The sequence below is a fragment of the Syzygium oleosum genome, unplaced genomic scaffold (genome assembly GCF_021117445.2).
Source record: "Syzygium oleosum isolate NSW1041296 unplaced genomic scaffold, Sole_v2.1 Sole_v2.14, whole genome shotgun sequence".
Classification (NCBI taxonomy): Eukaryota; Viridiplantae; Streptophyta; class Magnoliopsida; order Myrtales; family Myrtaceae; genus Syzygium; species Syzygium oleosum.
Genome location: NW_026607498.1, coordinates 2702783 through 2754374, shown reverse-complemented (window position 1 = coordinate 2754374; position 51592 = coordinate 2702783). Strand labels below are relative to the sequence as shown.

The window sequence follows — 51592 nt, the reverse complement described above, 5'->3', positions numbered from 1 at the left end:
AACCGGCCCGATTGGTTTTTGTGGCACTTTGCTAACCGGTTCAAGAACTTTCAAATCGATTCTTGGCGGTCATAGAGCGATTCCCAGGGTATTTTGACGTGCCGAGTCCATTTTTGGCTTTATTTTTTCCATATCGGCTCTCGAGGTACTGGTTTCTTCTCATTTGTTGTTGAATCTACTGTGTTCAAATTTTAAAGTGCATGTTATGGATAAATAAGAAGTCTCGATGTCCAATTGCCATTGAGTACGACCTAAGCAACTTACAGTGATCATCAATCAAACCCGCAACTGCAGTCCATGTGCAAGTTCATCTTCAACTGTTGCTACCGTTAAGGCCTCTCCCGATGGATTGTCCATCACTTTCTCATTAGTGGATTTTCATTCCGTTCTTCGAGAGTTTAATACTTCTAGCTCCTTTGTTCCTTCTATTGTGTCTGTCACTTCGCGTTTTTCTTATTTGTGGCTTTTGTGACTCCGCTTGCTACAACCATATGACTTCAAAATCTGATTTGTTACGGTCAAAATCATTCATTTCACATTCCCCTACTATTCACACAGCTGATAATTCCCAAATGAGAGTCATATAGGAAATATTTCAACATCCACATTATCCTTACCTAATACATTCATGGTTCCCAAGCTGTCCCTAAATTTGATTTCAGCAGGACAATTGTGTGAACTTGGCTTTGATATCCACTTATCTTCTCGTGGTTAAGTCATGCTTCTTCCTCTAGATTAAGATCTTTGATTTCAAATGGTCATTTAGGTTCTGTTAATTATAAACATTTTGATTGTTTGCCTTGTTAATTAGGAAAACATCATGCCTTATTGGGAAAACATCATGCCTTGTTATTTGATCTTAGTAAATCTATCTCTCGTGCTCCTTTTGATCTTTTGCACCCTAATATTTGGGGACCATCTGCAACTCCCACCATGGGAGGCCCTCGCTATTTTGTAATTTTTGTGGATGATCACTTTCGTTATACATGACTTTATCTAATGAAAAATCGATATGAACTTACTCGTATTTACCGTGATTTTGTTGCCATGATAAAAACACAATTTTCTTAAGAAAGCAAGGTTTTTCATACCAATAATGCCATGGAATTTAGAGACGCAGAATTTCTTATAATTCTCTCCCAAAATGGTACTCTTGTTCATCGTTATTGTCCGGGAACTTCCCCATAATATGGCCAAGTAGAACGTAAACATAGGCATTTTTTAGATATTACACACATTCTTTTAGTCTTTGCTTCTTGTCCGGAATAATTTTGCGGAGAGTCTTGTCTTACTAGTGTATACACCATCAATCGTTCTTCGTCACCTGTTATAGGTAACATTTCTCCTTATGAGCACTTGTGTGGTAGTGTCCCCAATTATAATCTACTTCGAGTCTTTGGTATTTCTTGTTTCGTACTTCTTCCACATGAACGTACGTAGTTAGAACCTCGTGCCTGTTTATATTGTTTCCTTATGTATGGTATTGAACACAAAGGGTATAGATGTGGTATTCCTATCTCTAACCGTCTTCGTGTATCTAGTCATTTTACCTTTTGGGAGCACAAGATGTTCTCTTCTCTTTATTCCTTCAAATCATTGTCTCATGTTCCTTTCTTCATTAAAACTTTAGTGGATTTGTTCCTAGAAGATCCAACACCTCCGACCACTTGCGAATCTTCCTCTCTAGAATTGCCTTCTTCTTCTAATCTTGATGTAGGTCCTACTAGCGATACCACCTCGGCAACTTCCGATATGTCTGCTCCATCCGCGGAGGCTCCCTCGGCTGACATTCCATCATCCTCTATTCATCGTTCTACCGGAGTAAGTCAACTTTTTATTTGACTTCATAATGACTACCGTTACTCTACTATTATTTCTCATTCTTAACCCCTCACTTATAGAGAAGCTAGTGCTAATCCTCTTTCATAGCAAGCAATAACAAATGAGTTGCTTGACAAATCTCATACTCGGGATTTGGAAAATTTGCCTCCTGTAAGTCCATTGTAGGTTGTAAATAGGTATATAAGATTAAAACAAAGGTCAATGGCATTGTGGGTCACTACAAGGCTCGGCTAGTGGCAAAATGATTTACTTATGAATACGGAGTTGACTATGAATAGACTTTTGTTCCTGTTGCACGTGTTACTTCTGTACGTAGTCTTCTTGTTGTTGTTGTAGTTAACCACTGGTTTCTATTCCAGATGGATGTTAAAAATGTATTCCTAGATGGTGATCTTATTGAGGAAATTATCGTTCTTCTAATAAAGTGTGTCGATTATGCATAGCATTGTATGGCCTAAAACAAGCTCCTTGTACATGATATTTCGAATTTAGCTTTACTGTGGAATCTCTTGGCTTCAAATTTAGTCCCTATGACCATGCTCTTTTTGTTCAACGCACATATTGTGGTTATATTGTGTTGTTTTCATATGTGGACGACATGGTTATTACTAGCGATGATCATATTGGCATTTCAAAACTCAATCAATATCTCAGTCAATAGTTTGAAATGAAAGATTTTGGGCGACTCAGCTACTTTTTAGGCTTGGACATTCATTCAGATTCCTTTTATTATTATCTTTCACAAGCCAAATATGTTACTGATCTTATCTCTTGAGCCGGGCTCACTGATGACAAGGACCAATGCCAAAGATGGGACTTCTCTTTCGAATCCTACACTTTATCGACAACTAGTCGGTATTCTAATATACTTCACTGTAGCTCGACCTGACATTGCCTATGTTGTCCATTTTGTTAGTCAGTACATGAATGCGTCTCTTACGCCTCGTTTTATAAAACTATTGAAGTTTTATAATATTAGAGTTTCCCTCTCCTATCGCGTCTCACTAAGTAAGGAAGGTGACCACAATAACGACCAAGCTACAAAGAATGAGAATGTATAGGCATTTCCTCTTGTGATCATATTAAGTGTTATTTTGATTCTTTGAGTCATTCCATTTTTAAAATGAGGCGATGCTACACATCTTTAAAAACCTCTCGATAAAACTCTCTTTCTAGAAGATGTGTTTTCCTAAGCGAGCCCAAATGCCGAAAAATGAATAAAATGTATCTCCTGAAAAAATATTTCTATCGGTAACACTTTCTTAATCTGTCTGGCATTTATCTTTGCAAATTAGGTTTAAGTAAGGATGCTCGCGCACTTGACACCTTGTGGTGCGAAGTGGATCTGTTGTCGATACGTGAATCGAATCCGACGTCTAAAGAAGATACGATTATATTATTACTCACCAATTTGTGTCGGCGACACTTTCAATAGGACGTGCATCCATGGACTTCGGAGGTTTTTGTGTCGTTTGAACATACGTTTGACTCCATGTTTGGTTCCCCACGTCTATAGAGAGGAGGAGCCCCGGATTTCACAGCTAACCCTAAAAAAATAAAAATAAGTTATTGCCTCGAACATTCATCGTCATGATAGACCCGATTCTAATCGAACAGAGCCGAAAAAATAAGTTACCACCCGTCACTACATATGAATTTCTGATAGACCTATCAATCGAGTGAGTTGAGTCAGGTCGGGGCGCAAATGGTCCGATCCAAATAGACCTATTGAATTCGTTTTGACTCATTTTCATGCAATGTAAATCTAATGACCTCTACCCAACTCGATCCATACCCAGTCATACCCCACCTGACCTATATTACTAAAACACTTCTATATTTAACAAAATCCAGGAAAATCATATCCAAACTGAGGTGAGAGTGCGGAGCGAGTGAGCGCGAGATCAAATGAGGGCGAGAGAGAATGAAAAGAGAGTTATAGATATGGGTTAGATTTAAGTAAGTAATACCCATACAATGTTTAGACCCATTAAACTCATTTATGATTCATTTACTGAATATAGCTAACCCATAAAACAATTCGGCCCACCGTATATGAGTTAAACAATGGGTTTATGATCCATTTTGACAAATCTAATTTCTGATATGATACGGGAATATGATTGAAGCTCGAATGAAAATCACATTTTCATCGTACCCAATGAATTTCAAGCTATTCTACGAATCGCTACTTGTGCACTTCGGATTTGGGAAGGTACTCAAAGGAGTTGCCAATAATTTTTAAGTACGACTTTCTACGCAACAATACAAAAATATAAAGAAAATTACATCACGTCACAAAAAATTATGAAAAGTAATATATACAACCCCATGCGTCATTATTTATAGATTTTAAAAAATTTTAAGTGTTTCGTACTACAAAAAGGGAAAAAGTCACAAAAAATCTCAATCTATACCCACCGTGATATATTTATCTTGTACTTTTTTTTTACAGAAAAAACTCAAACTTGTACATATGTAACATATTTACCATAAACTAAAAAGTCCTAAACTTGTACCTATGTGATATATTTACCTTCCGACAAGGTTCCGTCAAATGTTTTTTCAGCTAAAACAACGTCGTTTTTATTTTACTTAAGCCATGTGCGTGTCATGTCAACATTGTTTGCTTTCTAACATCCATAAAGGTAGATTTTAAGGGTTATCATTGACAGAACTTTGACGTAAGGTAAATGTGTTATACAGATACAAGTTCGTGATTTTTTTGTCACAAAAAAGTGTATATAATTTAGGATTTGGGTTAACACTACGAAAAATCTCTTTTTGGTACATCCGTAACAAATTTATCCCGAACTATTTTTTGACCATAAAACACCCCAAATTGATACACATGTGATAAATTTACTCAAAACTAATTTTTTGACCACAAAACACCCCAAACTGGTGTACTTATGACAAATTTACCCCATGATAAATTAGATTAATACCATGAAAAATCATAAATTGATAAATCTATCCATTAAAACCTCAAACCGGCACATCCGTCAACTATCACGTGTCATCGAACTCAGCAATTTGACGATAAAATTTAACGAAATGTCATAGGTGTACCGGTTTGGGATTTTTTGTGGTAAAAAAATTAATTTGCGATAAATTTGTCACAGATATACTGGTTTGAGTTTTTTTTAATATTAACTCTTAATATTTTTGGTGTTTTTTTTCCTAAAAAAATATATTTTTGCTACGTAGGCTACAATTTAGTCCGTAAGCGAAGGGGTCACCGCCGCTAAAATAGGCAGGAAAGGGGACCCACCGCCTCTCGTCCCATTCACTATGACAACATGTGGGCAACAGCAACGACACCCCTCTCGTTTTTGGACCAACACATTCATCTGACTAAATTCTCCCATTATTATTTCTGGAAATTCCAGCTTATATATATATATTATATATTATATAATATATATTTTTAATTTGTGTGATAGGCGGATATTACGCCCGGGATGGACTCGCTCAAAATTTCGCATGGAGCGATCACATGGGACATCACATGGGCCTTTATTAGAACATAAGGTTGCATGAAACCAAAGCAATTCATGCACAACAGGGTTTTTGATTTAAATAAAATTGCTCTAATTTAAGGAAAAGAAATTGAAGAGAAAAAGACAATGTCGTGTTGTCCTCCTCAGGACATGCTTTGCTCCTGTTTCACTCCAAGAGGAGCATGGGTTCCAGGTAGGCAGTTGAATTTTATCTCCCCCACTAATTAATTATTTTTTTTTAAATTTTTGGGTTATTTTTTTTATTAATTGTGTGTTTAAGAAAATGTAAATATTGTACCACAAGATTCACTTATTTGAGGGGTACCACGGTTCTGAACATCTGGGACAGCTAAGATCCATTTGGGTACTCCTCCCTCGCCTGGCAGGAGCAGTGCTTTTGGTACAACTGTATTATTGAGTGTGCAAAGTTGGCATTTTTGTGTATTCAATTCATTTGGGGAATGGACAAAAAGAAGTGAATCCACAGGTTGGTGAAAATTCACTTGTTCTCCTCTTTAAGATGATATGTAAATGGAAAGTGGATGTCTTATAGGTCCAATCTCTATTACATGAAGCTCGTCTTTGGGTTATCTCATTAAAAAAAAACCATAAAGTTTTCGGATTTCTTTTCCTTACCGTCACGTTGGATTTTTAACGGTCATTGTGAACGGAACAGTAGCGGAAGGTAATTTATGTGCCCGTTCTATATATATATTACATGAAGCTCGTCTTTCGATAATCTCATGAAAAAAAAAAACCTAAAGTTTTCACCGCAGGATACGGACGCCGTCATTGCCACATCGGATTTTTAACGGTCATTATGGGTAGAACCGTGGCGGAAGGTAATTCATGGGTCACTTATATAAGTTTGGGATATCGGTGAGACGAAAAAAGTCTTAGTATTGATGTCTTTACAATTTCGGTGGAATTTCCCTTCCATTTTTTGCTCCCTCGGTAACCGAGAAAGAACCCTATCTCAATAGGAGAGATGCGGGATCGATGAAGCACCAAATAAAATAACTGAAAGTAATGAAAATCTTAGTGAATTTTCCCGAAATGATATCTTTACTATGCAGGGTCGAATCGGAAGGGCCTAGCCGTGGCATTCGACTTCCCAACTACTAGATGCCGAAAAGAGAGCCGGGGATACACTAATCGTGTTATAACGGCGTCTTAAATAATTCACGAAGTTCACGAGATATTTCGTCAATCAGATATTTACTTATTTATAATGGGTTTTGGAGAAATTTCTTGAATTGTGATCAACTTTTATAACTCAAAACCAATTTGCGCATGCCTTTAAATTGATAGCGACCCTAATGCTCTTTGACTTGACCCAAGTCGCAAGCAGCATGTGGGCGACGGGCCTTCTAAGTTCAAATTTACAGAGAGAAACGCAAGCTTTCCACATCATCATGAGACCATTTCCTTAGTGTCTTGATTACTTTAATGATGCCCCATAATTAACTCTAAAAATTCAAAATTCAAACCCGGAAAACAAAACCCATTTCCCAAATTTTTTCAATTTTTTTAATTTTTTTTTGGGCTGTTAGGCTATTTGGCCATCATGCAAATCACAGCAAAATCCAATTCAATGTCGCCCCAAATTGCTCCTCCAGATTCACGGACCACATGCACGATCGAAGCAAGAGATCGCGCCCTTCTCTTAGGGGTACGACACATGCAAAGATCTCTCGGCTCTTGTCATTTCACGACCCAAAAAAAAAACGAAAACGAAAAATTTAGGAAATGAATAAAAAATTGAAAATTGCACAAGGCATGAAAAGAAGCCTCTTGCAAAAAGTGGTCCCAACCAAGGCTACAATCGACACCCAACACATGATGGGTAATGGGGTATATGCCATTCCCATGGCCTAATCTCTCCCAATACAAGTACGTAGGAAGAAATAAATAAAAGGCTTTTCCACCCTATTTCCGACTTCCGGCACTTCTCTTTGAAATCCACCGCGTTATCTCGTCCGGGTCCCCCTCTTAATTTAAAATTATTTCTTACCCCGAATTTCGATTTCCGACACCAGTAGTAGGACATTTTTTTCGATTCGAGTCTCAACCCGTGAGAGATCACGCGATCCATTCGGGGTGGAAAAGGGGCAGCCCACAAATGAAACTCGAGTGTTATGAATGGTAAATGATGTACTTTTTTTTTTCCTTCCTCAATACAGATATTTGTGAGCACACAATGTGATTTGCTAAAAGAATAGTCCCCACACTATCTTGTCCTTTTCCCCTCACTCTCCAAGAGCCATTACACTACCCTCTTTTGCAATTTAAAAGTTTGAAAAACGCAAAAAAAAAAAGAAGAATAAAAAATAAGAGAAAACGGCGTGAAAAGCCAACCATGATTATATAATGCAATTCCAACTCAGACCCCATAAGCACTCGAGAGTTCGAGGGCACGGCAGCTCAAAACCCGCGGGACATGATCGCCATAATGTACGCTCGCCAGGGTCATTTTCGTCAAGATCGCCCAGTTAACTACCACCTTACCCCGTTCCGTAAAACCTTATATATAATAACTCAATCTCTCTCCCTCTCTTTCACGCTCCAATCAGTTCCAAAAGAAGAAGAGAAGCACGCCATGAGCTTCACGAGCGCCGGCAAGAATCATCACTAGGGACAACCATCGGCGGCGGCGCGGCGGCGGCAGCGGCACGGAACATGGAGGAGGAGGAGGGAGCCGGTTGGTCGATGGCGGATCTGGAGAGCCCGCACGCGATGCCCCGGCTCATCGCCTTCCTCTCCTCGCTGCTCCAGAAGGTGGCGGAGTCCAACGACATGGGCCGCCGCAAGATCCAGCAGCCGCAGAGGATCTCGGTCTTCCACGGCCTGACGCGGCCGGCGATCTCGGTCCGGAGCTACCTCGACCGGATCTTCAAGTACGCCAACTGCAGCCCGTCGTGCTTCGTGGTCGCCTACGTCTACCTCGAGCGGTTCGCGCAGCAGCAGCCCGCGCTGCCCATCAGCTCCCTCAACGTCCACCGCCTCCTCATCACCAGCGTCATGGTCGCTGCCAAGTTCTTGGACGACATGTGAGTTGTCCTCGACCCCTTTTTGCTGTCTTTGCTGTCAGAATTGGAGTCTTGGTGTGAATTCTTGATTTTCAACGTTTGAAAAAATCAGTCTGAATTCACTGAGCATTGCCCTTTTTCTTTGATTGAAATAGAGTTTTTGTTCAGAGGGAGTATGATGATTTGTGGATGCTTTGCTGATTCTAATTAGCTGTTCAACTTTCTAGGCACACCCTTTTATGATGTTTCTATCCATCTAAGGAATGATGGGTGTCCAAAAGAGAAAAGAGAACTAAAAATAGAAGAAACCAACTAGGAGAATCCACCAAATTTTGGAAAACTGATGAATGATTCATTAATCCCTAGTGGATGGCATTAAAAGGGCATTGCTTTTGAGTTGCATTTTCTCTCAAAGTTGTTAAGAAAACATGGAATGGAAAGGAACTATATATTTTCTCCTTTTGGTACAATATATCTCATAATTCGAATGTTTCGAATTTACTAAAGAAGACAAGTTCCCAAAAAATAATCCGTACACTTTTCAAGCATTGATCCATTTGGATTCGAATTTGGGTAACCGGTTTAATTTTTTTTTTTTTTTGTGAGACGATGATTGGTTTGAGGTAAATGTGTCATGGGTACCCAATTTGAGATTTTTTGTGAGAGAAAAATTAATTTAAAGTAACCATGTCATGAGGTATCAATTTGAAATTTTTAATGGTATAAACCCTATTTAAAGCCAAATTATACCAATTCAAGATCTAACGGCAAACACAACACCTCGATTTCGTGATACCATTGTTGAGAACTACTTATGTCTTGGTGATGTATATCGAGTAAAAAACAGAAAAAAAAAAATCTCATTCCTTTCATGCTACACATACGTAATTGTCATTGTCACTCTTGATGATAAAATTCCCCCAATTGACTCTTTTTTCTCTATTTTAATTTTTTTCAGTTACTACAATAACGCCTACTACGCAAAAGTCGGTGGGATCAGCACGATGGAGATGAACTTCCTCGAGGTGGACTTCCTCTTCGGCCTGGGCTTCAACCTAAACGTGACGCCCAGCACATTCCACACTTACTGCTCTTATCTGCAGCGAGAGATGATGCAGCAATGCCCTCCAAGCATAATGGAAGATGATGGCAGACCGCAGAAGCTCCACCTCATCTGCTTCAACGAAGACGAAGCTTCCCATCAGAAGCAAGAATTAGCTGTCTAGTTTTTCTTGATGTCTCTTCTTTTTCTCTTCTTTTTTTGGGTGTGTCAGCAATTAACATATTAATTAGACTTTGAGGTCGAGAAACGCTCTTTGTTTCTTTCCTTTTTTTTTTTTGTGGAGGTTTTCTTTGTGGGTTTTGGATATTACGAGGGCAATTGGTTTTGTACAGATTGAAGACTGCTTCTTCTTTACAGCTGGCTAATGAAGTCTCTTCTTCCATTTCTGGAGCGCAGCATTGATGTTCGGTTCTCTGGCTGGAATTTGCTGTTTATTGACTTAGTACACATGCCAATGTTTCCTAACTTGCATATGGTTGATGTGAGTACCACGTGGGAATCATCGAACTCAAAGATTATGATGCACCGAACTAAATGCAATGAAATTTAATATTTTGAATGTAGCCATTCACACCAAGTTAGTACACTAATAACTAATGTGACACACTGCAAACTGGTTTTCAAAGGAACGATCATATTTAACATTTAATACAAAACCTCGCACATTATCTAATGTATTCATTCATCATCAATCTTGATATATCTCGCATTATTCATAATTTTGCATAACTTTCGAGCTATTCCACAAAAAAGTGCATATAGATGGCCATGTTGAGGGGGTTTAGATCCGTCGTCTCCTACTAAGAACCCATCTATGGTCTCCGCTCATGAAATGACGTCGCGTGGCCCTCCATTTTAGCCTAAGCCTTGAGTTCCAAAACCTAGGGCAACGCCTCTAGATCTGGCAATCGCAGCTCGTCCATGGCCATGGGATTCGATGGCAAAGACGAGATCCTAACCGTCATGGATGAGGGGAAGAAGATGGATGGCGATGGCGGTGGTTAGTCGCGTAGCCTGTGGTGCGGGAGGAGGAGGGATTAGGTGCTAACTAGGGTTTGGTAGGACTTGAATTAGATGCGGTAAGAAACAAAGTAAAGGACAAGTGACGTGATGTCACGGCTGAGACAACAAATAGGTCCATAATAGGGGACAATTGAACCGCACCCATGTTAAGATAGAGTTCTTACCCGTCGATGTTCGTAACGATCCTTAACGAATGGATCCCTAATTTCTTTATCATTGTCGTATAAAAAAAATAGGAGTAAATCTTGTACCTCCATCATAAAGTTTTCAATTTTCGTATACTACGAAAGACAGAGAAAAAAATATAAAGGACAATTTACATATGTAGGATCCATCCCGGAGAAATCATAGAAACTGTCACAGAGCTGTCAAATGCTTGGAAAGAAATTGGTAAAAGGCAAACTTGAGTGGCGAATTGGCAAAGGCCTACTTCGTGACAGTTGACAGTGGGGTGTCTGGGTGCCCAAATTTATAAAAAATGAAAAAAACGAATTAGAAAGAAGACAAAAGAAGAATATATGTAATTATTTCTGGGGGGGTATGTTGTGTCGTGGCTATTTGTGGCACTTATTGCGGTTTTTTGTTTTTTGTTCTTACTTGACAGTTGTACCGATTCTCTTGCAGCCGACATGGAACATGGACAATCATGGGCAGCTTGGAACTGGTCCGGGAGCGAGAGAAAGAGACTGGCGTTTCATCTCTTTCTTGCATCTCTTGCTTGCACTTGGTAGTTAACAATGTTCGTTGACGTACTTAACAGCATGATTATCCCTAATCATGTTTAGCAAAACAACTTTGTGAGAAGACTTTGTAAGAGTGGCAGGGATCATGATGGAGCTTTTGAATACGGGGATGGATCCAATTAGGTAGCGAACGGGTACATGTGATCCGAGTGCAATGTTCAAATTTTCGGAGCTCTGTGAATTGGGAAAAAACTCGGTCGGGAGTTACATAGGTGGGAAAGGCGAAAATGAGTTAAGACCTTCTTGAGGCCGTCTCTTTCTGTAAGCTTGTGACATCCATTTGAGTGCTGCTCCTAGAAGTTAGCAAGAGCGACAAACCCATTTGTAAACACGCAAGAGAAGTGATTGTACTGAAAAGTAAAGGCATTTGTCTGGGCGAGAGACCAAGGGTACGTGCAATAGCCTTTTTGTGAACACCTAGCGGTGTGGTTTATCTTTTGGAGAGAGGATGTATTTTATTGTGTGTACAAAGTATCAGAATGGCTACTAGAGAGTTCAATAGTTACTTTGTATAAGGCGAGATCACTATAGAAGAGAGTCGGGTTTTGCGCGACAACAGATTCTACACTTATAATAAGGTAGTATTTGTACTCCAAAGCGTAAGTATTGGAATTTAGCCTATTTGCTACTAGAGTTAGAAGAGAGGAGTAGGCATGCCCAAGTCAAACCTTTATAAATCTTGTTTGCAATTCTTTTTTCCCTAAACTTATTAATTTCCGTTGCTTATATCGCTAGTTCAGTTTGCATATAGAAGCAATAAGTTCATTGGGTTAACGTCCATCAAAATAGTTAGATTAACAATTGATATTATAGAAAATTCTTTTTCCCATAAGATTGTTATACTTTGGAGATAAAGATCGAGGGCAACCACCGTTGGAACTAGCTTGAACGAAGACAACTCGATTACCCATCGTTTGGTGGAAAATGTGGATCACCATTCTCATTCAATCGATTCAATAGGAACTTCGGTTGATTGTGCAAAATGGACCCTTTGTGCCTATGAGGAATGTGAGTCCTCAGTCCTCTAATGCACCCAAAAAGGTGGAGTGGAGTTGTATGGTGGTGGTGGATGAAAAGAGGAAAGTTTATTTAAGTGCAAAAGCAAAGCACGTTCTCCATTGTGCACTCGCTTCACCCGAATTTCGTTATGCACAACAGCTAAAGAAATATAGAATCGATTAGAGGTCACTTATCAATTTTTAATGATTTTCTTAATTGTTGACGTGCTCAGACAAGAGTTTTTAGAGTTTCACTGGGGCCTAGCTCTTCTTGGTCCGAACGTCGGGATTACTTTCCTTGGCAGACCCGGCCTGAAATAGCCCGTGGATCGGGTCTGGTGGTTGAAGCTCTTTGGACTGCCCAAATGATTTCGGCCCAAATTAGATGAGCCCACTTGGTGAATTCAAAAATTAGAAATTAATGAGAAAAAGAAATAAAATTTGAGTCAATAATGCATTGGCTTTTAAATTCATATGGGTGCGCGAAACAACCAGCCCAAGCACGAGATGGTTCAAGTAGAATGTTTGTTGGCACACATTTCACCGGTCAAAATCGACGGATTTTCATCTAATTTATTTGAAAAGTCAACATCATTATCCACATTCCATATGAACTCATTCATACCGTTCCACTTCTTGTAATTTTTACAAGATGAACAACGAAAAAAAGAAAAGAAAAGATGAGACATTAGAGAATTTTTCACTAGCAAGCAAATAACATGTAAAATTGAAGAAATGAAGTTATTCCCTCAAGATCATCGCACTTTGTACAAGATCCTCAGAGCAAGATGAGGCTGAACATCACATTAGATGAACTAATCCAAACTAATAAATTAATTGAGACTAATGTGGCAGCTTCTAATTCATTAAGTTCACTGGGACATAGCCCACAGGTAATACTTGCCCATCTGGATGAGCAGCCTCAGCAGGAACGGCACGAAGCCGGTGAAGAGCAGCCACCGGAACTGGTCGGGGGACTTGGGAGTGACGGCAAAGACCGCTGAGCCGTATGTGACGGCCATCGATGTGGTGGCCACCACGACCTCGAGGAAGAACGGGAAGCCCCAGGTGAGGGAGATGATGAGGTTGATGGATGCCGCGAGCGCGAGCGTGTTGCACACCAGGAATATGTAGAACGGCCCCGTCTGGGAGGCGTAGATGGCCTGGCCGGGGACGCGGCCGCTGGAGCCATCCTGCCAGACGCCGCCGGGGGGGTTGACCCCGGCCTGAAAGGTCACAGCTGCGATGAGGGTGGCGACGACGAGCAGGACGTTGCGGACTTCGGGCGGGGAGTCGCGGCCCTCGTGGTTGAACAGCACCGTGATCCATTTGGTTGGGTTCTCTGGAAGGTTTGCCATTGGGGGAGAGAGAGCGAGGGAGAGGGGATACTCCTAAAATGATAAGGTGAATGGTTATGATGCTTTCTAGGAGATTTATAGTGATGCAAGGGAGGACTAGTTCAAGTGCATACTTTATTGGTCGTCGTGGTCAGTGATGGCTGTGTGACCATAGGAAGATTCTGTGAAATGTTTGGTCGTGGTCCGTACATGCATGCTTCATTGTGATTGGAGGGTTTGTCTGCTCTCAACCAATGTTGACAAATTCCAGTTCCTGTTCTGGTCTGGCCTTTTTCTTCCTTTTTTATCTTTTGTTTATTTTGATGTGGGGGACCTTTTGTAGGTGGAGAGTCCACTTATTTTGTAGCTCCCAGCAGTACATGATTGAAAGGTGACTCAGCTGCTGAAGCTAAAGCCAATCTTTGAAAATAGAGATGGGAGCTTTTGTTTGATATAGTTATTTGTGTTATAATTATGTTTAGAAGTGTCGAAACTTGTGTGTTTGATAGTACGTATTTTAAAACTGCAGAATCTGAAAGTTTGATAAGGCGGGCGCAAATCCTTTGTTGCCTACCATACGCCCACTCTCTATAGTGCAGTTGGATTTTTGACACGTGCCGCTAGCTATCAACCCTCTCCCTCTCTCTCTCTCTCAATCTCGATCTCGATCAGTTGCCGCTGCCACGATTGGCTAGCACCCACTTGAGACATCTTCCATCGAACTTGTGGCTGCGACTCTTGCCTGGTCAAGTCGACCATCACCTCATAACACTCTCTTTAGCTCCTATCTCTTTGCCATGCCACTAGATCTCAGCAAGGCCTTGGCGCTGCTGTCGAGACCTTGCTGCGATCTAGCATCACTTTCGAGATCTCGTGAGACTCGGCGGCGATGGCTAGATTTGGAGGAGAGGCTTCCACAAGTCTTATTTGATGACGATGGGTCCATCGCGGCCGTCAGGCTCGGTTGTGGCTGACGAGGTCGGCGTCGGCGCTGGACCGAGGCAAGGGAGACAGAGCAAAGGCATTGGAGTTAAAGAGAGATAAATGCGACTGTGTGGGGTTACAAAAGCAATGGAGGTTAAGACAAGGAAGGATTATCAATGGTGGTGGCGCTGAAGAAGTAGTATGGCGAGGGCCCGGTTGGGATTGGTTGTATCGACACGTGTCGGTCCTTGGAGCGTGCCACAGATGACGGATGTAAGCAACAGAGGAATCACGTCCAAGATAAGACGGCTTTCTAAAATTTGCTATAAGAACTGTAGTTGTCACAGGAAAGTTGTAACGATGATTTTGACCTTACTCCGATCCGCATATACAACTTCTAAGTTACACCGAACCTCTAATTATGCTGTGGAGTATATTGGTACCATCATAATTTGAAACACATTAGAGTCTACTATAGAAACACTCAACGATCGAGGGCTTGCTCACTCAACGGTCGCAAGCGCCACCTCTGTGATCATAGCGGTAGCGTGAAATGGCGGCCCTAGCCTCGGGCCACCCCAGATCTAGGGTCGCTTGAGGCTAGCAGCCTCGGATTTGAGGTCGAGCAATCCTAAATCTGCAGCCTCATGCACGACCCGATTTGGCCATTCTATATATGTATATATATACAGAGAGAGAAAGAGGACAACGACGGAAGGAACTAGGTCAGGCATGGTGGCTCAAGGGTCGCTGGGCTCGTGTAAAGGGATGGGGGTGATGACGGAGAAGGTGTCAACCAAATGCTCAAGGGATAAATTTAAGATGTATGTTTAATCTATAAATTTAGAGGTTCCCAATCCTTTAGAATACGTCGTATTTGGTTCGTCATCATCTCTAGACTAGACGTAGAATCATCCATATACTACGTATGTACATCATGTAAATCATATGATTGAAAATTATTTTTCTCACCGCATCTTAAGGCCACCAATGCAACAACCTCTTGACAACATCAATTGCAGAATAAATAACATACATACATCATGTAAATATGATGCTTCTACTAGAGCTTTATAAATCCTTAACTCAACAAACCAATGTTGTTTGAGTGGGCTTCTTCTAATAATCATATGTATTCAGTTGGTTTCCGTGTAATCAAAAACTAATTTTTTTTATTTTTATGAAAAGGTTTAGGAGGAGGGGAGTTTACCCCATGTCAAGACTAGAGCATACCGCAACCTAAAAGGTCTTATCGTGAAGGGTTAATATTACGAAAAATCTTAAATATGTACACTTATAACAAATTTACCTTTTTGACCATTAAAAATTCCAAACAGGTACACATGTGACAAATTTACCCTAAACTAATTTTTTGACCATAAAAAACCCCAAACTGGTATATCTGTGACAAATCTACTCTTCGTTAAATTGGATTAATACCACAAAAAATCACAAAATGGTACACATATGACAAATAGAGAGTAAAACCCCAAACTGGTACGCCCATCAACTGTCACGTGTCATCTAACTCATAAATTTGACGGTAAAAGTTAATGAAAACTAATTGAGGGTAAAATTATCACAGGTGTATCAGTTTGGGATTTTTCAAGGTTAAAAAATTAGTTTGGGATAAAATAGAGAGTAAAACCCTAAACCGGTACACTCGTCAACTGTCACGTATCATCCAACTCATAAATTTGACGGTAAAAGTTAATGAAAATTAATGGAGGGTAAAATTGTCACAAGTGTACTAGTTTGGAATTTTTTAAGGTTAAAAAATTGATTTATGATAAATTTATCACAGATGTATCAGTTGAGGGTTTTTCGTGATATTAACCCTATAGTGAATTTACAGGTGAGATTCATACCCGGGTAGGGAGTGTGAAGAGCTTGAGTCTTACCAACTGAGCCGACCCACTTTGGTCGAAAACTAAAATTAACAAGTCGTACCATGCACGTGCTCTCCGTAGTTTGTCCTACGAAGCTGACAAAAATTATATGTCAAAGAAACATCTTATTAGAGTACAAAATCTTAATGATATTCTTAATTATTTTGGTGAATTCAAGATAAAAAAAGAAGAAGAAAAAGAACAAGAAATAGAATTCGAGTCAATAATGCATAAGCTTCTAAATACATACAAGCTCAAGCGGGAGATCGTTCAAGTGGAAAGTTTGTTGGCACACATTTATCAAACTGTCTCACCATTTCATTATTTCTCAAATTAATTATGCGTTCGACCAACATCGACCAATTTCCGACACGCATTACTTGCGCCTCGGGTTGCAACACTTGCCCATCTGGATCAACAGCCTCAACAAGAATGGCACGAAGCCAGTGAAGAGCAGACACCGGAATTGGTCGGGCGACTTAGGAGTGACAGCAAAGATCGCTGAGCCGTACGTGATGGCCATCGACCCGGTGGTCAGCATGACCTCGAGAAAGAACGGCATGCCGCAAGTGAGGGATATGATGAGGTTGATGGAGAATGAAAGCACGAGTGTGTTGCACACCAGGAACACGTAGAACTGTCCTGCCTGGGAGGCATAGATGGCCTGGCCTGGGAAGTGGCCACCGGAGCTTTCCTGCCAGACGCCACCGGGGGGGCTGACTCCAGCCTGGAAGGTGACGGCTGCAATGAGGGTGGCAACGACGAGGAGGCGGTCACGAGACTCTTTCAGGGGCTCTTGCTCCCGACGGTTGTCCTGGCGATTGAACCACCACTCCTTGAGCGATTTCAGTGGGTTCTCTAGACGATTTGTCATTTGGAGAGAGAGAGAGAGAGAGAGAGAGAGAGAGGATTGTGATGATGTTCTCTAGGAGATTTATTTGGAGTGAATAATGAAGGACTTGTTAAAGTTAAAGTTTATACTTCCTTATCATGTGGTCACTATAGGAAAAGTGATGGCTGTGGCAACAGGAAGGTTCTGTAAAACGTTTGGTCGTGGTACGACAAGCATGCTTTACTGAAATCGGAGGGTTTGTGCTGGCCAAGTATATTTAAGAAGCTCAACCACACTAAACGCATTTTAGCTTCTGTTCTGGCTTTTTTTCTTTTCATTTTATTTTTTGTTAATTTGATGATGACTTTTTGGAGGTGAAGAGTAGCCGTTCATGATTGGGAGACGAGTCAGCCGCTTAACTTAAAGACATTTCGAGTCAGTTGCTGAACTTAAATTCAGTCCTAAACATATTATATGGTGGCCAATTTAGTCATATACATTTTAATTATGCCAATTTAGTTCTAAATATTTTGATAATTTAGTTTTAAACTTAGTCCTTGAGGGATTTTTAGCCAAAATTACTCGAAATAACTACATTGGCAAATTGTTAAAATGTTTATGATTATATTGACAAATTATCAAAATGTTTAGGATTAAATTGATACAATTGAAAGATTAAAGACAAAATTGGGTTGTACAATAAGTTTAGGACTAAATTGAAGTTTAAGATTGAATTGGCCGCCGTACAATAGGTTTATGATTTTTTGGACAATTAATCCTAGCTCCCTGCGGTACATGATTGAGAGATGAGTTAGCTGCTGAGCCTAAGCCCAATCCGATTTGAGGAATTTGTTTTAGCATCCTATCCTTAACTATGGAATTAGGAGCTTTTGTTTGATATTATTATGGTTGTGTTATAATTATGTTTAAAAGTGCCGAAACTTGTGTGTTTGGTAATATATGTTTTGAAATGGCAAAATCTCAAAATTTGATAGGATGAACGAGAATCTTTAGTTGCTTATTATACTCTCACTCTCTACATTGCCGTCAGATTTTTGACGCGTGGCGCTGGTAACGCCTCCTCCCCCCTTTCTTTCTCTTTTTGGTGGCATTGTGGTGGCGGCGACGGGGGAGAGAGAGAGAGAAGGTTGACATGTGTCAACCCTTGGAGTGTGCCACAGGTGATGCATGTAAGCAACAAAGGATTCATGTCTAGATAAGATCGCCTTCTAAAAACTATTATAAGTTTCTTCAACTGTGAGGAGTTCAATAACGTTCATATTAATAAATGCATTTGATGTAGGAAAGTTGTAGTAATATGTTTAATCAGTTCTAGTTATTTAGTGAAAAATGGATAATTTGAAAAATATTTTCTTAAAAATGATTATTTATATCGCTTACAAAAATGAATGAACAAAAAATATTTTCCTTATTCATTTATTTAGAAATAAATTGTTGTCGATAATCAAAATATTTTTCATTGGCTAATTATTCCAAACGATACAATCAATCAATTTTAGAAAAATATTTTTCAAATTATTCATTTTTCGTGAAATAAATGAAAGATTATTATGAGCATATAGTTAGGATACTACTTCTAATTTATATCTAGCCTTCAGTAAAGCTGGAGTATATTGATACCATCATCATTTGAAACTGATAGACCCTACCATAGATAGTCTAGACTTATACACATATTTCATACCATTTATAGGTACCACTCATCGAAAAGTTTATCCATGAACCTGGAAGGCATCAGTGGACTTCACACACATATTTCGCTGGTCTTATGGCTATTCGAAATATACAACATGATCTATATCAATATGTTATTCAAGATCAATCATAAAACTTAAAATTAATTTGTTCGCGGATGAGAACATACTTTGTCCACGAAATAGTTAGTATATTAAATGACTTTTAAGAATAGGATGGAAATCCTCTAAATTTAATGATTAACTTTACCCGATAAAGTTACCCAATCGGACCAAAACACCCTTGACTTTAAGTAAATCATGGCACAGATCCAAACAAGCATAAAATACATTCCTCGACTCTCCTCTAGTGACCATTGCACCATCCATCTCTGTCGCGACCCTCTTTTTCAGTCGGGGGGAAAAAAGGAATGGGTTTAGGTGGTATTGCCCAAAAAGGCGGACCGATGGCCCATCGATCTAGGCGTGAACTCTCCCCAAGTTCATACCCTGCGCAACGTTGGATTTCGTTTTAAAATCCTGATAACTTAAGTATTTCTAGAAGTTGCCACTAGCCTATTGGGGTCGGCTAGAAACCAATCAAAACGCGGGAGTGTTGTCTCGATTCCTACGTAACCAGAGATCAGGGTCGGGGACTTGTTTACGCTAACATTTCTATTAGCGCCCTTTCGGTACCTAACTTGAGAGTGCGTTATCTAAATGGTCACACAATCTTGATTACCAATTATGGTCTTAATGTATCAAAGCCGCTAAATGTCAATGCAAATGTTTTTTTTTGTTTTTGTTTTTAATATCTAAACTAGTCCTAAACTAATCTAGAAACGAAATTAACACTCAATTTATTGAAAAGTAGTACGATAAGTAAACAACCAAGAAATTGAAATGGCTTGAAAGTAAATGCGGGAAACGGGAAAGGAAAACTCGATACGAGTCGGCCAAAATATTACATGGCCTTGTTATTAAACCCCGCGACAGGACCCCCATGAGTGAAGTGGGAATTTATATATGCATGAAATTACTCTAAATGCATGTAAATACGATAGAGAATTCTAATCTACAAAAAAAAGATTATTTACAAAAAAGGTTATAACATACTAAAATAGCACTAAATTAGGAAAATGACTTTAGAAAATTAGGGAAATTTTTAAAAAGCCATTTTTGCCCCAAATTAGCAGTAATCTACATTTTAAATTTTTTTGGAAAATTTAATGATTTATCATTTTTAAAATTTTTTTTTTAAAAAAATTCACTAAACCGACATATGCTTGATCTACATGAATATGGACCAAACCAGAACATGAATATCAAAACAACCGAGCTCGGATCAACAATATCAAGATCGGAATATGGTTTGGACATTCCAACGAACACTTGGCGTGCATTTAAACAACTTCACACGCCATATTCATGGTCTTCAACTCCGCCCATGAGCATTTAAAAGAGGAACTAAAACATCGAGGTTATACTATTGCATGCATAGAACATAATAAGCTAGAAATTAGATCCTAAAACACACAATAACATAACTGAAATTAGCCCCAAATGTGCGGGTCTGACTTGTTTTGCAAAATCTGGGTTTGAACCCAGGCCAAGCAAACAGGTTGCATGCCCAGATTCAACCCCTGACACTTATCATCTACGAGACATAGGGGAAAATAAAATTTATCCCAATAAAAATAGGTAACATGAGCTTTCAAACCTGATGAACAAAACAAAGAATGATCAACTACACACCTCAAACTAATCTCTCAAATATGCCTTCGTGCATGATCCACGTTTAGCCATCCATGTGGTGCATATCGGCTCAACTTTTTGTTCGAGTTCTAAGCAATCTCAGGGTTCACACAACGGTTTAAGGACCAAACCAAGCTGATATATACATCATTTGGACTCACGTATAACATTCATCAAGCTCGTGAAGACAAATAATGCATACAAAGGGGGTAGCAAGTCCAACATGTGGGGGCTCTTGAAGAAATTTCAACACAAATTTCAGCATCAGAAATCAGTTTTCTAAGCTAGTTTTCCTCTCGATTTTCCGTGGTTATACCATAGTCCAAATTGAACAAAAATACATCTGGAGTCCTTACCTTGCTTCGTAGTTTCTTTTTGAGGTGGCTCTCAGACAAGGAAGCGAAGAAATCGTACTCTGAAGGCGACCGGAAGTTGGCCTCTTCAAGCTGGAAAATGGGATCTGCAACAAAATTACTTACAACGAATGTTTTTGTTGGTCTCAAAAACCAGACTCAAGAACGTCTTTTTCCGACTAATTTAACACCAACGCAAACTATATGTATTCTAGTTTAGTTCCCAAGTCATGGATTTCCTCATATGTTCCTCATGATTCTGAAAAACTCTCACTTTCCCTCACCAGTAACCATCTGACTTCAACACTGGAAATTTTCTGGGCTTCTATCCTGACCCGAGAATGGGCTGCTTTTCGAGGGGGTTTTGGGTGGCTTCCCGACATCCATTTGGGACGTGAGACATATGGTTGGAAAGCTCTTGGAATGGAGTTTGACTCTCTAGTTGAAGGTTTTGGCTAATTTTGGATTGAAGTTCGTGAAAATCTCATTTTTCTCTCAAAGGGTCAGTCTGGAATTTTTGAGCTGATCTCCTCTTTGGGTTGCTTCTGGTGGTGTTTTTTCGGGAACGACCGTGAACCCCCCGTCGTGTCTCGCCCCTTTCTTTGTTATCCCTCCAAAGAACGTGCTTCAAAGATATTATCCACCGAATCCAGCAAGATTTTAGTCCATGATTGCCCACATACCAAGCCTGCAAACTGAGCTTCTTCACCAACTCTCTGACCTGACCAAATTCATCATACTTTGCAGCTGCTGAATGGGCAGATTTGACTGAGATTATCACGTGCCTTCAGCAGCTTATCTCTGGTAAATCTTTGTCCATTTGCACTCCTAATGATGGCCTCACACCTCGGTCAGATTTCATGCTGATTGGGCAGCTGAGTAGAATATGGTGGGGCCACGAAGTTGACTACTCAGCAGCCTCAAATTCAGACCAAATCGTGGACTCGGTTTTGGCGACCGGTTTAAGTCCTTTAATCCGACAATTCGGCTGATATTTTTGATCAATTGGCAAGTGGATGTGTATTAATTTTGGACTCTGATCATGCTTTGCAGTTATATCCGCCCGATATTGCAAGAAAGTCCCTCAAAGTTAGCCATTTTCTTGCCCGAGAATGTCCGATTTGAGCCAATTTAGTTCTTTTGGCTTGATATGATCAATTTGACCTTGCCCGTGTTCAATTTCAAGCTTGATTAGGGGTAAAAATGATGATTTAAGGGGTTGGGGGCAAATTTTACAAATTTTGCGATTTGGTCCCCCAACTTTTGGAAATTGCATTTTGGCCCCAACTTGCTGGTTCATTTGCAATTTGATCCCTCAGGTCTCGGCTAGCTACACTCAAATCCTTGGCCCTTGCTTTTCCTTTTTTTTTTTTAGTAGAATAATTCCAAAATATTTTTTGTGGAAAAACAAGTTCCAATTTTTCGAAAATGAATTTTGAGCAAAAAATTTAGGTGTCAACAATCTCGCCATCATAACCGACGTCACACTGCCTATCTTGTCTTAGCACTACACAAATGTGCCCTGTTGCGCATCGAATTCTCTCTCTTCCCCCAGTCCGTCGGTGAACCAGGCTTAGGGCTTGCATACTCAACGCTCAAAAGCACCACCACCTATGTAGTCGCAGCGACATTGTGAAACGGTGGGCCAAGCCAGGGTTGCCCGAGGCTGGCAGCCTCATATTTGAGGTCGAGGAAACCCAAATCTGGTGTAGCGGCCTCGTTCACGACCCAATTTGGCCATTTAGAAAGAGAGAGAGATGGCGGAGGAACTCAGTCGGGCAACGGCGGCCCAAGGGTCACCGGGCTTGTGTAATGGGATGGGGGCAAGAAGATCTGTTAGACAAACTCTCAAGGGATAAGTTTGCAATAATTTGAGATGTAATTAAGTTTACCCCATAAATTTTGAGGTTCCAATCCTTTAGAATACGTTATATTTGCTTGCCATCATCTCTAGACTAGACATAAAGTCATCCATATACTACATATATGCATCATGTAAATCATACGATCGAAAATTACTTTTCTCACCGCCATCTTAAGTCCACCATTGCAATAATCTCTTGACAACATCCATTGCAGAATCACCTATACATCATGTAAAACTGATGCTTTTACTTCACTACAAAAAAACGCCGGATTAGCGACGATTTTTGCGACGGAAAAAAAGGCAAAATCCGTCGCAAATCGCATTTGCGACGAAATTAGCGACGGAAAAAATTCCGTCGCTAATAGGTCGTTGCAAATTTTTGCGACGGAAAAAAATTTGTCACAAAATTAGTCGCAAACTAGCCACGAACACTATCCGTCGCAAAATTCGTCCCAATTAATTTGTCGCAAATTAGCCACGAACACTATCCATCGCAAATTAGCCACGAACTGTATTCGTCGCAAAATTCGTCGCTAAACGAATTTGCGACAAATTTTGCGACGGAAAAAAATCCGTCGCTAATTCGGCGTCGCAAAATTTTGCGACGGAAAATATCAATTTTCGTCGCTAATTTGCGACGAAAAAAAATTCGTCGCAAAAAATTCGTCGCAAAATTCATCGCAAAAAATTCGTAGCAAATTAGCCACGAACTTTATTCGTCGCAAAAAATTCGTCGCAAAATTCGTCGAAAATTAACCACGAACTGTATTCGTCGCTAATTGTCCGTCGCAAAATTCGTCGCTAATTATTCGTGGAAAAATTCGTCGCAAATTAGCCACGAACTGTATTCGTCGCAAAATTCGTCTCTAATGTGCCACGAAATTTTTTTTTGATCTCTAAATTGCAACGAAATGTTTTGTTTTTGTCTAAATATTGCGACGAAATGTATTCGTGGCAAAATTCGTCGCTAATTTTTGATGAATTTTTTTTTTTGGTCATTAATTTGCGACCAACTGGTCCAGCGTCTGCCTCTCAACATTGACCGAGTACTCCTTCAAAACATATGCAAAGTTCAAAGCCTCCATCGTTTGGGCCACACTGAAGTTCTTCAGAAGAGTATAATCCCCAGTAGAAACAGAGAATATGGCATTGGACGCTTTATACGAATTGTACGAAGAGGGATAAAAGTACAACCGGACGAACTTCCGACCGGATGCCACGGGAAAACTGTAAGTAAAATTAGACGGGAAGATCCTCGCGGTCATGTACGGGACTTGGGGCACCGAGGGGTCCTGCGTGGCGGCCGCGGCCGTGATCGAGTTCGCGGTGGAAGACGAGAACTTGGAACCGATGTCCGAGGTCCACACCCGGCCATCGGTATCGGTGGTCTGCAGATCCGCCCCGCAATTCAGCAGGATCTTATCGGTGGGCACATAGTTCGTCCCCAAAACCACCGCCGCCGCCAACGACGCGGACAAGCACAGAAACACCAGGGCCGCCCCGGCGCCGGTCGCCGCGGTATTCGTCATCAACCCCCAAAAAAGGCACGAGATTTAGCTTAAACTTCGGAACAACTTTACTTCACTCCGCTTCGAGATCCCGCAAAAATCCTCCGCCGGAAGAACGACCCAACAGCGAGACGCGATCAGCTCATGACAGGACCTGAACGAGACAGTCGATGGAGGGGAAAAAAACAACACACCCATCAGCTCGAACCTCCCCAAGTTCCTAAATTTCACAACAAGAAGAAGCAAACGAACAGACCCAGAACTCCAAAAGCACACGGACATCGAAACAGCAGAACGTCAAAATGCAACCTCCGGAAGCCCAAAGACAAAGAACAGCTAAAAGAAACGAAGGGAGACACGTGGAACTGCACCTTGATGGCCGATGATGGAGCGAAGAGGGGGGAATGCGAGGATCTTACCTGAGCTGGAGCAGCGGAGAGGGGGACAGATCGCGGCGATTCCTCGTTGGGTCTGAGGAGAGATCGCCAGGCTGCAGAGATCAAGAAAGAGAGAGAGAGAAGAAGAGGAAGAGGAAGAGGAAGAAGATGGAGAAGGAGCTGAGAAGGTCGGAGCAAAGGATGTGCGCGCGAGGAGGAAGAAGAAGAAGAAGAAGAAGAAGAAGACAAGAAAAAGAAAAAGGAAGAGAGAGAATGGGGAAAAAGGAGGCGGGAATTTTTCTTTTTTTTTGCTCAAATGAGCGGAAATTTTTTTGTCAAATCCGTCGCAAATTTGCGACGGACGACTTATTTTCCGTCGCAAATTTGCGACGGACTTATTTTTCCGTCGCAAATTTGCAACGAATTTTGCGACGGATTCCAAAAATAAAGGGCATTTTTCAAATCCGTCGCAAATTTGCGACGGATTTATTTTCCGTCGCTAATTTGCGACGGAAGTGATCTTCGCGGCACATGGCGCCCATTTTTTCAAATCCGTCGCTAATTTGCAACGGAATTAGCGACGGAAATGTTTATACCGACCAATTTTTCGAATCCGTCGCTAATTCCGTCGGAACCTTGAGTAGATATGCTTCTACACTTTTACATACAATGACACATTACTCATATTTGGCGAATTAGTAAATGTCATAATCTAATTCGTCTAAGGGCGGCAAGTCTGGTGATGTTTTTTTTTTTTCATTAGAGCAGCGGAGGAATGTCAAACAACTACGGGAGGTTGTTGCGAAATGGGCCGATGTGACTAGTATTACGAACACTGTGGAGAAACATGACTAATGTGGATGTCGTTGTTACAAACAGACTCGATTGACGCTTTCTCAAATAACAATAGGGCTCGATACCAAGTCAACAATGTGATAAAAAAATTAAGAGCAAATATATATATATATATCATTGTCAAATGAAGAGTACACGAACCTATTTATCGGTTTTATAGGATGACCATCTAAAAGGGAAATATCAATTACAATCAATTAAAGGAAATATAGGGAATCTTCTAAATATTTCTCTAATAGAATGCATGCCCTCTATTCACTTATCATTCGAATGTAACCCTTTAGGAGTAATTCATCTAATTGGTTAGATCAAATTGGTTAGGTCTAAATGAGAATATCTCTTTTATATGATCTCCTATAGATATCCCCATATAGATACATTGACTTTACATTTCATACATTCACCCGATTCCGATCTATTTGAAAATTGCTATAATTTATTTACCCATATATTTACGCATACATAAGAGCTACGTGCGGAGGAAACCGCCATATTCAACTAAATAGATATATGTGTTATCTATATCTAAGTCTTGAAAAAAAAGAAGATAAGATTTGCACCTATTGAATCTAAAAAAGCTTATTTGGGACGAGAACATTTTAAGAGATTATCTAATATCTTGAGTTTATAATAGATCTTCTTATCTAATTTGAATTTGTAATATCTAATCTCTCTTAGAATTGGACATGTAGCAAATCGTCCAATCTCTTTTGAATTTGAACTTGTGACAATCATCCAATTTAGTTTGAATTTCAATTAATAATTGTTAGTTTGCATTAGATTGATTTCATTAGGCAATATTTAGTTTGTCTTGTGATGGAGTATATTCCTTATGTAGTCCTCGTCCTTATCACGAGAGATTGAGACATGGTAATCATCGTGATTAGATTTAGAAGAACTTAGGTTTAGTTTTAGAACACTACAAAAAAACAAGGTTTTAGCGACGACTTTTGCGACGAAAAATTTGGCAAAATTCGTTGCGATGGAAAATAAATCCGTCGCAAATTTGTGACGGATTGGAAAATGCAATACAATTTTTGGAATCCATCGCAAATTTGCGACGGAAAATAAATACGTCGCAAATTTGCGACGCATTGGAAAATGCAATACAATTTTTGGAATCCGTCGCAAATTTGCGACGGATTTTGCGACGGAAAATAGATCCGTCGCAAATTTGCGACGGAAAATAAATCCATCGCAAAATCCGTCTCAAATTTGCGACAGATTTATTTTTCGTCGCAAATTTGCGACGGAAAATAAATCCGTCGCAAATTTGCGACGCATTTTGATTTCGTGGCAAATTCCGTCGCAAATTTCGTCGCAAATTAGCGACGAAAAATTCCCCGTCGCAAATTTCCGTGGCAAAATCCATGTTTTTTTGTAGTGCTTGAGCTTTATAAATCCTAACTCAACAAATCAATGTTCATCGACCAAAAAAAAAAAACAAACCAATGTTCTTTGAGTGGGTTTCTCCTAATAATCATTTATATTCAGTTGGTTTCTGCTTAATCAGAAACTAATTTTTTTTATATGAAAAAGTTTAGGAGAAGGGGAGGTTATCCCATGCCAAGGCTAGGGCATATCACAGGCATAAAAGGTCTTATAATGGATTTACAGATCGCTTACCAAAGGGGACTGTCGGCGTGCTAGTTGGTCATTCCAAAAAAATGGATTCGAACCCGAACATGATGTGCGGAGAGTTATCTTATCAGTTGAGCCAGCCCACATTGGCTAGAAACTAAAATTAACAAGGCCCGTGACAAATCTAGTTATGTAGAATGCTTTCACCATGCACGTGCTTTCCGTTGTCTATCCTATGAAGCTGATAAAAAATTATATTGACAATATAATACAATATAATGACAACAAGGAAACATATAATTAGAATACAAAAATTAATGATATCCTTAATTATTTTAAAAAATTCAAAGTAAAAACGAAGAAGAACAAGAAGTAGAATTTGAGTCAACAATGCATAAGCTTCTAAATTCATACAAGCTCAAGCAGGAGATCGTTCGAATGGAAAGTTTGTTGGCACACATTTATCAAATTGTCTCTCCATTTCATACAATCTCAAATAAATAATAGGGAAAATTGTCCAAAAAGTCATAAATCTATTGTACGGAGGCCAATTCAGTCATAAACCTTTCAATTGTGTCAATTTAGTTATAAACCTTTAAATTGTGCTAATTTAGTTCTAAACTTTTCAATGATTTGCCAATTTAGTTCAAAATTTTTTGACGATTTGTCAATGTAGTTCTTCCGGCTAAATATCCAAATAATAAGTTTAGGACTAAATTGGCAAATCATAAAAAGGTTTAAGACTAAATTGACAAATCATCTAAAGGTTTAGACTAAATTGACACAAATGAAAGGTTTAGGATTGAATTGGCCGCTGTACAATAGGTCTAGGACTTTTTAAACAATTATCTCAAATAAAATGTTTACGACCTACATCTAAAATATTCATTTCTGCAATATCGGCCAAGGGCGATCAAAGACCTTAGCGAGAATGGCACGAAGCTGATGATGATAAGCCACCGGGGCAACTCGGGAGCGACAGCGAGGACCGCTAAGCCGTATGTGATGGCCATCAACATGCTGGCCAGCAAGACCTCAAGAAAGAACGGCATTTCCCAGGTGAGACGGATGATAAGGTTGATGGAGAATGAGAACGAGAGCGTGTTGCACACCAGGAACGCGTATAATGGTGTCTTCTGAGAGGCATAGATGGCCTGGCCGGGGACGCGGCCATTGGAGCTTTCCTGCCAGAGGCTGCCGGGGGGGCTGACCCCGGCTTGGAAGGTGACGGTTGCGATGAGGGTGGCGATGACAAGGAGGAAGCTTCGGATTTCGAGCGACCCAGTGGTCTTGATCAGCGTCCTTACGTATTTTGACGTGTCGTTCTCGAATCCGCCTGAATTTGCTGCGGTCTCCTCTGCCATGGGGTGGGGGTGGTGGGGGGCGTGGAATTAAAATGTTTCCTTATATAAAAAAGAAGGTGGATTGTGATGATGTTGTCTAGGAGATTTATTTGAAGTGAATAATGGAGGACTTGTTATAGTTCAAGTTTATACTTTCCTTTGGGGGTGGGGGGGAATTAAAATTACTCCTAGAATAAATAAGAAGATGTTCTCTAGGAGATTTATTTGAAGTGAATAATGGTGGACTTGTTAAAGTTCAAGTTTATACTTTCCTTGTCATGTGGTCACTAAAGGAAAAGTGATGGCCGTGACAGTAGGAAGGTTCTGTAAAACGTTCGGTCGTGGTACGACAAGCATTCTTTGCTGAAATTGGAGAGTTTGTGCTTGCCAATTATATTTAAGAAGCTCAACCACACTAAACGCATTTTAGCTTCTATTCTGGCTTTTTTCTTTTCATTTTATTTTTTGTTAATTTGATGAGGACTTTCTGGAGGTGAAGAGTAGCAGTTCGTGATTGGGCGACGAGTCAGCTGCTTAACTTAAAGACATTTCGAGTCAGCTGCTGAACTTAAATTCAGTCTTAAACATATTATATGGCGGTCAATTCAGTCATAAACCTTTCAAGTATGTCAATTTAGTCCTAAACATTTTGGTAATTTAGTTTTAAACCTAGTCCTTCAGGGATTTCTAGCCAAAATTACTCGGAATGACTACATTGACAAATTGTTAAAAGGTTTATGACTACATTGACAAATTGTTAAAAGGTTTATGACTATATTGACAAATTATCAAAATGTTTAGGACTAAATTGAAGTTTAAGATTGAATTGGCCGCCGTACAATAGGTTTATAACTTTTTAGACAATTAATCCTAGCTCCCTGCGGTACATGATTGAGAGATGAGTTAGCTGCTGAACCTAGACCCAATCCAACTTGAGGAATTTTTTTTAGCATCCTTAACAATAGAATTAGGAGCTTTTGTTTGATATTATTATGGTTGTGTTAGAATTATGTTTAAAAGTGCCAAAACTTCTGTGTTTGGTAATATATGTTTTCAAACGGCAAAATCTCAAAATTTGATAGGATGAACGAGAATCTTTAGTTGGTTATTATACTCTCACACTCTACATGGCTGTTAGATTTTTGATGCGTATCGCTAGAAGTTAGCCTCCTCCCCCCCTTTCTTTCTCTTTTTGGTGGCATTGTGGTGGCAGCGATGGGGGAGAGAGAGAGAGAGAGAAGGTTGACATGTGTCAACCCTTGGAGCGTGCCACAGGTGATGCATTTAAGCAACGAGGGATTCATGTCTAGATAAGATCGCCTTCTAAAAATTGTTATAAGTTTCTTCAACTGTGGGGAGTTCAATAACGTTCATATTAATAAATGCATTTGATGTAGGAAAGTTGTAGTAATATGTTTAATCAGTTCTAGTTATTTAGTAAAAAATGGATAATTTGAAAAATATTTTCCTAAAAATGATTATTTATATCGCTTACAAAAATGAATGAACAAAAAATATTTTCCTTATTCATGAAAATATTTAGAAATAAATTTTTGTCTATAATCAAAATATTTTTCATTGGCTAATTATTTCAAACGATACAATCAATCAATTTTAGGAAAATATTTTTCAAATTATTCATTTTTCGCGAAATAAATAGAGCATTATTATGAGCATATAGTTAGGATACTACTTCTAATTTATTTGAAACCGATGGACCCTACCATAGATAGTCTAAACTTATACACATATTTCATACCATTTATAGGTACCACTCATCGAAAAGTTTATCCATGAACGTGGAAGGCATCAGTGCACTTCACACACATATATTTCGCTGGTCTTATGGCTATTCGAAATATACAACATAATCTATATCAATATGTTATTCAAGATCAATCATAAAACTTAAAATGAATTTGTTCACGGATGAGAACATACTTTGTCCACGAAATAGTTAGTATATTAAATGACTTTTAAGAATAGGATGGAAATCCTCTAAATTTAATGATTAACTTTACCCGATATATTTACCCCGTCGGACCAAAACACCCTTGACTTTAAGCAAATCATCCCACAGATCCAAAAAAGCATAAAATACATTCCTCGACTCTCCTCTAGTGACCATTGCACCATCCATCTCGCCATCACAACCGACATCACACCGCCTCTCTCTGCCTCGTCGTAGTAGCACTACACAAACGTGCCCTGTTGCTCATCGAATTCTCTCTCTTTCCCTAGTCCTTCGGTGAACCATGCTTAGGGCTTGCATACTCAACGCTCAAAAGCACCACCTCTATAGTCGCAGCCGACATTGTGAAACGGTGGCCCAAGCCAGGGCTGCCCAGTCGAGGAAACCCAAATCTCAGGTGTACGGCCTCCTTCACGACCCAATTTGGCCATTTAGAGAGAGAGAGAGAGAGAGAGAGAGAGAGAGAGAGAGAGAGAGAGAGAGAGAGAGAGAGAGAGAGAGAGAGAGAGAGAGAGAGAGAGAGAGAGAGAGAGAGACTTGGTCTGGTAACGGCGGCCCAAGGGTCACCGGGCTTGTGTGATGGGATGGGGGCAAGAAGAACTGTTAGACAAACTCTCAAGGGATAAGTTTGCCATAATTTGAGATGTAAGTTTACCCCATAAATTTTGAGGTTCCAATCCTTTAGAATACGTTATATTTGCTTGCCATCATCTCTAGACTAGACATAAAGTCATCCATATACTACATATATGCATCATGTAAATCATATGATCGAAAATTACTTTTCTCACCGCCATCTTAAGACCACAATTGCAATAATCTCTTGACAACATCCACGGCAGAATCACATATATACATCATGTAAAACTGATGCTTCTACTTGAGTTTTAAAATCCTTAACTCAACAAACCAATGTTCTTTAAGAGACTTTCTCCTAATAATCATTTATATTCAGTTGGTTTCTTCTTAATCAGAAGCTAATTTTTTTTATATGAAAAAATTTAGGAGGAGGGGCGGTTATCCCATGCCTAGGCTAGGGCATATCACACGCCTAAAATGTCTTATAATGGATTTACAGATCGCCTACCAAAGGGGACTGTCGACGTGGTAATTGGTCATTCCAAAAAAATGAATTCGAACCCGGGCATAATGTGTGGAGAGTTATCTTACCAGTTGAGCCTAGCGGTGAGCAGGATGGACCGCCCAAATCGGGACTGGACTGGATCAACCGGTTTGGTCCGGTTCTCGAGGATATTGGTCCGGTTCCCGGTTCCTAAAAGTGGAACCGGTTTCCGGGCGGTTCGGTTCCCAGTTCTAGGGTGAGAACCAAACCGGACCGGACCGATAAATATATATATTTTTCTAATTTTTTCATATGAAAAATATTTAATATTGATCCCATTGGAACCGATTGTTCAATTTTTTCATATATTATAAATATTTTTCTAATTTTTTCCATGGCCTTATGGGATCAAATCAGAATTATAAAGGAAAGAGCGGAACAATCAGTTCCCGGTTCACAAATAATATTTAATATTTGTCTCATTGGAATCGGACCACCCAGGGTCTCAAGAGCCCCCGGCTAAAACCGGTCCTCCCGGTCCGGTTCCCGATTCTTGAGTTGGATCGGACCGGACCGGAAACCACTTTCCCCTAGTTGAGCTAACCCACATTGGCCAGAAACTAAAATTAACAAGGCTTGTGACAAATCTAATTATGTAGAATACTTTCACCATGCACGTGCTTTCCGTTGTGTCCTATGAAGCTGCTAAAAAATTATATTGTCAATATAATAAAATATAATAAAATATATAAGGAAACATCTAATTAGAGTACAAAATCTGAATGATATTCTTAATTATTTTAGTCAATTCAAAAACGCAGAAGAACAAGAAGTAGAATTTGAGTGAACAATGCATAAGCTTCTAAATTCATACAAGCTCAAGCAGGAGATCGCTCACGTGGAAAGTTTGTTGGCACACATTTATCAAATTGTCTCTCCATTTCAACCATTCTCAAATAAATAAGGGGAAAATTTGTCCAAAAAGTCATAATCATATTCTACTGAGGCCAATTCAATTATAAACATTTTAATTGTGTCAATTTAGTCCTAAACGTTTCCGTAATTTGCCAATTTAGTCCTAAACATTTTGACAAATTGTCAACGTAGTTCTTCCGGCCAAATGTCCAAATAATAGGTTTATGACTAAATTGAAAAATTATCAAAATGTTTAGGAGTAAATTGACAAATCATCAAAAGGTTTAGACTAAATGACACAAGTGAAAGGTTTAGGACTGCATTGGCTGCTGTACAATAGGTCTAAAACTTTTTGAACAATTATCCCAAATAAAATGTTTACAACCCACATCGACAATATTTAAATATGCAATATTGGCCAATGTTGATCAAAGACCTTAGCAAGAACGGCACGAAGCTGATGATGATAAGCCACCGGGGCAACCAGGGAGCGACAGCGAAGACAGCTAAGCCATATGTGATGGCCATCAACACGGTGGCCAGCAAGACCTCAAGAAAGAACGGCATGCCCCAGGTGAGACGGATGATAAGGTTGATGGAGAATGAGAGCGTGAGCGTGTTGCAAACCAGGAACGCATATAATGGTGTCATCTGGAAGGCGTAGATGGCCTGGCTGGGGACGCGGCCAACGGAGCTTTCTTGCCAGAGGCCGATGTGGGGGCTGACCCCAGCCTGGAAGGTGACGGTTGCGATGAGGGTGGCAATGATGACGAGGAAGCTTTGGCGAGTCGTGCTTAAACAGCCCCTTCATATATTCCCTCATGGAGAATTCCTTTCTGTTCTCTGGAGAGTTGGCCATGGTTGGTGGGGGGAGGGGGGTTCGAAGTGAGGACTGGAGGACTTGTTATAGTTCAAGTTTTATACTTTCCTTTGGGGGGGACGTATTAAAATTACTCCTAGAACAAAAAAGAAGGTGAATTGTGATGATGTTTTCTAGGATGTTTATTTTAAGTGAATAATGGAGGACCTGTTATAGTTCAAGTTTGTACTTTCCTTGTCATGGGGTCGCTATATGAGAAGTGATTGCCGGGACAATAGCAAGGTTCTGGAAAATGTTTGGTCGCGGTACGACATGCATGCTTTACTGTAATTGGAGGGTTTGTGCTAGCCAAGTATATTTAAGAAATTCAACCACGTTCAACACATTTTAGCTTCTGTTCTGGCTTTTTTCTTTTTCTTTTTCTTTTTGTTAATTTGATGAGGACTTTTTGGAGGTGAAGAGTCCAATTTTTTTTCGCTCCCTGTTGTAGATGATTGAGAGATGAGTCAGCTGCTGAACTTAAGCCATTCCGAATTGAGGATTTTTACCTTCTAGCTTCCTATCCTTGAAAATAGAGATGATGAGAGGGTTCGTTTGATATAGTTATATTGTGTAGAGGAGGTAAATGGGTCAAGAACCCATTTATTAACCCATATATAATGACTGTGGGTTATTAATAGGTTGGCTTTAGTTCAAGAGTAGACTTAAATGGGTCATTAATGGGTAGGCCTATTAACTTAATAGGTATTAAATGGGTCACAAATGAGTTACCCAACAAGCTTAAGTGAATAATAAACATGTTATTGTCTTCTTCTTTTTACTGATTTTTTAATTTTAATTTTTTTTTAAAAAAATTATATTATTTTTCCTTTTCTTCTTCTTTTTCTTTTTCGTTTTCTTTCTTCTTCCTTCACCGGTGGCTGGCCACGGTGACGGCCGGCCACCAGTGGAGAAGAAGAAAAAACAAAAAAAGAAAAGGAGAAAGGAAAAGAAAATAGAAAAGGAAAAAGGAAAAGAAAATAATTAAAATATTATTTTTTAAAAGTAAAAAATATTTACAAAAAAACATTATCATTTTTCGACAATATTTTCTAAAAATGTCATATTTTTCACGAAACAAACATAGCTTCAATTTTTTTAAAAAAATATATAAAAATTGTTCACTATATTTGTATTGCATTAAAATGTTTTAGCAATGCAATTTTTTAAAATAATTATTAGAAATAAGCTTTCCTAGATTTAGTTAAATAAGTCAGGTCGGGTATGGGTCGAGAAATTTGTCTTGCGATAAATGGGTCATGAACGAGTTAAATGGATCAAATGCTTAGAATTAGAAACATCATAGTGAAGAAACAAAGAAAAAAGACACGTGAATTTTTACGTGAAAACCCCTTTAGAATTAGAAAGAGGAAAAATCATTGTGTCGCATTAGGCAATCTCTTCATCATCAGTGCAAGTATTAAGTTACTATTATAAGACACTACAAAAAAATAAGGATTTAGCCATGGAAAATTTGCGACGAAAAATTATTCGTCGCTAATTTACGACGGAATTAGAGACGAAATTTCAAATAAACAATATATAAAATAAAAAAAATTTGCAACGACATTTTACATAAACAATTTAGAAAATAAAAAAAAATTGCGTCGCTAATTAGCGACGACATTTTACATAAACAATTTAGAAAATAAAAAAATTTTGTGACGAACGTAATTCGTCGCTAATTAGTGACGACATTTTACAAAAACAATTTAGAAAATTAAAAAAAAATTGCGATGAACGTAATTCGTCGCTAATTAGCGACAACATTTTACATAAACAATTTAGGAAAATAAAAAAATTTTGCGACGAAAATAATTCGTCACTAATTAGCGACGGATTTTTTCCGTCGCTAATTAGCAACAGATTTAGAGACGACATTTTACATAAAAAATTTCGAAAAATAAAATTTTTTTGCGACAAATGTAATTCGTCGCCAATTAGTGACGGATTTAGAGACAACATTTTACATAAACAATTTCAAAAAATAAAAAAATTTGCGACGAACGTAATTCGTCGCTAATTAGCGATGGATTTAGAGACGACATTTTACATAAACAATTTCGAAAAATAAAAAAAAAATTGCGACGAACGTAATTCGTCGCTACGCTAATTAACGATGAATTTTTTTCCATCTCTGATTTAGCGATGACATTTTACATAAACAATTTAGAAAAATAAAAAAAATTGCGACGAACGTAATTCTAGCGACGAATTTAGCGACGACCTTTCACATAAAAAATTTTGAAAATAAAAAAATTTGCGACGAACGTGATTCGTCGCTAAATCCCGCGATGGATTTAGCGACGACATTTTATATAAACAATTTAGAAAAATAAAAAAATTTTGCGCCAAACGTAATTCAGCGATGAATTTTTTTTATCGCTAACTAGCAACGAATTTAACAACGATCTTTCACATAAAAATTTTTGAAAATAAAAAAATTTACGCCGAACGTGATTTGTCGCTAATTAGCGACGGATTATTTTGTTCGTCGCTAATTTTGCGTTGCCCGCCCTCACCCCCACTTTCTCTCTCTCTCTCTCTGCTGATTCCTCCACCACCCTGTGGACTCTCCTTCTCTCTCTCCCTCCCCGGAAACAATGGCGTCTTAGCTCTCTCCTTCTCTCTCTACAGTCCAACAACTCTCTCTCTCTCTCTCTTTCCTTGTGTAAGGGGCTCTCGACTCCCACTTGGGTTCTTCTTGAAACGCCGCATCGTCCTCGCGTTCGAAGCGCTTTGGCTTCCGTGCAGCATTTGCCGGGGGGTGGCGGCATGGTGGACTCGGGGCTCTCTGGTTCGAACGAAACCAGCTACAGCAGCGGCGTGTGCTCCACGCCGACCGGCACGGAGGCTCCCTCCTCATACGCGACGCCGCTGGAAACGGAGGCCCTGAGGAGGCTCTCCGATAGCCTTGAATCGATCTTCGAGCGCCCGCGCGCCGGCGCCGGCTCGTCCTTCTCCGACTCCGCGATCGTCGCCGGCGACGGCAGCGAGGTCCCCGTCCACCGGTGCGTCCTCGCCGCGCGGAGCCCGTTCTTCGGGGCCGCGTTCGCGGGGAGCGAGAGCGGGGCGAGGCTCGAATTGGCGGAGGTGTTCCGCGTGAGTTCTTCCTTTTTTTTTTCTGGGGAAAAGGGAGAAAATGGAGAGGAGCACGCCGGTGAGGAAGCCTCACACTTCGACTTCAGATCTGCTCACGTGGTCGGAGACTCCATCTCCCCACGATTCGGTCGCGACCGGTTCGGCTTCCTCTCGCTCCATTTCTCGCTCTCACCAGGTGCGGCGTTCGCTCGGTCAAGACTGGCCGGAAGCAGGGGAGCGGCTCCTTCGCCTTCCTGGAGGTGAACGACGGCTCGTGCCCGATGAACCTCCAGGCTATCGTCGACTCGGCCGTGGCCGATCTCGGCCTGCTCGTGCCGACCGGCACGTGCGTGGCCCTCGAGGGCGTGCTCAAGGTCCCCCCGAGGGGACGAAGCAGAAGATTGAGCTCCGGGTCGAGGAGGTCGTCCACGTCGTCCCCGTCGACCCGGCCAAGTACCCGCTGCCGAAGACTAAGCTCACGCTCGAGTTCTTGAGGGACGTCGTGCATCTGAGGCCGAAGACCAACACGGTACGTGTGTGGACATGCGTGTGTTCTTCAATTTGCTTCTTAAATTCATGTGCTCTGTGCCGCTGCTCGTGAAAATATGTGAAAATTCTGGTTAAGAGTTCATGATTGCTGCTTAAGGGGTGTGGAGTTTTGACAAGCAGGAGCGAGGTGAAGCCTTACGTATGCGACGACTTCAATTTGCTCTTTGTTCTAATGTAGTAAGAATGTGTTTTTGATGCCCATTTAGGCGAATATCTGTCAAAGGTTGATTTTTTGCCGGTTGGTTTCATAGCTTCTTTACCCATCTGGAAGGAATGGGGAGAAAATCATCCAAATCTTGTATCAATCTGGTAACCAGAGTAGTTTCCTTGATAAAAAAAAGTGGTTTTGCAGAATCTGAGTGATTGTTAGGATTTGATAGGCAAAATGCATGTTGACATCCACTTTAAAGATGTAAACAAATTGAGTCTATTGGTTGTTGTCTGCTCATGAAGGAGTCTTGTATTAACTCATTGACAATCCGTGAGAAATTATACAAAAATGGGAAAGGAATTTCAACTGTTATGTTTCCCTCATGTCATTGCCGATCTTTTTCTGCTTTATTTTTTTCATGTAAAGTACTGATGATTTCCTGCTCATAGAATGAGTTTAATTTGCAAATGACATGGGAGGTTCATTTGATGTGTGACCAATCTCTCATTTGCACTCTTTCGTGAGACATATCTATTTGTTAATTTTCATTTGAACTCAATTTGAGACTGAAGTGGTAAATTCCTTCTGCCTGCTTGTTAAACTGTTCTTTTTGTTTTTTTCCCCTTTGGCACTCTGCCATTAGTTTCATTTCTAACTTCTACTGAATTTCTTACTCTTGTCAAACTGATGGCTCCATCATGGTTGCTAATTTTGTAGGTGTTGTGAGAAGAGAGTAAGTGCTGTTGCAGTAAGCAATGATGGCCTATTTGTGTGTTTTGCTGATAAATTTGAGTTGTTTGCGTTGTGAGTTTAAAGGAGGATGCTGAAAATCAGGCTTTGCCTGATAAAAAAGCAGCACCAATGCTGGCTCACTATTGCAGCATCATCACTAGCTTGGTAAGTTGGTTTTTTTTTCAAGGTGTCCCTTTTATCCCCTTCTCTGTGTCCAACATACCCAGCTAAAGTTTAAACTGTTGTTAATTTTTTGAAAGAGAACTCAAATGTTAAATTCTTTTATTGATTTTGGTAATGCTTAAATATTTGCTAATTTTTGGCGTGACTATCCATACTTGATGTCATGATGACCTGTATGCTTTTAAATGCTTCGTCGTTGTGTTATTAAGTGAAGGATCTGTTGCAGGAATTTTCTCCAGATGGATGGTTCATCGTCAGTGCTGATCGGGATTATAAAATTCGTGTAAGGCTATTTACTTATCTATCAGTTAAACTTCTAGGTTGTTCTTATACCAATCTTGTATCATTTTGTAATTGCAACAGGTTACTGTGGTTCCCAAGAATCCATTGGATGGGGCTCACGAGATACAAACTTTTTGCTTGGGTCATTCTGAGTAAGTGTCTATGCGTTGAAGTTCGAGGCCAGGTGTTTTTAATAGAAATTTTGAAAAGACTTTGGCTTTTTATGTGCCCTTGACAGGACTAAACATCGAATCATGTATGCTGTTTAGAAGATTTTATTGACTTCATTTGTTCCCCAGATTATCCACATGGGATTCTTGTTTCAGGAAGTGGTGATTCCACTGTGAGTGAACGCAGCTGAGAAGTTTCCCCGGTTTACATGGAGTCTAGTTTTGCATAAGTACTCAGTGCATCTTTCCTTTGTAGGTTCGCCTTTGGGATGTGACATTGGGTTCTCTCTTGGATACTTGTGAAATTGGAGCTAAGGTATTGGTTCCTCACTTCTTTGAATGTTAAGATGGTATCACTGACTTGAATGCGTCTAAGATTTTTGTCAGACTTATAATGCTTCAAAGATTCTATGTAGTACCTACTTCCACAGAACTGTATTCAGGTTAACTTATGTCTCAGTTATATCAGTAAATGTGCTTGCACTTTCACAATAGAGCAAAAAGACTAAGAATGCTTAGGTGTGGTTCAAACTAGCTGCTGTTTCTTTCATTATAATTTTGTTCTGTTTGGTTCTTCACCCAGTTTGACAGAAGGATTTACTTTCTTCCTGAAGGCAGAACTTTCAGCTACTGATAGAATAGAAGAAGAGCCCTGTCATGCTGTCACTGATCTTTGCACTTGTCCAAATGGTACATCCATAGCATTGGCAGTTCAGAGGCAAGTTCCAGAATACTCTCAACTCTTTAGGCTTGAACCTGGAAGATTTCCTGATTCATTTTCTTGGTTCTGATGCTTCATGTGTGGTTTTTGTAGCTTGAAAGGTGTAATGCTTTTGAACTGTGATCTTTCTGCTAAAACTCTTTCTATAGCTAAGGTAAGCATATCCCTAGTACTCTCCCTGTTTTGTATTTTCGAATAGCCTGCAAATACATGCAATGCATAGGTCAATTTTCTTGCGACATGTCTATGCATTAAGGGATCGATCTGGGGAAAGAAAAATTCTAATTAGGCTCATTCCCTCAATCCATTGTAGCCAGACCTTTGAATAGATGACCGTCTGACAATGTTTATATGAATTATTCAATCTCGTATCGAAGTTTAAGGTGGCTCGCACATATTTTGTTATTACGAGTAGGTTGTAGATTGTAATCTATTGTTGCTACTTCTGGACCCTTTTTTAATATATTTTTTAATTTTTTTTTGCCGGCGAGGTGGCTGGGCGAGGGCGGAGCTCGCTCAGCCATGGTGAGGGCGGAGCTCGCCATGGCTTGGCGAGCTCCCCTCGCTGCCGCTGGGCGAGCTCGCCTAGCCCCCTCGCCGGCGAGCCCTCCCCTAGCCGGTCCGATCAGGGGGGAAAAAAAATTAAAATATATATTAAAATATTGCCACGTGGATGCCGATCGGCGCCATGTCAGCCGGCGCCAGCCAGCCGGTGCCACGTCAACCGGCGCCGGCCGGCCGGCGCCACGTCAGCACCGGCCGGCCAAAAGGACTGAATTGGCTGGATTGCAAAATGTTTAGAACTGAATTAGCTAAAAAAAAAGGTTTAGGACTGAATTAGCACAACTGCAAAAGGTTTAGGACTTTTTTGATAATTTTCCCCTTCAATTTTAACAAAAGCGTAACATCTCTACTACAAATAACGTAGACGAATATCATTTAAATCATTAATTGTGTGGATGCTACCGTGGATTTTATACGATCAGACGGCCTAAATGGGCTTGCTGTACCAGGTATACAGTGACTCTTCAATCATTGAAGAAGTCGTATGGCTATTACATTATAGTCATGACCCTAGGATGACGTCAATTGCTTCCATGTCATTATCATATGACTTCTTCAAACGTGGAGTAGTTACGACTACGATGTAATAGTTATAGTCTACAAAGACCATGACATTGACTTCCATCGACAGAAGGGAGAGATACTCTGCCCTCTCAAGACAAAACAAAACGATATAAAAAAGTACTTTCACTAACATACGATAAAATAACTACTAAAGTATCTATAATGTATTTTTCCTCATTATGCTAAGAAAAAGAATGGGAAATTTCTTCTACCGAATTTTCTATCGTGTAGCCGGTGACAGGGAGTGGCGCGGATGGCTAAGGAAGCGGAGCAGGAGGCCCGGAGGTGTTTTCTTTTTGAACAACAAATGCCCCTGTCCATGGCGCGAATAATGGCACGTGGCACGCACGCGATCGTTATCCGGCGAAGACCTGTGTCACCGGTGAGATTGGGAGGGTTCAATTGAGACGAAATCACCAATTACAAAGCTTACTTCGAGGCAAACACCGATCTTGGAGGTGCTTTGAGAAAAATGCCCCTCTTAAGGAGGGTTTTCGAGATTTTCTCGCTTTTTAATTTCTGATGTATTTAAAAAGCCATTTTATGACCAGAAAACAAACCTTTGGCCGCAAACAAATGTTGCATGAATCCAATGCTAGTTTTCCTTTAATACGTAGTCCTACTCTGTGCTTCATATTGTCAGTATTTTTATTTTGACATGTAAAGATATGTGGGGATCCTCGGCAAATGGAACAACAATGGGCCAAGATCAAAAGAATTTTATTGAATAGTTAGGTTATCACAAGCTATGTAGCACCGACATGTTGGCCCAAAAGAATTTTATTGAATAGTTGAGTTGTCACAAGCTATGTAGCATAGACATCGACATGCGGTCACACAGGTGTCGGATTTCCGACACACGGCTAACGTGCTGGACACGCCTCCAACACATGAGTCCGGAATCTCCCAGGGTCAATTTTATAAATTTTCAAAATATTAAGGGTCAAAATGTAAATTTATAAAAAAAATAAAAAAAGAGAAAAGTAAAGGTGGAAGAAAAAGAGCTAAAACACGCTAGGTCTTTATTTTCTCTGTATTCTCAAATTCTCTTCTTTTTTCTTTCCGTTGACCACCGGTCCATCGCGAGGCTCTCTTCGCGCCGGTTGCCACTGCAGCCAGGTACACCTCTCTCTGTTTTTGCCGAGTGCCTCGGTCATGGACTCTGGTTTTTTTATTGTTTGTCTTGGAGTCGGATTTGATGGTGTAATGGTAGCTCAATGAGGGAAGAAGTCGTGGTGGGTGGGTGGGTGGGAAGAAGGAAGAAGTTGTGATGAGTGGGAAGAAGTAAGAAGTTGGTGTGGGTTGGTGGTGGTGGTGGTGGCGGCGGTGCAAGAGGGAAGAAGTCGTGTGGAAACTCTATAAAATGGATCGATAATTTAACATAATTTCAAGTCCAAAGGTGTCCCAAGAAGAGAAAGACCATTACTAGATCCGATCAAATGGAGCGAAGGTTGCTAGAAGCAGCTCAAAAGGGCAATATCGAAGAGCTGAATGACTTGATCAGAAGCAATAGGCTCATCCTCGAGGGGATAGCTCTCGAAGGAGCCGGTCACACGCCGCTGCACGTCGCTTGTCTGGCCGGCCATTTGGATTTCGTCCGAGAGCTCCTGAAGTTGATGCCGAGGTTCGCCGAAAAAGTGAACGCGGATGGCTTCAGTCCGTTGCATATCGCGGCAGCTCGAGGTGATGTTGAGATCGCGAGGGAGCTCTTGACAGTGGGTCGACACCTGTGCTCTGTGAAGGGACGGGAGAGAAGAATCCCTCTGCATTATGCCGTCGTGAACGGGGAGCTCCATGTCATGAAGTTACTGCTCTCCGCTTCGCCCGAATCCATCGAAGAGACAACCGCCCGAGAGGAGACCGCGCTTCACCTCGCCGTGAAGAACAACCGGTTTGACGCGGTCGTTGTGTTGGTGGAGCATCTGAAGCAGAACAAGAAGGAGCAGGTGATCAATTGGAAGGAACACAAAGGCAACACGGCCTTGCATCTCGCTGCCGCCGGGAAAAATTTCGAGGCAAGTCCCGCCGTTGCCTTATTTTGTGGCACTTTTCTTTGTCCCTAGAGTACGCAAAATTCTTCCAAGCAAAGGAATTTATTTGATCATCACGGGAATACAGGATGGTCTCGTCTATGCAAAAAAAATAAATAAAAATTAATAGTATTTTAAACTCCATTCGTCTTACGGAAAACAAATTCCAAAAAAAGGTTTTTCGGATTTTTCGGCGTTCGTTTCACGGATAATAAATTAGTCATGGAAAACATTTTTCGCCGATGACAAAAACACCTTCAAAAGTGAGAAAAATGTTTTCCTCTTTCATGTTTTCTTTCTCCTTGCTTTTTTTCACAAAACACATTTTACTTTTACTTTTATTTTTCTTTTATATTTTTTTTAAATAAATTCAAATTTTAATCTTTTCTTCTTCTTTTTTCCTCTGCCGGCGACCAGCCACGAGCGAGGCTCAGCCTTGCTCGTCGGCCTCGAGCGAGGCCTCGTCGGATCTGGCGAGGCAAGGCGAGGCTGAGCTCGAGGCTGACGAGCTTGAGCGTCGCCTCGCTAGATCTGGTGAGGCTCGACCTTGCTCGAGGTCGATGAGGCCGAGCTCGAGGCCAGGATAGCGAGGCTCGAGCTCGGCCTCATGCCAGGCTAGCAAGCTCGAGCGTTGCCTCGCCGACCTCGAGTGAGGCTGGTGAGGCTAGCCTATGGCCGGTGGCCGGTCGTCGCCGTGGTCGGTGATAGGCAGAGGAAGAAATAAAAGAATAAAAAAGAAAAGAAAACAAATATAAAAAATTCAAAAATAAAAAATAATTAAAAATTCAATTTTAAAAAAATAAAAAAAATTATTAAAAGGAGTGTAGGGAGCAAAATTAAATCAGATTTTCCATATCGAACAATGAAAAATATTATCCAATTCATTTTCAGGTCTCCGCTGAACATCGAAAAATATTATTATTTTTCTGAAAAATAACTTTCTGAAAAATATTTTTCACAAACGTCGTATTTTCCGTAAAACTAAGGTCGCTTAGCTTCTAAAAATCAATGAGAATAACAAAGATGGGAAAAGAGTTGCAGGTGGTTGACTGCATGCTTCGTGGGCTTGCTCTGGAGTACGAGGTCGTGGAAGTGAACGCCTCGAACGAGAGTGGCTCGACGCCTCTAGATGTCTCAGCTCTCTCGCAAAGGGGAGCAGGAGATAGAGAGATCAGAGATATTCTCGCACGAGCTGGAGCCAAGCACGGAAGAGGAAGATCAAACTCGCCCGCTTCCAGACCAGTCTCGGCCGCGGACGACGATGACATCGAGGGAGCTAACAGTCAACAATCAGATAGGGAACCAGTCACAAATGCTCCTCCATCATCATCACATTTGCAATTGAAAGATTTGAACAAAGATAGAGAGTCCTTGGGCGACATACGCAACGCCCTGCTGGTTGTCGCCGCGCTCATCGCAAGCACTACCTATCAATCCGTGCTTCAGCCTCCAAGCATCATGAAAGTTGACAATGCCGAAGGAACTACTCCCGTGTCATATGGGAGTCCAGCTAATTGGGTCCTGGTGTACAGCCTCTTCGTGGGCGGCAACACATTAGGGTTCTTGGTGTCGGTCCAGATGCTCATTTGCCTCACCAAAGATCTCCCCGTCAAGCTGCCGCTTATGCTATCCCTGATCGCAATGGTTCTAACTTACTTTTCCTTCACGCTATCCCTGCTGGTCCAGTTAAATGGTGGCCTGGAACACTTTAGTTTGCTGCTCCTGACGCCGCTCGTGATATCAGTTTTTCTTCTACTGATACAGAAGTGGTTGGCGGTAGCGATAGATCCTCTGTTGGGACTGCTTTTTCGATTTAACCTCCTAGGTGGTATGTACAGTCTAAAAAGGAGTAAGGAACAAAATCGTGGTTGTTAATGATGGTATTTCTCTTTCCTTGTGGTTGACTGGCTGAGCTAAGACATGCAAGCCTTTAGCAGTATAGTATTGGAGTTTGTTCGATGAGGTCAGATATTAGATTGATGTCCTTGATTCTCTGCAGTTGAGTGTGTGATGTCTGCAAGTAATACGCACCGTATCATATTTCCCTAATAAAATTTGTCCCGAGTTTTTATCACGTTTGTAACTTCGCAGATAGCGGTCGAGATTTTGAGATGGGGTTGCGTGGGTTCTGTTCTAAGTGCTCATATGGTCTTTGCTGCTTCAGATGGATTGGCCGTGAAGAGAACATCTTTGTGAGGTTGAGAATGAATTTCTCTGTTAGAGCAGGTGGAAGAATCAATGGAGGTCGAGCAAGGAAATAGATGAAAGAACATAAGGGAGGTTGCAATTAAGGAAGAAGAAGAAAAAGAACACAAGGAGATAGAATAGAAAGAATAAGGTTTTTCTTTTTAAAATATCTAATTGAGCTGAAATTCCACTTATGGGTCGAGTTGGCTTTTTATGATATCCAACCCGATCCAAAATATTGAATACATGTGCTTGGCCCGACCCGAGACAAGACCCGAACAAAGATATAGTCGCACGATCGAGTCGGGCCGGGTCGGTTCGGATCGGTTTCGGGTTTCAAATTTCGGTGGATGCGAAGTAAATTATCCTAGTTCTATCTAAAAAAAATGCTTAAACGGGTAATCGCCTCGTGTTTCTACCTCACAAAATATACAAAATACCGCCCGGTCCTAAATTTGATTTTCTCTGTCAAAGCAATTCTAACTTCAAATTAAAATATTACTTCACAGGGGGGACATAGGATAGCCACCGTAGCCCGTCCCTGCTCCCTTGCCCTGCGGTCGCTCTCCTGCACCGCGGCGCTGCCGGGGCCGGTCACGTCGACGGCCTTGGTGAGGTTGCCATCAGACTCAATCTGGAACTCGACGGTCTTGCCGTCGGCAAGCCTGCGGAAGCCCTCGGACTGGATGGAGGAAAACGAAAACAATCCCATGAAAGAGAGAACAAGAACGTCGTACACGAAACCAGGAATCGAATCCCGGAGCAGAGCAGCATCGTTAAAGCAGAAAATCGAAACCGCACGTACCGCCAAAATCGCCGGCTGGATAATGCCCCGTCGTGACCGAAACCGCAAGACGATTTTAGAGCGAGAAAAGAGAGATCTGTAGAGAGAGAGAGGTTGAAGCTTGTCGGGCGCCTCCTGTTTTATCTGTTGCCTTTGATTGGTGACTGGCAAGAGAGGGAGGGAAACGAACGAAGCTCCAGAGAGAGGGGGGGGACCATCGACGGCCCGAGGCGGAAGTAGGTCGATCGGACGGTCGAGAGTGTGACTGCGCCGTGCAAGCGAGAGGAGGAAAGGAATCACTCTCGCCGATTGAAGAAGAAGGCGCACCGCATTCGTGAGGTTGAGGGTAGGGTTAACTATTGTTTCTGTGAAATTATCTCATGAATTTTTTTTCTCACGAAAAGATGGTGCTTAGTTATGAACTCTATCAAAACCATAGAGAAAGGTACGTTCATAGGTGCCATTCATTCCAGAACTTTAGGAGTGCAAAATTAATTTTCCCTAGAAATGAACTACTAAAGTCCCTATAAAATATATCTTTTCATCCTACTAATTAAAAAAATGAGAAATTTCTTCTATTGAATTATCTATTACTGGAATGTGATAAGATTAGGATTGGCAATTTTATATGATCAATGAAACGAAGGGACGAAAAGATATATATGGTGTTCCATCACCAATTTGATGTGATGAGAAGAAAATTTTTATGAAGGGCAATAATTCTACCTAGGTAATACTTAAGAATTCGGAGTTTGAAATTATTGTGAAAGCCTAACGTCGTTTTTTTCTTGAGTTCTATATATATTCCACTTTCTTTGTTTACCTATTTTCAACTCTTTGGTATCTCTTCTTCATCCAATTTCTATGCGTGAGGAGTTTTAAAGTTATCTTATACGATCTACCACTAGGATGTTTTTTCAATTGGTCGAATACCACTAAGGTGTTTGACCTAGCGATAAAGAGGTCAGTTGTCTTTCCCTAAATTACGATTTCGACTCAGATCGTGAGCAAATCTTTGAACTGCTCGTGGTACTTAATTGCAATATATCTTGTGTGGAGAAATTTTCTAATTGTTAGCGTCTCAATGGTTTTTAGGTCACAGACAAGGTAGAATAATTATAGCTCAATATGAACATTAAATAAGAAGTGTGATATTAGTGACGACCACAGAAGGTGGTAGTTCGAAAAATTCATATTATAATTACATAGAGGCAATTGACGACATCCTAGGGTCATCACCACGAGGCACTAAAGACTAGGACATTGACTTTATTTCTATTGAAAGAAGTTAGGCTCTATTTATTTCACTAAAAATGAATGATTTTTAAAAGATGAGTGCTTGAATCGCTTACAAAAATAAATAAACGAAAAATATTTTCATCAATTACGAAAATAATTAGAGATAAATTGTTGACGAAAGTGAAAATATTTTCTATTGATTAATTATTTCAAGTGATACGAATGATCATTTTTTGAAAAATATTATCCAAATTATTCATTTTTCGCAAAACAAACGGACCCTTACTTGAAGAAAAAAGACATTGCTAAGGCTTAATTTCAAATGCTATGGAGTAGTAAATTTTGCAAGCTTTGCAACAGATTTTCGGACTTGGCTAGGACCAAAACGAATGGCGCCGCCCCCCCCGGTCTAGTTTGGTTCGAGCCGAAATGTTTTGTTACAGTCTGGGCTAGCCTAGAGTGAGCAGGCCTGATAGTTCGCGCCAGGCTTCAATCTTAACAAAAGCGTAACCTGCGTACGTTTCTATTATAGATAATGTCGACTAATATCATCTAAATCATTAATTGTGTGAGTGCAACCATGGATTCCATGTGATCAGCGGCCTAAAGAGGCTTGCTGTACAAGGTCTGCAGTCAGTCTGCAGATGATCTAAACCTTTCTGAGATGTTGAGGTTTTCATTGTAGTCCGTGACGTTAACAAAATAAAAATGAGGATTACACAAAACACACACGCGTACATATGAAATCTAAATTGGTTAAATTGGATGCGTATAGGATTACACAAAACAAGATATTCGCCCAGAATCTCAATGAGAAAAAAAGACAGAAATATAATCCATAAGAAAAACAAGGATCAAAAGTTGACCCTCCTGGTCAACCCGTGATAAATATGAACGGGCCTGGAAAAGTCCAGGGGCAACATAATGATAAAAAGGGGCACAAGACCCTAAAGACGTGATAATATTCCAATTTGGCTAACGGGAACATAAAAACGATGGCCCCATATAAAAATGACATGCAATCTAAATCAAACGATATAGACATCGACATGAATACAAACACGCCCTATTGCTACCCTAAATAATGTAAAGCAAAGAATTAGGGATGATTGCCCTCATCGGCCCTAAGTCCAGAAAAAAAAAAGTTAAGAAAAAAATTATTAAAATATTTAAATATATTATTAAAAAATATCTACATTTGCCCTAGTAGTGTCACGTGGATGCTAGTACATTAGCGATTTTTAGCCAAAATTGATCAGAGGGACTCAATTGACAAAATACAAGAAGGTTTAAGATTTAATTGACATAATTAAAAAGTTAATAATTGAATTGGCACGTTATAAATTGAGGACTGTTTTTGATAATTTTTTCCTCATGATTATGACATGGGGTCCCAAAGCAGTTCAATAATTTGTATGCAGTGACTCCTCAATCTGGTGCTTCCGACAAGATGGAACTTCATAAATCAAGTCATAGGATAATGGGCATGGAGGCAAGTGACGGCATCCTAGGTTCATAACTATGACGTAATAGTTTTAGTCTACAATGACCACGGCATTGATCGACTTCGCTTCCATAGGTGCCGTTCTTTCCAGAACTCGGGGACAATAAAATTACCCTTCATTAACAATGAACTACTAAAGTCCCTATAACGTAGATTCCCTCATTTTACTAATTAGAAAAAATGAGAAATTTCTTCTACCGAATTTTCTATTATGTAGCCGGTGACGGGGAGTGGCGCGAACGGCTGAGGAAACGGAGTGGGAGGCCCGGAGGGGTTTTCTTTTCAGACGAAAATGCCCCTGTCCATGGCATGAATAATGGCATGTGACACGCCCGCGGCCGCCGTCCGGCGAAGATCTATGTCGCTGGTGAGAAATGGGGGGAAGGGGGGAGGGTTGTTCAATTGAGACGAAATCACCAATTATAGATAAGCTTACTTTGAGGTAAATGCCGATCTTGGAGGTGCTTTGAGAAAAATGCCCCCGCTTGAGGAGGGTTTTCGAGATTTTCCTGCTTTCTAGGTGTATTTAAAAAGCCCTTTTACGGCAAGAAAAAATGACCTTTGGCCACAAACCAATGTCGCACGAATCCAATGCTGGTTTTCCTTTAATACGTAGTCCTACTGGTTGGATCTGTGCTTTCATATTGTCAGTATTTTATTGAATAGTTTGGGTCATCATAAGTGGTTATGTGCATGGAACTTTCCCGTTGCTAGTCTTATTTCCACATTCACCAATGAGCTTCTAGATACTCGGAAAATGGAGCGAAGGATGTTAGAGAGAGACCATTTTTAGTTGCGATCAAATGGAGCGAAGGATGTTAGAAGCAGCTCAAAAGGGCAATGTCGATGAGCTGAACGACTTGATTGGAAGCAATGGGCTCATCATCCTCGAGGAGATGGCTCTCAAAGGAGCAGGTCACACACTGCTGCATGTCGCTTGTGTGGCCGGCCATTCGGATTTCGTCCGAGAGCTCCTGAAGTTGATGCCGAAGTTCGCGGAGAAAGTGAACGCGGATGGTTTCAGTCCATTGCACATCGCAGCAGCTCGAGGCGACGTTGAGATCACGCAGGAGCTCTTGACAGTGGGTCGACACCTGTGCTCTGTGAAGGGATGGGAGAGAAGAATCCCTTTGCATTGTGCTGTCGTAAACGGGGAGCTCAATGTCATGAAGGTACTGCTATCCACTTCACCTGAGTCTGTCGAAGAGACAACCGCCCGAGAGGAGACCGCGCTTCACCTTGCCGTGAAGAACAACCGGTTTGATGCTGTCGTTGTGTTGGTGGAGCATCTGAAGCAGCACAAGAAGGAGCAGGTGATCAATTGGAAGGATAACAAAGGCAATACCGTCTTGCATCTCGCTACGGCTCTAAAAAATTTCGAGGCAAGTCAGGTCGTTCCCTTTTTTAATCGCACTTTTCTTTGCACATTATTTCAGTGGGGGTGCTAATTTGGTATCCCCACAATATGCTAAAATCTTCTATGCAAAGGAATTTATTTGATCATCACGCGAATATAGGATGTCTCGTTCTATGCAAAAAAAATTTCTGTAGTATCTCAATATCTGAGATTATTGAATCGGGTCTGTTTTGATCATCACTGGAATAAAGGTTGTCTCGTCTATGCCTACAGTTTTTCCGTATTATCTTAATGTCCGGAAAATGGAAAAGAATTGCAGGTGGTTAACTTCCTGCTTTGTGGGCATGCTGTGGAGTCCGAGGTTGTGGAGGTGAACGCCTTGAACGACAGTGGGTCAACGCCTCTAGATGTCTCAACTCTGTCTCAAAGGGGAGCAGGAGATAGAGAGATCAGAGAAATTCTCGCACGAGCTGGAGCCATACACCGAAGAGGAAGATCAAACTCGCCCGCTTCAAGACCAGTCTCGGTGGACGAAAAGGATATCGAGGGAGCTAACAGTCAACAATCAGATGGGGAGCCAGTCACAAATTCGAACAAAGATGGAGAGTCATGGGGCGACATACGCAATGCCCTGCTGGTCGTCGCCGCGCTCATTGCCAGCGCGACCTACCAATATGTGCTTCAGCCTCCAAGCATTATAGAACGTGACAAGGCCGACAAAAATTCCGCGGATTCCATGAACAATACTTCCGGGATATCCTTGAACAATACTTCCAGTGAATCGGGGAACAAGGACACTGTAACTTATGGCGCGGGCCTGGTGTACATCCTTTTCCTGGGCGGCAACTCATTCGGATTCTTGGTGTCGGTCCAGATGATCATTTGCCTCACCAAAGATCTCCCCTTCAAGAAGCCGCTTATGCTATCCCTGACCGCAATGGTTCTAACTTACTTTTGCTTCACGTTATCCTTGCTGATCACGTCATCGCATGGTGGGGCAAACGCAACTCTGCTGCACGTGACGCCGCTTATGATATCAGTATTTCTTCTACTGATACAGAGGTGGTTGGCGAAAGTTATAGCTTTTTTCTTGAAACAGCTTTATGTCCTCGATATCATGGGCGATCTGTACAGTCGTAAGGTTGAGGACCAAAGTCGTGGTTGTTAATGAATGATGGTATTTCTCTTTCCTAGAGGTTGAGCTAAGACATGCAAGCCTTTAGCAGTATAGTATTGGAGTGTGTTCGACGAGGTCAGACATTAGACTGATGTCCTTGATTCTCTGCAGTTGATTGTGAGATGTCTGCAAGTATTTCGCTGGATCATATTTCCCTAATAAAATGTGTCCCGAGTTTATATCGCGTTTGTATCTTCACGGACAGCGGTCGAGATTTTGAGATGTGGTTGCGCGAGTTCTGTTCTAAGTACTCGTTTGGTCTTTGCTTCTTCAGATGGATTGGCCGTGAAGAGAACATCTTTGTGAAGTTGAGAATGAATTTCTCTATTAGAGCAGGTGGAAGAATCAATGGAGGTCGAGCAACGAAATAGAAAAAAAGAACATAATGGAGGTCGCAAAAAAGGAAGAAGAAGAAAAAGAACATAAGGACATAGAAAGAATGAGGTTTTTCTTTAAAAGATATCTGATTGAGTTGAAATTCCACGTCATCAATGACGCGTGTAGGAAGAGAAAGATGTGCATATTGAATTGACACATTGACCTTTAACGGCAACATTGGATGGAGAGTTAACTTGGGGCGGCTAGTCTATAAAAAGTGAAAGTTAGTGATTTTTTATTCGATTAAAAAAGTTCTAGGCAGAATTAGGATCGGATCGAAAGTTGGTGCTTTTTAAGTGAATTGGGCATTAAAATAGGTAGACTAATAAACTAATAAACAAAACCACTCAATAACTCCACAAGCTTTTCCTACCTCAGAGGAGATAGATACAATGTCCCTATAATACAAAATAAAATGAGTCTCGCATCACGATAGCACGTGAACTTATCTCATGAATTTTTTTTCTCACAAAAAGATGGTGCTAAGTTATGAACTCCATCATTTAGCAAAAAAAAAAAAAAAGTTATGAACTCCATCGACCATACAGAAAGGTACTTTCATAGGTGCCGTTCATTCCAGAACTTTAGGAGTACAAAATTAATTTTCCCTAAAA

General features: G+C 40.6%; 7 protein-coding genes and 1 long non-coding RNA gene across 10 annotated transcripts; 4 read left to right on the top strand and 4 right to left on the bottom strand.

Annotated features, from left to right (window-relative positions):
- Positions 1–7949: 7949 nt before the first annotated feature.
- On the top strand, positions 7950–9832 carry LOC115684420 (cyclin-U4-1). The gene is made up of 2 exons (XM_030609148.2): positions 7950–8395; positions 9333–9832. The coding sequence occupies exons 1-2, from the start codon at positions 8025–8027 to the stop codon at positions 9598–9600; spliced, it is 639 nt and encodes a 212-aa protein (XP_030465008.2). The 5' UTR covers positions 7950–8024; the 3' UTR covers positions 9601–9832.
- A 3040-nt stretch (positions 9833–12872) lies between these two features.
- On the bottom strand, positions 12873–13582 carry LOC115684459 (uncharacterized). Its single transcript, XM_030609199.2, has one exon. It carries the CDS (start codon positions 13557–13559, stop codon positions 13074–13076), a length of 486 nt encoding a protein of 161 aa, XP_030465059.1. The 5' UTR covers positions 13560–13582; the 3' UTR covers positions 12873–13073.
- Positions 13583–16613: 3031 nt separating this feature from the next.
- LOC130139941 (uncharacterized) lies at positions 16614–17225 on the bottom strand. The gene has a single exon (XM_056317943.1). The coding sequence runs from the start codon at positions 17223–17225 to the stop codon at positions 16728–16730; it is 498 nt and encodes a 165-aa protein (XP_056173918.1). The 3' UTR covers positions 16614–16727.
- A 6598-nt stretch (positions 17226–23823) lies between these two features.
- On the bottom strand, positions 23824–24921 carry LOC115684460 (receptor-like protein kinase FERONIA). Its single transcript, XM_030609200.2, has 2 exons — positions 24780–24921; positions 23824–24514 (listed from the first exon to the last, which is right to left on the bottom strand). The coding sequence occupies exon 2, from the start codon at positions 24379–24381 to the stop codon at positions 23851–23853; it is 531 nt and encodes a 176-aa protein (XP_030465060.1). The 5' UTR covers positions 24382–24514; positions 24780–24921; the 3' UTR covers positions 23824–23850.
- A 10991-nt stretch (positions 24922–35912) lies between these two features.
- LOC115666744 (uncharacterized) lies at positions 35913–39679 on the top strand. Of its 3 annotated transcripts, none has more exons than XR_008817979.1 (7): positions 35913–36935; positions 37824–38003; positions 38248–38304; positions 38385–38455; positions 38542–38646; positions 38730–38789; positions 39088–39679. XR_008817979.1 is itself a non-coding variant. In XM_056318021.1 (7 exons), the coding sequence occupies exons 2-7, from the start codon at positions 37927–37929 to the stop codon at positions 39262–39264; spliced, it is 459 nt and encodes a 152-aa protein (XP_056173996.1). In that variant the 5' UTR covers positions 35913–36935; positions 37824–37926; the 3' UTR covers positions 39265–39679. The 3 variants fall into 3 exon arrangements, 2 of the variants coding, with proteins under 2 accessions (XP_056173996.1, XP_056173995.1); XM_056318021.1 differs by having other exon boundaries at positions 38630–38646; XM_056318020.1 differs by having other exon boundaries at positions 38603–38646.
- A 1972-nt stretch (positions 39680–41651) lies between these two features.
- LOC115666745 (ankyrin repeat-containing protein BDA1-like) lies at positions 41652–44426 on the top strand. The gene is made up of 2 exons (XM_056317660.1): positions 41652–42337; positions 43394–44426. Exons 1-2 carry the CDS (start codon positions 41762–41764, stop codon positions 44225–44227), a joined length of 1410 nt encoding a protein of 469 aa, XP_056173635.1. The 5' UTR covers positions 41652–41761; the 3' UTR covers positions 44228–44426.
- A 492-nt stretch (positions 44427–44918) lies between these two features.
- Positions 44919–45632, bottom strand: LOC130139863 (uncharacterized). The gene is made up of 2 exons (XR_008817912.1): positions 45345–45632; positions 44919–45221 (listed from the first exon to the last, which is right to left on the bottom strand). It is a non-coding gene; the product is annotated as an uncharacterized LOC130139863 (long non-coding RNA).
- A 3216-nt stretch (positions 45633–48848) lies between these two features.
- On the top strand, positions 48849–50785 carry LOC115662936 (ankyrin repeat-containing protein BDA1-like). The gene is made up of 2 exons (XM_056317659.1): positions 48849–49448; positions 49743–50785. The coding sequence occupies exons 1-2, from the start codon at positions 48870–48872 to the stop codon at positions 50589–50591; spliced, it is 1428 nt and encodes a 475-aa protein (XP_056173634.1). The 5' UTR covers positions 48849–48869; the 3' UTR covers positions 50592–50785.
- Positions 50786–51592: the final 807 nt, after the last annotated feature.

Bases quoted from the DNA above. Each gene is read 5' to 3' on its own strand.
- LOC115684459 (XM_030609199.2), bottom strand. From the start codon at position 13,559: ATGGCAAACCTTCCAGAGAACCCAACCAAATGGATCACGGTGCTGTTC.
- LOC115666745 (XM_056317660.1), top strand. From the start codon at position 41,762: ATGGAGCGAAGGTTGCTAGAAGCAGCTCAAAAGGGCAATATCGAAGAG. The intron at 42,338-43,393 runs GCAAGTCCCGCC...AAAGAGTTGCAG, and splicing joins CCGCCGGGAAAAATTTCGAG to GTGGTTGACTGCATGCTTCG.
- LOC115666744 (XM_056318020.1), top strand. From the start codon at position 37,927: ATGCTGAAAATCAGGCTTTGCCTGATAAAAAAGCAGCACCAATGCTGG. The intron at 38,004-38,247 runs GTAAGTTGGTTT...GATCTGTTGCAG, and splicing joins GCAGCATCATCACTAGCTTG to GAATTTTCTCCAGATGGATG. The intron at 38,647-38,729 runs GTGAGTGAACGC...TTTCCTTTGTAG, and splicing joins CAGGAAGTGGTGATTCCACT to GTTCGCCTTTGGGATGTGAC.
- LOC115684420 (XM_030609148.2), top strand. From the start codon at position 8,025: ATGGAGGAGGAGGAGGGAGCCGGTTGGTCGATGGCGGATCTGGAGAGC. The intron at 8,396-9,332 runs GTGAGTTGTCCT...AATTTTTTTCAG, and splicing joins GCCAAGTTCTTGGACGACAT to TTACTACAATAACGCCTACT.
- LOC130139941 (XM_056317943.1), bottom strand. From the start codon at position 17,225: ATGACAAATCGTCTAGAGAACCCACTGAAATCGCTCAAGGAGTGGTGG.
- LOC115662936 (XM_056317659.1), top strand. From the start codon at position 48,870: ATGGAGCGAAGGATGTTAGAAGCAGCTCAAAAGGGCAATGTCGATGAG. The intron at 49,449-49,742 runs GCAAGTCAGGTC...AAAGAATTGCAG, and splicing joins CGGCTCTAAAAAATTTCGAG to GTGGTTAACTTCCTGCTTTG.
- LOC115684460 (XM_030609200.2), bottom strand. From the start codon at position 24,381: ATGACGAATACCGCGGCGACCGGCGCCGGGGCGGCCCTGGTGTTTCTG.